At 52.7% G+C, this 60,948-nt stretch overlaps 2 long non-coding RNA genes across 2 annotated transcripts; one reads left to right on the top strand and one right to left on the bottom strand.

The window, feature by feature from the left end:
• The first annotated feature begins 5,285 nt into the window (after positions 1-5,285).
• Positions 5,286-33,082, top strand: LOC118725501. The gene is made up of 4 exons (XR_004990027.2): positions 5,286-5,296; positions 21,207-21,211; positions 23,807-23,815; positions 32,405-33,082. It is a non-coding gene; the product is annotated as an uncharacterized LOC118725501 (long non-coding RNA).
• Positions 33,083-39,799: 6,717 nt separating this feature from the next.
• LOC118725626 lies at positions 39,800-41,195 on the bottom strand. The gene is made up of 3 exons (XR_004990062.2): positions 40,989-41,195; positions 40,674-40,730; positions 39,800-40,128 (listed from the first exon to the last, which is right to left on the bottom strand). It is a non-coding gene; the product is annotated as an uncharacterized LOC118725626 (long non-coding RNA).
• Between the last annotated feature and the right edge of the window lie 19,753 nt (positions 41,196-60,948).

Here is a 60,948-nt window from a genome sequence, read left to right as displayed (position 1 = left end):
GGACGGGCTGGAGGTCTCCTGTTTGGTCCGATTGTCCATAAGGAGTATGGGCTTGGATGAGTTTCCTTATCAGAAAAACAGGTATAAATGTCCCGAAGGTTGCCAGGTTGTTTTGAGAATGTGAAGTAAAATAAGGCTCCTTGTATAGTGGCCAACAGAGTAGGCATGCCATACGTGACCCTTCTGATCATGCGTCGGCTTCGTTTAGACAATCTTCGTTCTTGGTCAATTGTAAATATTTCTCTCTCCCCCTTTTTTTTTAAATTTATCATTATTGTTGGAAAGTATGACAGATGTCTGCTTTGTGTGTTTTTTCTGTTGGTTCCCCTGCCCCCATGGACTCCCCTCCTCCCCACACTCGCCCTTCCCAAGCCTTTGTCACATGATTGTCTATGTCCATGGCCTATGCCTATATGCATAGGGTCCAGCGCTGACATCACTATGAAAGGAGAAGCATGGCCTTGAGTGTGTAACACTTACCCTTACTCACCCTGCTTCCCCTGGTCACCCCCCATAACCGGCTCCCACCCACAACGTCTTCTTTTGTTTTCAGCTGAAGGTGGTATTTCAGGGAGTGGCTTCCACCATTTTGGCCAGTTGCTCACTGTTCCTGGGCCTCGCCCACGTAGACGGAAGGTATATGTGGTATGGGACTTGAATTTGGTTTTCTCCTGCTAATCTGTCTCTTGTTAATTTGAGTAGTCGTCCAGCCAGAACCTCGAAGGGGAGCGGATAATGTTTTCCTCCCCAACAAGGCCCAAAGCACTTTCTCTGCTTGGACAGCAGTGCTCTGGGGCTGACATTAGCAGTCCCTCTTCCTGTCAGAATGGCCCCAGGCTGGGAGGGGAAAGGAGAAGACAGTGCAGGAGCCCATTCCCAGGCCCCCTCGTCCTCCTCCTCAGGCCCTCACCTGCATTCACCTCTTTCCCACTCCTCTATTGGTTTCATTTCAGATTTGCCCAAAGTTCAATATTGAGCCAATTATTGAATCTGGCTCCTCCTGGGACCTTGACAAGGGGCTTCCACCTTGACTAAAGCACTGTGCCTGGGCAGATTCTGTGCTTTGCATCCTTTACCAACGCCCATGGGCAGGGCCAAAATAAAGCAAACCAACACACAATGTCTAGATGTAACCTCAAGACAAGCTAGCGAGATGCTGAGAAGCAACAGACCAAAACTGTAAGTCATGCAGCTTCTCTCCCAGGCATCAGTGTCTTTCACGCCTGGTCACGGGGCATGTAATCTCGAGGGACCCTTCCAGACTGAGAAGGCTGACTTTATTGTCCTCTAACCCGAGAAACGTGTCAGGACCTCTCTGAGGTGTTCAAGCCATCTAGACAGAGCCACGTGGTCGGTCTGCAGCGGGAAGTCACCAGGAAGAAGGTCATTCTCTGGCTTCTCTTCCCAGCAACGTTAGCAGCGACAGTTTGGAGCTGTGGCCCCACGTTTTTTTCCTCCAGAGCCTGGTTCCACGCATTCTCCCATCCTCAGGTGGCCCCAGAGATGGCTCGGAGGTGCTGCACTCTCCACGCACCTGGGGAAAGGAGCCAAAGGCACAGAGCAGTGGAGTAGATCACCTTTCCTCTTCTTAACTCGTTCCCCTCTATTCCTCTTTCTGCCTTTAAACGCTGCAATGGCCAGCGTTCTCCACTTCAGTCAGCTTGCTGATGTTTAAGTATAATGAGTTTATTCAATGGCATTGATTAAGCACCTACAAGGTATTATCAAGCAAAGCGAAACATTTCTACGCTTCTAGGGGTATGCCTCCTGCTTCCCGAGAAAGGCCAGTCTATACCGTCCCACCATTCTGGTGAGTAGCCAAAGACCAGGCAGGTCAGCACAGGCTTATCCGGCTTTTTCTAGTTGCCTCTCCCTAGCGTGGCAGCTGTGGGAGAAGACAATAGCGTCTCTGCCCTTGAGACACGTAGTCTTTTTGATTAGTTAAAATACACACTATCTCGTACCTACTTAAGAGCCAGGCACAGAGTTGTAAGCACTTCCAATATGCCCTCATTTAACATTCCTGTGAAATGGGCATTATTCTTCCTACTTCACATGAGGAAACGGGGGGCCTTGAATTTGGGGACAAGGTGGCACAGCTCCAGAGCACAGAGCCGGTGAGCAGGTGAGCTTCAGAATCCGCAGGTAACCCCTGTGCTACGCAGCATTCCGGTGGGCCTCCACAGCCATGAGGAGGCCAGGCAAGGCAGTGTAGACGCAGAAGCTCCTCTTGTCCTGGTGTAGACTGCGGTTACGGACTTAAAGAACAAGGAAGAAACGCGTCTTGGAAAAAAGAGGCACAAAAAGAGCTGGTTGGACTGTGTGAAGGCCATGAGGTCACGGGGTCCACATGCAGAATGAGGGGTCACCTGGACATCCGGAAGAGAAGCGAAGAAATCGGGCGAGAACCTTGCCTGACTTAAGAGCAGGGAAAAGCCCTGGCTGGTTTTGGCTCCGTGGAGAGAGCATCAGCCTGTGTGCGGACTGAAGGGTCCCAGGTTCGATTCCCCTCAACGGGTTGTGCCTGGGTTGTGGGCTCAATCCCCAGTAGAGGGTGTGCAGGAGGCAGCTGATCAATGATTCTCTCTCATCATTGATGTTTCTCTCTCTCTCTCTCCCTTTCCCTTCCTCTCTGAAATCAAGAAAATATTTTAAAAAAGAAAAAGAGCAAGGAAAACAGTAAGGTCCTCTCTGCAAAAGGATGGTGCCGATGGGCGCTCCCTCCTGGCTTTGAGAGGGTTCCAGTGATGCCTTGCGCATCAAAACTCGGCGTAAGTGTTAGCCACCCTGTTGTTATTATTGTTCTTGGATGAACTTTTGCTGGGGGACTGGCTGGAGTGGGCAGACAGGGGCCTGACGTATGCTGGTGTCTTAGGCTAGCGGCTGCACACACTGCACACCTTTGTTCCCGGCGAGGCAGCACGATGCTCTCATTTCCAACCCACTTGTAAAGTCTGCGATGGAAAAAGCGGGCCGGCCCTTAGGGAACTCAGCGCCAGGCCCAGGACTCGGCTGCGCTCTCGCTCAATCTGCTGGCAGAGGAGCGGCAGGCCACCTGGTGGGGGGAGGCCCTGAGGCAGGTGACCTCATGGGGTCCCTTTTGACCAGGGCGAGGGCCTGAGTCTGTGATCCTGTAAACACCGCACCCCCTGGGCGTTTCTTGTGGCTTGTTCTTTGTTCCCGAAGAGCCTGGGCCATTGGGAGAAGCCTGCAGAATGTTAGAAAGCTGTCACCTCCAGAGTAAAGGGGTTCTGTTACCCAGCAGATCGGCAAGGCAGGGCGAGGCATGCGCCTGCGTGAGTCAGGGTTTATGTAACGTCCGCGGCCCTGGCAGGTTTCTGAGGGATGAAAATGTTTTCTGCAAACAGAGCCCCGTCCTGTCTCGCCCCACGCTCCTTCCCGGCCAGGCCTGGAGCGAGCGGTTGGCAGAGGCCGCTCGCAACGGGCCGGGCGGACGAGATACTATCTCCACCGTCCCTTGTAACACGAAACATTTATTTTGCAGCAAGTGGATCCCACGTGGAATGGGGTCCAAGATTTCGGAGAGCAAGAGGCTGGATCTGCCCCTTGCTGGACTGCCCGATTGGCTGACCTTCTGCCCCTCCTGGTCCCTCCAGCAGTGCCCGGGCTCCCCCTGCCAAGGGTGCCATTTGGAAGGCAGTTCTAGGGGCACCAAGCCACCCCTGCCTCAGGCCCAGAAGTTAGGGAAACAAGAAGATGAGCCAGCACTCAGCAATGAGACCGACTCTGAAGGGCAAAGCCAGATCTAGTAACTCTGTCCCCCTCCTGGCCTTCGCCCTCTAGGAATTCCCTGGGGGACCCAAAGCCCCCGAGTATGGGCTTAACCCACATAATGGCCTCTGTGGACATGTGGGACCCCACTCCCAAGCAGCAAGATGATGACGTTTCACGGCCTGTGACCACTGAGGAAGTCTCAGAGCAGACAGTTCCTGGCTGCCCTGGCCTCAGAGCCCGGTGAAATGCTGGCGCTTAGGAGAGACCTGCCCTGGGCAAGGTATTGAATCCCCGTAGCTGCAAAATGGGGATAATGATAGCACCTCCCCCTCAGCTTTTGTGAAAATTCGAACAGTAAGCTCAATGCGTGCCATTGCTACATGACGATTGTTGTGAAAGGCGAGTATACACTGAGTGGCCAGATTGTGATGATCTCTGAATGCATAATATTCTGGCCACTCGGTGTACATCCTATATAATAAAAGGCTAATCTGCAAATTATCCCCTTGACCAGGAGTTCCACCAGCAGGCAGGGCGGCCAACCACCCATGTCCCCTCCCCCTGGCCAGGCTGGTTGGACCCCACCCATGCACAAATTCATGTACCTCTAATATATTTATACTGAGTGGCCAGATTATTATGCATTCAGAGATCATAATAATCTGGCCACTCAGTGTAGTTCCCTCTTCACCACCCAGCAGTCATTGCCACCTGCTCCCAGCATCTCTCTGTGCCTAAGGCTGGGCCCAGGCTCTCTGTCCAGGAAGCTTCACCTTCCTCTCGCATCAGAGCTGGCGTGGGGCTGTCTCTAGAGCTCCTGGGACTTATAACCAATGTCTGTGCATGGGGCTCCCAGCACCAGCCCGGACCACTCAGCAGCCTCCGCAGTTATTTAAAACACAATTATTGTCCAAACTCTTCCTTTTGAGGAAAGAGACATACAGATAAAAAAAAGCCCTGATAACCACGGTCCGGAAATATTAAAGGGAAAACTGCAGAAATAAACACTTCCTATGTTTTCAGCTGCACAGTTTCTGAATATCGTGTGAGAATCTCTCACTGTCCTGCTCCATCCCCGCCCGGGAGTCACTTAGGGGCCATCTCGGTTGTCAGAGCAACTGTCACCGTGGTGTTGCGGTGCTTGCATTCAAGTCACCCTTACAGTCACCAAGCACTACATCATCCACCTCCCTTCATCTCATCTCCCAGGCATTGTGCCATCCCGCATCATCACAAGAAGGGTGGGTGCAATACAGTAAGGTATTCGGGGAGAGAGTCCATAGTCACATGACTTTTATGGTAGTGTGTTGTTATAAATGTTCTATTTTGTTACTCATTATTCTTCCTCTCTTAGTGTGCCTGATTTGTAAATTAAACTTCACCATAGGTTAAGGTGACCAGACGTCCCGCTTTTGGCGGGGCAGTCCCGATTTTTAACAATTTGTTTCACGTCCCATGGTGTTTAAAAAAAAGTCCCGATTTTTGGAAAGATTTTTTTAAATTTTTTGGACTTTTTTTTAAATGCCGCGGGATGCGGGACAAATTGTTAAAAATCAGAACTGTCCCGCCAAAAGCGGGACGTCTGATCACCTTACCATAGGTGTGTATGTATAGGAAAGAACATAGTGTGTATAGGGTTAGGTCCTATTCGTGGTTTCAGGCATCCACTGGGGTCTTAGACATAAGGTGGGGGAAGGAGACTACTGTACTTTCGGGAGCTGTAAATCCCAGAGATGATTTACAACCAGAAAATGTGCCAACTCCTCGTTTATTTCCCATGTACCTCTGGCTTATTGAATGCTGTTTACATCCGTTTCTCAATCTGAGCACAATCGATGGGTGGACCTTTGTTCTGGAGGCTGCCCTGTGTAGGGCAGCGCGTTCAGCAGCATCCCTGGCCTCCCCAGCTCTGCCTTCCCCCCTTCTTTCCCCCCACCTCCCACCAGAGGCCAGCAGCACGCACTCCTCCCGTTCTGACCATTTAAAATAGCTCTGGACCTTGCCCATGTCCCTATCAGATTTAGCAAATAAAATATGAAGATATATTTCATCTGGCAACCTTACTCTGGGTACATCAGGTCAAGAACCAGTGGCTACGGCCCTAGTTGGTTTGGCCTAATAGATAGAGCATCGGTATTTGGACTGAAGGGGCCTGGGTTCGATTCCAGTCAAGGGCATGTACGTAAATTCCACCTGCAGTCAGACATTCCTGAGCACTGGACCACCAATTAGCACCTGCCAAATACCCTAAGCCCCCATTCCTAAGTTCCTAGGTCCCTCATCAAGTGCCTTACATGAAACCACCAATCAGCGTGTGCTGAGTACCCTAAGCCCCATGCCCTCTCTTTCCTTAAAAGGTGCCTGCAGCCGAAACCGGTTTGGCTCAGTGGATGGAGCTTTGGCCTGCGGACTGAAAGGTTCCGGGTTCGATTCTGGTCAAGGGCATGTACCTTGGTTGTGGGCACATCCCCGGTAGGGGGTGTGCAAGAGGCAGCTGATGGATGATTCTCTCTCATCGATGTTTCTAACTCTCTATTCCTCTCTCTTCCTCTCTGTAAAAAATCAATAAAATGTATTTTTGAAAAAGAAGCTGCTCCGGTTGAGATGTGTGAGAGTGAAGAACCACAGGGTTTGGTGCCAGGCCCTGTGCCTGATGAGTTCAGGTCCATTCATTCACACGATGACTATGTGAGCCGTTCTTAGCAACCCAACCCCTTCCAAAGGCGAGGACACTGAGTCTCGGAGAGGGCCGCGGCTCCGGCATCCCCCACGTGGGTGACTGATCTCAGTGTTCTCTCCGTCAGTCGCAGCAGCTGCTGAATGGAGCTCAGCCTCCTGTAGGGGCTTCATGTTTAGGAACATTCGGAAGGCCCCATTCCCACCCTTTCCAACCCTTCTGTGCCGACCCTTTGATAATTGGGACGTGGATTGTTCCAAGGGCCAAACTAGACATTGTCCCACAAACTTGTCCACCCACACAGCTCTGAAAGCATCTCTTGGAGAGAAGGAATAGCCGGGGGAGGGGGGAGGGGAAGGAGGGGACAAGAGCAGCAGGGGTGCGAGGTCCCAGTCTCCCACAGCTCAGCAGCCAACGTCTGGACAGACAAAAGGCAGAGCTAGGGGGAATGGGGGTAGGGAGGGGTATTTCCTTGCTCTATCACCCAGCTCAATGGGGCATTCTGGATCCCTGCCCTCCAATGTTCAGGACCTTTTAAACAGACCTCAGCTGTGGCCCAAAGCCCTTACCTCACCCGAGAGGGCTCGATTTGCATGAGAATGACCTCTCTGGGTGAATTATTGCTTAATTAAAGAACAGCAATCACTTTAATTAGCATGTCTCCTTGCTCCCTGGTACTTCCATCGATTCAAATGAGCTCCTCATTAGGTCCTGGCACTTGGACAAATCTGGGGCCTCTGGCTGCAAAGGGAGGCGGCCCCAGCCAGGACCTCAGTGACAGGGAGGCCCAGCCCCGCCAAGAGCACAACCCGGGCTTTGTGAGGAGGGCGGCAGACAGGGCCTGGGCCAGCACCATTTCAGGGCCCGCAGCCCAGCTCCACGGGGAGGGCCAGGCCGGGGCGGTGGCATCTGCAGGTTTCCCTGGCCCCTCTCCCCGCTGTCCACTCGAGCTACACTTCTCTGTTCAGCTCATTTGACCTTAACATTAGCTGCCTTACACCACTATCCTGCTCTTCCCAGGAAGGTTTTGAGATTCTTCCTATCACCTTAATATTTCTTTCTCTCTCTCTCTCTCTCTCTCTCTCTCTCTCTCTCTCTCTCTCTCTCTCTCTCTCTCTCTCTCTCTCTCTCACACACACACACACACACACACACAAACACACCCCTGAATCTGTTATCATCTCAGTGCACCTTCGATTCTTCACTCGCAGTTCTAAAGTGCAATGTTCCCTTTTAACTGGCAGTGTAGCGGGGAGAGCGCATAAAACAAACACAGAGAAGGAAAACCACCTGCCCTAAAGCTTCTCTTCCCTGCGATCTAGGAAGCTATCCAGGGACCACTTATGCACACAGGTCCTCGAGAAGCATCTCCAGAAATCTGGGCCAATGGGGACTCTTCCGCCACAGCTCAATCTTCCTTCGTTATTCACAAAATACCCGTTATCCTCTAGGCCGCTGGACAACCACCGCCTGCAAAGTACATGTCAACCTAACTCTACTTTGGTACTTCTCTTGAACTTTTCCAGAAAAACTTTTCTAGAATAAGGGCAAGAGCCTCCCCTCCAGGGGGGAAAAAAAAAAATCTTTTTTTTGCCTGGATGTCAATGTACCTAAAATCAGTTGGCCTCCATCCTCCTTCCTACATCACATGCCTACACACACTCTCTTTTTTTTCTCTCTCTCTCCACCCCTAAGGCTTTTATATCAATGACTGGAGGCCCTGTGCACAAGTTTGTGCACAGGTTGGGTTCAGCCAGCCCACCCTGATCTGGGATGGGAAGAAGGGCTATGGGCAGTTGGCAGGCCAGCCCTGCCCCCCTGATCAGGGTTTGGGGAGCCTTCAGGGCAGGGCCAGCCGTGGGGAGGGGCTGCAGGCTATTGGCCGGCCCCACCTCATGGTTGAACTCCCTGTTGAACTCCTGGTCTAATTCCCAGTCGAGGGGACAATTTGCATATTAGCCTTTTATTATCTATGTTGATGATACTGTTGTAATTGCCAGTTATTGATAAGGAGAAAGGAGAAAAGGGAAAGCCAGGCATGATGGGCATCTCATTGGGGCAGCTTCACCAGGAAGCTGTAACTTTGCACTCAATTGGGGAACCACCAGCCCATTCCCTGCAAATCACTGAGAGGAAGGGGCCCAACAGAAAGGGGAGATGGACACCTGCACAGAGAAGCTGGGGTCATGTAGGGAACGTGCCTGTCAGTCAAACCTGGGAACAGAGATCATTGGCTAGAGGGGGTGGGGCTCACCCCAAGCCCAGGAGAATTTAGGGATACATAATCCCCAAGCAAAGGCATTTGTTCTCTTGGCTCTTGATGTTCTTGGCTCTGGACTCTGGTGGCTCTCTTGCATTTATTTGCCTGTGTTTCCTCCACAACCACGTGGCCCTGCGGACCCCACATGCCATGGACTGCTGAACTGCAGTGGCGAGCACAAACAAAGCCAGCCTGATGCTGGATGGAACTGGGATCCAAAATGGCATGGAAACTCTGGGCAATGGCTTTCACCCTGGCTCTGTCTGAAGCAAAATGGGACATCTTGGTTGGAGGGACAAAGAAAAATGGGACCTTGGAAACTCAGGGGTTGAATTCCAAGGAAATAAAGTCTCTGCAGTATTTCATCTTGCTCATGCGAGTCTCAGAACGTTCTTTTTCTCATGATATTGCCAGAAAACCACAAACCTGGCAACAGGTGTGGGTAAGAAATGTGGGGATGGCGACTGAGTGAGGCAAGAAGGGCATGTGTGGGCAGGGAGAGCTGGCCAAAGAGGAATAAATGCTGCTCTTGCATGATGGAGAGTGAATCAATGCCTAAATTTAAAAAATGTAAGAAATATCTAACATGGGAAAATTTAGAAGGAGTAATATCAACTTACTATTTAGTTAGGTAAAGAATCAGTAAAAATAATAGTTAAAAAATAGAGTTGAAGAAGTTACTCCTGAGATTCTTATCAAGCTTTACAGAACGCTAGGTATCTTTAAACTGTGGGCATGAAAAATTTGATTTGAAGGACACATGATCAGAAATGGAGGGAGGAGCAGGAGGGGGCGATATGAAGAGGAGGGAGAGGTCAGATGGAAAAATTGGACTCTGCTGTCGTAGGGCAAATGATTTTAATTATTTCATTTCTCGGACTTCCTCCTCCAAAAATTGGGATAATATAGTGCTCAGTTCACAGTGTTCTTTGTGTCTCTGATATATAATAACTATTATTATATTGACAGATTGGCCAAAGGATTAACCCTCGTTTTCTCTGCCTGGCAGTAGAGATAATCACTTACCTCATTACGTTGTTGAGAGATTAATTGAAGGAGCTACTGGTAAGCTAAAACCTCAAATTCATTTAAAACTAGGCAAAATATGACTTCAGGAACACCTCCCCCATAGTGCTCAGGGAGGACACGCATATGTAGAGTTTACTGTATGCCATCCCTGTGTGCTAAGTGCTTCACATGGGATCATCCCCCATTTACTGCCCCACCCCCCATCCTAACTGGAGAATGTTCTTAATTATCAGAACAGCTGCAAGTTCCTGGGTAAACAAACCAACAACAAGCATCGCAATGCCCGTGAGTCATCACATCTGGGCACTGTCAGAGACCCCAAGGACCGGAGGAGAGCACGCTCCCGGTGCTGGGCACAGCCTCTGAGTATGCCTCGCCCACTTCCGGGAAAGGTTAGTGATGCTGGAGCAAGAGGAACACAGGATTTACAGACAGTGTGCCTGGCTTCACATCTGGACTTCGCCACTGGTGAGTCAGTTCTTGGGATTCTGTTTCCTTGCTGGTAAATGGAACTAAGGATACTGACTTTATTGTATGGCTACCATGAAACTCAAATGAGATCACACATAGGTACCTGCATATGTGTATGCTCTTTATATGGCAAGTTACTATTTTTAAATAAAAAAACAAATTCAATCCTGGTCAGCTTTGCTCAGTGGGTAGAGTGTCAGCCCACGGACTGAAGGGGTCCAGGTTTTCGATTCCAGTCAAGGGCATGTAGCTCGGTTTCAGGCTTGATCCCTGGCCTTGGTCTGAGTGCGGGAGGCAAACAATAGATGTGTCTCTCTCACATCAATGTTTCTCTCTCACTCTGTCTCTCTCTCTACCTTCCACTCTCTCTAAAAATCAATAGAAAAATATTGGGTGAGGATAACAAAATAATAATAATTATTATTATTATAAATAAATAACAAATCCAGACTTCGTAAGGATAAACTTTTTAAAAAGGGTTGTTGAAGCAGATTGTCAAATTACAGCGGGGAGTGGAGGAGGATCTGGGGGAGATAATAGATCAACCGAAGGACTTGTATACATGCATATAAGTACAACCAATGGACATAAAACTATGGGGAGGGAGGGGATATGGGGGAGGGAGGGAGGGGGGCAAAAAAAAATCATTAAAATATGTAAAAAAAATTAATTAATTAATTAATTAAAAAAAATAAAAAAATAAAAAGGGTTGTTGAGCCCTAACTGGTTTGGCTCAGTAGATAAAGCGTAGGCCTGTGGACTCAAGGGTCCCAGGTTCAATTCTGGTCAAGGGCATGTACCTTGGTTGCGGGCACATACCCAGTAGGGAGTGTGCAGGAGGCAGCTGATCAATGTTTCTAACTCTCTAACCCTCTCCCTTCCTCTCTGTAAAAAATCAATTATATATATATATACATACACACACACACACACACACACACACATATATATATTTTATTATTATTATTATTATTATTATTATTATTATTTATTTATTTATTTTCCTTTCTTCAGGATTGTTGCAAAGTTGAGGGATGGGAAGGGAGGAGTGCAATAAAGGGAATACTGTTGCTCCAGAGATCTATAAGCATCTCAAATAGTTTGGCAAAAGGGGATTTTCTCTTCATAGAGAGAAGCAAACAAGGCTAGAGAGAACCAGGTACAGGGAAGCAGAAGATGGGTGAGCAGATCAGAGAATATTTTACCCTGCAGCCAGTCTGTTCTCTGGATGGTTATTGGCTGGCCCGAGGGTGGCCCAGAGTCCCGGGATCTGGAGGAAGGAGAGAAGCTTAACTCAAGTCCCATTAACAAGCACTTAGTTCCCCTGGATCAGTGGGGGCAAGCCATTCACATCCTATTTATGAGGCACAGGAAGGGGGTTTTGAGGGTCTGTGTCTGGTCTTGTCATAAACCAGTGGGACATCGAGGGGTCTTCTCTTCCCCAGACGGGGGCAGGTGGTACTTTAGAGTAAGCCGTTTTCTGGAACGAGAAAGGTGGGGGTTTCCTACCTGCCACTATTTCTAGGATCTCAGGGCTCAGGGAAATGTCGACATGGACACCATGCACATGGTGCACAGCAGTAATAATAATGGCAGTAGCGGAAGTCATAGCAACGGTCATAAATACATATAAAATAAGGCTTACAAGGGAAATAAAAACTCAAAACCACAGAGGGAGGGAGGGGAAAAGCTTTATATTGTACTTAGCTCAGGTCTAGGCTACTTGGCAACTAAACAAAAAAATGGAAATCCTGCGATAGCCTTTGACAAAAAGCAAACAACTATAGAAAACCTTTGGTGCTAAACTTAAAGCCATTTGTCCTAGCCAAGCACAGCATCACAAGGATATGGACAAGATGAGGAACGAGATCTTCAACGAAAGTCTTTCAAAAGAGGCAGATTTGTTATGATAACGCTGACAAACACTCATACCAAAACATGAACCCATTGTTCAATGAAAGCGTCTCTCTGGGAACTGAACTTGAGAAGTCTAGACATACAGGCTTGGGCAAACCTAGGTTTCCAGTCATTCGTGCAGAAGAAGACACACAGGTTATGATGACTACCGTAGCTCTCCTAACTCTGTGTGTCAAGTCCTCACAACTGTAGCCCTACGTTTGCCCGCCCCTTGTATGATCCTCTGGTGATGAAAACCACAGTTCCCTTTCCCAGGCTCTTATCAGAAAGGGGACCCGCTTCTAAAGGCAGTATCTCTAATCCCCATGACAGCCTGCAAGATAGGTGAGCTTATTCTTTTTTTAGGAATCGGAAAACAGAAAAGTGAAAGGATGTTGCCAAGCCAGAAGGCGGTGGAATCATCATAAAGCAAATTCCCTGCTCGTGACATCACATCTCCTTGAACTTGATACCTAGATCGGTTGTACAGTAGGAGCGAGTGACCCTTACGCCGTCTTCTCCAAGCGCTATTGGACTCAGACAGGCTTTGGAGCGGGGCTGGATGACAGGTCAAGGACCTAGGGCACTGTTTTACATGGGGAGCAATTGGGGCTCTCAAGCACAGCCATTCCAAATGGATCGTGAATTTCCTCTCCGGTTGTAAAGGAATCTGTCAAAGCCAATGCCAGATGGTTTGATGTTTTTACTGTCTTTCACTGGCCTTGACCCAGAGGACTGGAAATGGACCACATACGAACAAATACAACTCTAGTCTTTGATGTTCTTATAAAAGCTGCATTTTGGAGGGAAGGACAGCTCACCTGGCTTATGTACAATACTAGAGGCCCAGTGCACAAAATTCATGCACAAGTAGGGTCCCTAGGCCTGGCCGGCGATTCTCAACCTGTGGGTCGCTGTAGAGCCTAAGACCATCAGAAAACACAGATAGTTATATTACGATTCATTAACAGTAGCAACATTACAGTTATGAATTAGCAATGAAAATAATTTTATGGTTGGGGGTCACCACAACATGAGGAACTGTATTAAAGGGCCGTGGCATGAGAAAAGTTGAGAACCACTGTGCTAAGGTGATCCAGCTAAGGTTTCCTTCTTGGAGCAGGTTTTTCTAGCTGAAGCTCTTTAGGTAGGGAAGGGGGAGATTGTTGGGCTTCCGGTATTTTTGGTAGAAAATAGTCTGTGTGCCAGGCAGCACATTCCAAGTAGCCTTGCTTTGGACCCCTCCGGATAATTAAGTCATGTCTTTCATTGAATGAATTACATTGGGAGGCCAGCTGTGCAGATACTGTTATGAAAATAGAGATGCACCTCATAATCTCACTCATTTATGGATAATAACGAACAGCATAAACTGATGAGCAAAAAGATAGATACAGAGACAGTAAAGCATCAAACAGACTGTCAAATTACAGCGGGAAGGTTAGGGAGGTGTAGGGGAGATAAGAGATGAACCTGAGGACTTGCATGCATGTATATAAGCATAACCGATGGGCGCAAAACTCTGGGGGGTGAGGGCATGTATGGGAATGGGATGGGGGAGGGCCATGGTAAGATATGTACACATATAATATCTTAATTAAAAATAAAAAAAAGAAAGAAAATAGAGATGCATGGATCTCTCTTACAAAGCATCACTCCCAGGGAAGGACTTCTTCCACTCTCCAGGCTCTGCGATACTTTCTGCTACTGAAGTCCTACCTGGAAGATAGATCAAGAACCTAGAAAAAGAAGCTGCTCCGGTTGAGATGTGTGAGTGAGAGGATAGGGGACCCTCTTGCCCGCCCCCGCTCCCCCGCCCCCATCTGCCACTGGCCCCTGGACACCACTTCCTAAGCCTTCCTCTCTGCAGACTGCAGGCTGACAAGCAGCTTTAGGGAACCCCAGCAGGGTGTGAGCCTCAGACCCCAGAGCCCAGGCCAAGGCAGCTGCACACCCAGCCGGGGTACCCTCCCTCCCGCCTGTCTGCCCACAGGCTAGGGGCCACCCTCCCCAAGCTGATCTTATCCCAGGTGATGACCTACAGGTCAAGAGCTAGCCTCAGGGCAGGCCCTTCCCCCTTCTGCCTTTCTGGTTTCCCCTTCCAGCTATGGTAAAGTGTCAGGAGCAGGGATGGGTCGGAACGGAAGGGCCAGGGGCCCAGCAGCAGGGGCTGCTGGGTGCAGAGGGAGACCGGCCCTAGGCCCAGCCTCTTCGGAAATTTCCTGCTCCAAGCTTAGACTCCAGGCAGCGACCCCCTCCTCTCACTGTTTGTCTAATAAGGAAACCTTTTTGACCCCGCCAGCTAAAAGTCCTGGCCCTTCCCCTCATTACTGCCAGGCCCAGAACTAAAGAGGTAAAAGCTGGCAGCCTTGGGCTGCCTTCAACTTGGCAACTACTCCTTGGGGTCCGTGGCTCAAAGTCCCAGCCTCTCAATGGGGCTGTGTTTTCAATCCGCAGTTAAACAAAGCGCGCCGTCTCCCTCGGGGCCTGAGCTCTCCACTCGCCTCTTTCTCTGGGGGATTAAGAGCTGCTCTCTTGTTTGGGTGTCACTCTCCCTTTGAACCTCGGTGGCTTTATCTGGTTTCAGGCTCGGCTTCCTGCCTGGGAGTGGATTTACCTCTGATTTGTTGTTTTATTCTCCCCGCGGGATGAATCCAGGGGCGTGAATCCCTTTCCCCCCTTCTCCCTCTCCCTTCCACACACACACATCGTGCTTTCTCTCCTTCCTCCATCTTTCTCCAGCCTGGGCCCCCAAAATAGCTCCCAGCTACCTCCTCTTTCCCCTGCATTCTTCTGCCACACAGCCAAAGCTGGGGACTCCAAAGGGTCCCTTACCTGCTCCCTCTGGGAAAGGAGGAGTTGGGGGGGAGGGGGTGGGGGGGGGAGCATGAAGGCCAGTGACCTGGAGATTACCGAGAGATGGATGTGGGGGGCCAGGCTGAGGTGGGAAGAGAGTCCTGAGCTGATGGGAGGTGGAGCTGGGCATCTCTGGGGCTGTGGCCCTGGAGCCATTCTCACTTTTTTGGCGAGTTCCAGAAAATGGGTGAAAGTGATGTTTCTCCCCGGGATGCCAAACTCACACTGAAGCCAGATCTCGAGGGCAAATCCAGGGCTATTTCTACCTTACCACTCCTTCCAGGTGTACTTTTCCCTTTATTTGCCATAGACAGAATATTGCAGATGTTATTGGTGAGGAATATTTCTTATCCCCACCTGTTGCCAAGGGATGTGGGTTTCTCGCAATGTCATGAGAAAAAGAATGTTCTAAGACTAGCACGGGCAAGATGAAATACTGTAGAGACTTTATTTTCGTGAAATTCAACCCCTGAGTTTCCAAGGCCCCATTTCCCTTGGTCCCTCCAACCAAGACGTCCCATTTTGCTTCAGGCAGAGCCAGGGTGAAAGCCATTGCCCAGAGTTTCCGGCCCTTTTTGGATCCCAGTCCCATCCAGCATCAGGCTGGCTTTGTTTGTGCTCGCCACTGCAGTTCAGCAGTCCATGGCATGTGGGGTCCGCAGGGCCACGTGGCTGTGGGGGAAACACAGGCAAATAAATGCAAGAGAGCCACCAGAGTCCAGAGCCAAGAGCACCAAGAGACAAGATAGCAAACGCCTTTGCTTGGGGATTATGTATTCCTAAATTCTCCTGGGCTTAGGGTGAGCCCCACCCCCTCTAGCCAATGATCTCTGTTCCCAGGTTTGACTGACAGGCACGTTCCCTACATGACCCCAGCTTCTCTGTGCAGGTGTCCATCTCCCCTTTCTGTTGGGCCCCTTCCTCTCAGTGATTTGCAGGGAATGGGCTGGTGGTTCCCCAATGGAGTGCAAAGTTACAGCTTCCTGGTGAAGCTGCCCCAATGAGATGCCCATCATGCCTGGCTTTCCCTTTTCTCCTTTCCCATTATCAATAACTAGCTCGTGACCATGGTATCATCATCAGATCATGACTCTGGCTAGATCAACATTCAATATTGACCCTATCATGTACTGTTTGCGGCCAAGTCATGGTATAAAATGACTTCTCCTTTTACGCAAAATTTTCCTCGTGGAGTTAAACGTCGTTTTGATTTTGTTTATTTTTTTTCTTAGTTTTTCGCATATTTGTCATTGATTTAATCCCCAGCTCTCCCCAGTCACCTCTCCATATTTCAAATTCCTTAGGTATTTTATCCATCTCATTTTCTTGAAGTTTGTCTCTAACTGCTGAAAGTGTATGGTGATGCACCTGTCGGGGCGGGGGGGCGAGGGGGGAAAGAGGAGGAGGGGGCGTGCAGGGTGGGTGTGCCCTTCATTGGTTGTTCTGGGCACTCAGTGGGCTCTTTGGATCTGGAAACTCACATGAAGACTGGGGAAACTTTCTTGAATTCTGCTTTTGATTACTTTGAACCTCTGTTTTCTCTATTCTCTGTTTTTTAGAATTCCTATCATTTGGATGTTAGCCATCATGAATGTGCCTTCTGATTTCTTTTCTCCTAACTTTTTCCTCTACATTCTGAGGCCTCTTCAACTTGTTTAGCTATGATTACCTTTTACTTAAAAAAAAAAAAAAAAAAAAAAAAAAAAAGTACTCCTATCATAGTTAATTTTCAAGAGCTCTATTTTTGTCCCCTGAGAATGTTTGTCTTGTCACATCCCATCTTCATCTTTTAGAGGCAATATCACATTGTTCTAAGTAGATGAGTTTTCTTCTTCCTGAAGATTGTTTCCTCCAGCCCTGACTGGTTTGGCTCAGTGGATAGAGAGTCAACCTGCAGACTCAAGGGTCCCAGGTTCGATTCCAGTCAAGGACAAGTACCTTGGTTGCAGGCACATCCCCAATAGGAGGTGTGCAGGAGGCTGCTGATTGATGTTTCTCTCTCATCGATGTTCCTAACTCTCTATCCTTCTCCCTTTCTCTCTGTAAAAAAAAAAAAAAAAAAAAAAAAAAAAAAAAAAAAATCAATTAAAAAAATTGTTTTCTCCAAGATGGTTTGTCTTTCATTTTCATAGCAGAAGCTTTCTCCCACAGTCTGGCGCTCCTTGCCTGCTTATGGCAGGGAACTAAAAAGCTGTACAGAGGTGCTCACCAGCGCCTGGGCAGGGTTCCTCAGTTTTAAAAGTCACTGTAGGATGATCTAACTAAGCCATTCCCTTGAGAAACTCTTGTAGTCATTTCATAAAGTTTCCCAAAGAAACTATCTGGTCTGCTGCCTGGAAAACATAAGCCTGGCCTTCACCATCCAGGGATAGAAGGCTGGCGGTCTCAACACTCCATAGACATCAAAAGACAAACCTGCACTTAATTATCTAATTCTCATGTTTTCTTGTGCCTCTGCGCATCAGGTCCCCCCCGTCCAGAAACTACTCAATATCCTCTAGACTCTAGAGAAAGATCTCCACCCGAGAGAGGTTTAGTCTTTGCTGAGAATGGGAGGGCAGTGTAGGAGACATTTCCTTTGAGCAGATTTTCAACTGATCTTCTTGTTTTCAGTGCCTTCCCCTTCTGAAAGTATCTTACGTCACTAATTCCCGAGTCTTTGGGGGTGGGGGGCGCATCACAGGCATATGGACTTCTACCAGTGTAATTACTCAAGCACCTGATGTCTGTCAGGGCCCCAGATCTCAGCCCATCCCCAGGAAGCTGGAAGAAGGTAGCATGGGCAAAGCCTGGCTGCTCAGGGTTTGGGTCGGGGGAACGTGGGAGTAAGGAAGGACTGGCCGAGCTGCCCACGTTCCCCTTCTTGGGCCGCCCCTCCCCCCATCGCCAGCACACAGCTGTGGCCTCCATAAGGCAGAGCTCCAAAGGCTGAATTGTCCTCTTTTTCTCCCTCTGGGACTCCGGCACCAGGATGAGGGACAGAGGGCATTCGGTCAAGAACCTGGTTTGCATTTCGGATGGAGACTCTAATTGATTCCGACCTGAGCCTCCTCACTTCTCATTACCACCGGGAGCCACTGAGCTCCTTTCATGTTTCGGGAGACCCAGGGCTCTCCTTCTCCAGCCGGGACGCTGGCTTAACCCGTTCCTGGCCTTCAGTGTGTGTCGCCACGGTGGGACATGCTTACAGGGTCGGGGGTGCGTCCCTGGCACCAGCAAGACCCAGAAAGGATGGACACCCACGCCACCCCTCAGTTTTGCTCCTGCCTCGTGGACACCCCGGTTCCTCTTGTGTCCCCACCACCCTCCTGTCCCTGCAGCTTGACTGGACAGACACTTACAGAAAGTTCACCTCCTGGGCAGTTGAAGGCTAGGATTCTAAGAACCACTTATTTTCCAGCCTGTGATCTGGTGCATGTCATTGGCTGCTGTTTTTTGTTTGTTTATTTGTTTGTTTAATTTCACAGAGAGGAAGGGAGAGGGAGATAGAAATATCAATGATAAAAGAGAATAATCTATCGATGCCTTCTCTCCCCACCCCCCACACCTCCACCTTACTGGGGATAAAGCCCACAATCTGGGCATGTGCCTAATAGGGAATCGAACCATGACCTCCTGGTTCATGGGTTAACGCTCAGCCAGTGAGCCACACTGGCCGGGCTCATTGACTTGTCCTGTACTGTATATTCCTTTTCTACAGAATCAGAGTATTAGATTTTTTTCCTTTCCGTTTATCTTTGTTTTCCAATACAAGAGCAATATATGCCATTGGTTAAAAAACAAGACAAAAACAAAAAAAAACACATTTTGAAAATATGTCAGTATATAGAGGCCATGTTAACAGTTTAGTGTATAGCTTTCCAAACTTTTAAAGAGTGGATGTTAAATGCATACATATATAAATACACAGGGTTTTGTTTTGTTCTGTTTTGCAGAAGTGAGAAAATATTATGTAGACTGTTCTGAAACAGGCTTTCTGTATTGAATATATCATAGGCATTTTCCATATGCAGATTTATAGTTCTATGTCAATCGTTTTATCAGCTGCATAGGGTTCCATAAAGATCCCATAATTCATTCACCTGTCTTCCTATTAATAAAAAGAGAGGTTGTTTCTTTTTAACATTTTTTGATTGGTTGATTTGAGAGAGAGAGAGAAAGGAGAGAGAGAGAGAGAGAGAGAGAGAGAGAGAGAGAGAGAGAGAGAGAGAGAGAGAGAGAGAAATGTAGATATATTGTTATGTGCCCTGACCGGGAATCAAACCCACTGTCTTGGTGCATCCGGATGATGCTATAGCCAACTGAGCTACCCTGCCAGAGCCTAGGTTGCTTCTAAATGCTGTAATGAACTTGCTTTGGAGTGAGCACACGTGGGGGTGACTGCCTAGCTCATGCTGCACGTAGAAGCAGTGCCCGTGCTGTCCCTCTGTTCCAGGGTCCTGTTCCCTCCCCTGCATTCTCTAATCTGTTGTTCAAACCTCCACTTTGTTTCCGGGGCCACTGTGACCTGGCCTGGGGTAGCGAGCACCCCTCAAGCTGCTCCTGTGCAGAGTCCCTCCCAGGACCTTTCCCTCCGGATACAGGAGAGAGGGTTTTCTCTCCGGAATGACAGGAACCCAGGGCTGCCAGAGCCTGAAGGAACCACACCAGCACTTGGCGAAGCAGGGTTGCAACAAGCTTTTTCCTTCCACCAAAGGCCAGGATGCTTTCTCAGGACTCTCCGCTTCTCACACCGTGGCTCTGGGAGAGCGATTATGGAGGGGACGCCAGGGCTCCTCCCACACGTGCTTCCGACTCCATCAAAATCCCATCTGGTGAATCCCAGCTGGGAGCCGTGCTGCGCTCCGAAGGCCCGGAGTCTCTCTGGGAAAGCCCTCCCTCTGTCCGTCCACTCAGCTCTTCCCCCAGTAGAGATGCTTCAGGCTCTCTCACTGCCATGGCACGTGTAGCCTAAGAACTAACCTCTTTAAGAGGCACACGTGAGCCCTGGCCGGTTTGGATCAGTGGATAGAGCATCGACCTGAGGACCAAAGGATTCTGGGTTTGATTCCGGTCAAGGGCACCGACCTTGCTTACAGGCTCCTCCCAAGTCTGAGCTCTGGTCAGGCTTGTGCAGGAGGCAAACAATTGATGAGTCTCCCTCTCACATTGATGTTTTTTTCTGTCTTTCCCTCTCTCTTCTACTTTCCCTAAAAATCAATGGGAAAATATCATTGGGTTGAGGATTAACAACAACAACAACGACAAAATCTATAATAATAAAAGCATAATATGCTAATTAGACCAGACAGCCAAACATCCTTCTGAACAAAGCTGCGGCAGCGGGGGTCAAGGCAGAGGCGGTTAGGGGCGATCACACAGGCAGGTGAGCAGTTAGGGGCAATCAAGCAGGCAGGCAAGTGGTTAAGAGCCAGCAGTCTCAGATTGCAAGAGAGATGTCCAACTGCTGGTTTAGGGTGGGATCAAGTCTAAACTGGCAGTTGGACATCCCAGAAGGGGTCCCCCATTGCAAGAGAGTGCAGGCCGGGCTGAAGGACCATCCCCTCCCCATGCACAGATTTCGTGCACCGGGCCTCTAGTGTGTGTATATATATATATATATATATATATATATATATATATTATGGAGGCACACTTGGAGTCATTTAGATCTCAGTGGTAGCATTCAGGTCTTCCCAAGAGATTTAATCTGCACCTCCCATGAGTCCTTCCACGTTCCTGGTCCCCACATTCTGGACATCTTCAGCTCCTGGAGCCTTGACATCCTATCCATCCCCTCCCCTGTCATCATGTGACACAACTGTCCCATCCCTGGGCGTGCCACCCAATGGTCTTCAAGTTCTTGCCTCCCAAAGCCTCCTTTCTGCTTTATTTCCCCTTCCTGCACAAAGTAAGGAGAAGGGCATTTGCTTCATAGTTGTTGTTTTTTCTAAAGATCAATTGATCAGGGCACATACATGTGGTGTGTAACCCGTGAGGCACTGGCCGCGGTTAAACCCGGGGGGGAGAGGAAGTGCCGGGAGCATGCAGGAGGCGGGCGGGAGGGAGCAGTGGATAATTGAGAGGGCAGAGAAGGGCAGGCTCAGAGGACCCCACACTGCTCAAACTGGCCACTGGGAACAGACGCAGGCGCTGGGAGGGGAGGCCGGGAGCTTCGGAATGCAGGACGCATTCAGCTGTCTAACCCAGGAGTCAGACACACACACACACCCCCAACCCCAACATTATTCCTCTCCCCGGAGGGGGTGGCGGCCTCAAGAGGTCTCCATGACCTGCCAGCAGTGGCTGTCTGCGGCCTGGCAGCCTCTCCCGTGGGACATCTGTCTGTCTGTGCATTCCTCTCTCCCAGGCCTGAGGACAGGCAGGGGGCTAAGCTCCCTTCCCACCAGCCCCGGTCTAGTTCTCAGACTTCCCGGGATGGCGAGATGGACAAGAGGATGCTGGTACCTGGGAACATGGGAGGATTGGGAGGGAATACGGATGCGGACTCCCCACTCCCTCAAGGGCCACAGCAGGGCAGCCGGGGCCTGACAGCTCGGCTTGGGGGTACTCTGCTCCCCCAAGGCAGGGCTGGGATATCAAAGCGGGAAGCCCCGGGGGCATGTCAGCCCGGCTTTGTGAGCCCGGCCCCCATCAGTGCATGAAAGCCTCGCTGAGCATGCTGCATTCGCCTCGCTCCTGACCTGCATTCCCGATTGGTCACAGCCGGGCCTCAGCTGCATTCCTGGGCTGGAGGAGGCGCAGGGGCCTGAACTCTTTGTTCTCCCCAAATCAGGGCTCAGGACCATGACAGGCTGATCACATTATCCGGCTGAGGTCAGCCTGGCAGAAGCGACCCCTCCCGCTCCTCCCCCAGTCACCACGCACCGCACACCGCCTTGCTCCTCACCTGGGTCTTTTTTTTTTTTTTTTTTTTTTTTTTAATATATTTGTATTGATCTTTTTTATAGAGAGAAAGGGGGAGGGAGAGAGAGCTAGAAACTTCGATGAGAGAGAAACATCGATCAGCCGCCTCCTGCATACCCCTCTCTGGGGATGTGCTCATAACCAAGGCACATGCGCCAGACCGGAATCGAACCTGGGACCTTTCAGTCCACAGGCCGACGCTCTGTCCACTGAGCCAAACCGGTTTCGGCCTTACCTGGGTCTTTATAACAGGTTGCACACGGTCCCAGTGGAAGAAGAAGAAACATCTTCGAAAGCCCAGCTCTGCTGCCTCCCTCCAAGGTCAGATGCTGGGCTCGGTGCGCAGGCCCTGGGCCTGTCCACGTTCGGGCCATCTCCAAGGGCTCGCAGCCGCTCTGGGGTCGCCCGGAGGGCCTGTTTGCTTTTGGGCACCTCGGAACCCACTCGACATGCCCGTGGGTGGCATGAGCTCAGCATCAGAACTAGCCCAGCCTTCAGAGTTACCATAGAGACGACGCTGTTCTGCCTGAGCCCCATTGAAATTACTCTCTCTGTCTCCCGGGAGTGACGTGGTGAGCCACCCCTTTCTTTTTATTTTATTTTATTTTTTTAATATATTTTATTGATTTTTTTTACAGAGAGGAAAGGAGAGGGAGATGGATAGAGAGTTAGAAACATCGATCAGCTGCCTCCTGCACACCCCCGCCCCCCGGCCCCCAGGGATGTGCCCGCAACCAATGTACATGCCCTTGACCGGAATTGAACCTAAGACCCCTCAGTCCGCAGGCCGATGCTCTATCCACTGAGCCAAACGATTTTCGGCGCCAGCCCCTTTCTTTCCTATGTCTGATTGTAAGACCATAAGCCTTGACCTCTGACCCGCCTGGTCTGAAGCCTGGCTGGGCCACTTCCTTGCTGTGTGACGTTGGATGACTTGCTTCGCTTCTCTGGGCCTCCGTTTCCTCGTGTGTAAAGCGGGGAGAGCCGGGGAGATCCAGGAAGCGATGGCCTGATAGGTTTCTGGCAATGATGCAGACACGTGAAGGATGGTCTTTTTCCTGCTCTCTTCCTCCCCCCCCCCCCCTGGAAGGAGTGGCCTCCAGCGGCGTCTTCATGAGATAATGAATACCCCTTCCTCTTCCTCCGAATTCCTAAAACCCCCAGAGCGAGGGCCCAGCGATCTGGCGGCAGCTAGGCACAAATTAGCCTTTGTTGTCGTGAGCCGTTTTATATGTCAGCCTTGTCTCCCAGCAAGCTTGTTGGCATTCCAGGAGAGACCTCTTTCTTTGTTTTCTATTCAACAAGCCTGTATTGGAGAGACAGGGCACCGGCGCCTGGGGATTCGGCCGTGGAGGGAGCAGCCAGGTCCCTGCTCTCCCAAGGCTCCGAGGCCGCGGAGGAGTGGAGAGATGGGTCCCCATCCGTCACACAACGAGCTGCAATGAGTTCCCCCCCATCGCGATGACCGAGCTGATCAAAAAGCATAGACCACAAGTCCTTTGCTTGATCTCTTACCCACTCCCCCTCACCCCAACACTCCCCAGCCTTCCCGCTGTAATTTGGCAGTCTGTTTGATGCTTTGCTGCCTCTGTATCTATCTTTTTGTTCATCAGGCTATAATCTTCTTTATTTTCCATAAGTGAATACAGGTATGCCAGGCTGGTGTGACTCTGTGGAGCGTTGACCCATGAACCAGGTCACCGGTTCTAGTCCAGGTCAGGGTACATGTCCGTGTTGCAGGCTCGATCCCGTAGGGTGTGTGTGTAGAAGGCGGCTAATCGATGCTTTTCTCTCATTCATATTTCTAGCTCTCTATCCTTTTCCCTTCCTCTCTCTCCAAAAATCAATAAAAACATATTTTAAAAAAGGAATGCAGGTATTATTAATACCTGCGACTTTGTAATCACTTAGTTTTTGCCAACATCACAAAATATTGTTAGCATTCATCCCTATTTTGAAATTATGACAGTTATTAGACCTTGTTAGTTAATGAGCTATTAATAGTTAGGAAAGAAGCAGCGTATATCACTATGTCACATGTTCTTAATGTGTTGACGGCTACATTTCCACATCATTGATTTCCTTTGTAAATCTGATGTTATTTTTTTAAAAAACAAACAAACATTATTCCAAAAAGTGCCGTTAGGTTTTACCGGACTGTGTCCATGGCACACCAAGGTTTAGACCCTGGTAGATGCAATGTGTCATCATGAAAAAGACATCAGAAATACCAGCTGTGGAAATGGGGTCATTTTCTTAACCTTTCTGAGCCTCAGTTTCCTCTTCGGTGAGACAGAATTATTGTGAGAACTAAAGAAATACTATGCATGAACCACCTAGCGCAGGTGGGTTCTCAATAAATGAATGCTAGCTATTATTACTAACAACAATTATGACCATCAACTAGACTCACAGCTTCTCCAGCATTATCCTATTTAATAAAGAGAGAATATGCAAATGAACTCTCAAGCCCTCACAAGATGGCAGTGACCAAGCCACTAAAGAGGGAATATGCTAATTAACTGCCACACCCTCACAAGATGGCTGTGCCCACAATCACAAGCAGGCAGCCCTGCCTCATCCAGCCTCAGTCCCCCAGTCCCTTCAGCCCTGTCTCAACCGGCCGGAGTCCCCCAGTGCCTTCAGTCCCACAGGGGAAGGCAGTTGGGGACAATCAGGCCAGCAGGAGAGCAGTTAGGCATCAATCAGGCCTGCAGGGGAGAAGTTAGGGGGCTATCAGGGTTGCAGGCAGAGTGGTTAGGGGCAATCAGGCAGGCAGGCAGGCAAGTGGTTAGGAGCCAACAGTCCCAGATTGTGAGAGGGATGTTTGATTGTCGGTTTAGGCCTGATCCCTAAATTGGCAGTCGGAAATCTGCCCAGGGTCCCAGATTGAAGAGGGTGCAGGCTGGGCTAAGGGACATCCCGCTCCCTCCACCCCCGTGCACAATGTTGTGCATTGGGCCTCTAGTAATATACATATATTACGATAACTACAGTCGTGTGTCAGTCCCTCCTTTCCTTACTGTCTGCATCATTGCAAGCTGCCGTGGGCTTCAGCAGCGACAGTGGTTTCCTCTGGCCTCCAAACGGCTCTGCTCCCTGTGGCTGCAGCCCTCCCCCTGGGTCCCGCGGGCCCTGTCAACCTCACCACCATTACCCACTGTTCCAGCAAACGGACAGAAATGTGCATCCGCCCGGCTGACGTCCTGCCGCCTGCTAATGAGAAACAAGTGGCCTGCTTGTATTCAGGACGGAGGGAGGAGGGCTCGCCCCGTCACAGCCCAAACCCACATTCCTGGGGCAGCACAGGGTGACACGGCCCAGAGGTCCAGGACTCCTCCGCCCAGACGGCTCCTTGCACACCCAGACCCTGGGGGAGGGCATGCCCACAGCAGTCCCCGGCCCTGCACCCACCACAGCCCTTCCTGTTACTGGACCTGGCCTTGGACGTGGGCAGGAGGGCAGCCAGAGACTGAGTCACTGGGAGGTGACCGTTGGGCCTAGAATTGTGGTCTCTGTGGGGAGGACTGAGATGATGGGGAGGAGTCCACGGTCCCTTCCTTGGATTTGAATCCCTCACAGCACCCCTGTGGGGTGAACCAGAGCCCTGCACCGGCCTAGCACCTCACCACCCTTATTCCTCCAGATCCTAGGCTTTGTCTCGGGCCTATCCCCTTCTGCAGAAGTGCCCGCTCCTCCTTCACGGCGTCCTTAGTCCAATTGCAAAAGCAGAGGCCCACAGAGGGCCGCGGGCTCACTCCAGGCTACGGAGCGTACAGGACCAATATCACTGCCTTGGATGTTGAGTTGAGCTAGGGATGCTGCTGGACCCTGAGCCCTGGACAGAGGGCACGTCCCTGAGATGGGAATGGTCCAGCGTGCGTCTGTCCAGAATTGGGATGAGGCAGGAAAGACACGCCAGGGGCAAGTATGACATTTGGGAAGGAGGCCCGGAGAGGCCTCCCGGACAGGGCGTGGGTGCAGGAGACTCGGTACAGAGCAACTGTCTAGACCGGGCTTCCTGGGCTTGGAGGGGAGCACGACCTGGGGGTGAAGCGGGGCCAGGAGCTGCCCTCACCTCCCGGAGCGGCCTGTTTACATTTCGTCTGCTCACGCCACCTTTTCCAGACTGCTGGCCCAGCTCCTCACACGCTGCTGCTGTCAACACGCTCTCTGTGGCCCGGTGCCCCGTGGAGGGACCCGCGGTCCCAGTGGCTCTGCCTCAGCCCTGAGGGAGGACCGGGGACCGCCAGCGCCTGGGAGACAAGAGTGCTCTGGACCTCACTGGCCTTTGGCTGCCCGGCTCTTCCCCTCCTGGGGAGCTCCTGCCCTTTGCTCTGCCCTCTCTCTCCCTCCTCTGCTCGTCTGTACCTGCATCTCCTTCAAAGGTCTAGAGAGGAAAGGCTCCCAGGAGTCCGGCCGGCGTGGCTCAGCGGTTGAGCGTTGACCTATGAACTGGGAGGTCACTGTTCGATTCTATTCCCATTCAGGGCACCTGCCCAAGTTGTAGGATTGAGCCCCAGTGTGGGGTGTGCAGGAGGCAGCCGATCAATGATTCTCTCTCATCATTGATGTTTCTCTCTTTCTCTCTCCCTCTCCCCTCCTCTCTGAAATCAATAAGAAAAATTTTTTAAAGGCTTCGAGGTGTGGAGACGACACACCTACACACAGGGGAAGTGTCGCAGAAACCAAGCCCGTGTTTGCCAGAACCCAGGCCCGTCCTTCCCGTGGGGCCATCGGAAGGCAGGCAGCACGGGGCCATTCCAAACAAGAGGTCAGACCCTGGCCAAGCCCTTCTCCACCGCAGGCCGGCCTCCTGCGAGTCCGTACAATGAGGCTCTCCCGTCCATCCTGGGACCTCTGAGCCGAGGACTGTGAGGAGTGCAGAGCGGGGGTTTGGGGTGAGCAGAGCTGGGCACTGTCTCCATGTCCGTCTCCTAGGGACACAGCAGCGGCCATTTCCTGCCACAAGAAAACGGAGAGGCCCAGCGACAGAGACAAAGAGGCAGAGAGATGCAAGCTGGGGGAGACAGAAAAACACCGAGAGGCCCAAATTGACACCACATGGCCGCTGCGCCGGACCCCATGGCCCAGCAAACAAGGTTTCGTGCTGAGTCAGTTGCCATGGTGACAAACATGCAGCAAATATCCCAGATAACTGGAATAGTGGCAATAGCATGTGTTTTGGATAAAACCTCCCCCCCCCCCTGCCCCCGCAACTCCCACCACCACCCCCTCTAATGTATGTGTTGCATTACTTGGGATAAACTGGGCTTTTGCACAATCATCTTCCCCGAGAGGCCTGGGGTGGGGGTTCCAAGGTCACGGGGTGGGGGTGGGGAAGGTGGGGGTACCACAGCTGCCCTGGAAAACCTGCGGGGCCTGGTTGGATTCCTGGGCAGGAAAACACAGTCCGTTTTGTGCCTCTGCCCTCACTCCTGTCTTCCTGAGCCTGGACCTGGGCTCCCGTGTCCTGCTCTGCAAGGCAAGGCCCCGGAGCAGGGGTTGGGGGGTGGTGGTGCGGCACCGAGGGGAGGATCTGCATTCCTGTCCGAGGTCCCATAAAAAGTCTGAGGGCAGGGAGAGGTCCCAGAGAGTTCCGTCCAAAGCCAAAAAGTGTCCCCGCGGAGTTCAGGTTCCACAGCGAAACCAGAGCTCCAGTGAGGGCACATGAGGCGGCCTTAATAAGAGCCAAGTGCCCTGAGACGGCTGGCACCTTCCCAGGTGGCCCCGCCCTCCTCCCAGAGCAGGGCCGAGAACGTGGGGGTGGGGGTGGGGGTTAGAAGTACAGAAGCACAGGAGGAGCGGCGAGGGGGTGACACTGAGATAGAAGAAAGACAAGCTTTGGCCTGGCAGGCAGACAGGAAGGAGACCTGGGGGTGGAAGGAGGTTGGGGGGGAGGGAAGGGAATGGGGGAAGGCAGTGAGTCACAGAAGAGAGAAGGGCCTCTCAGAAAACCCCCTCAGCTCCTAGGGATTTGGAGGAGGGGAGCTAAGGCCCCCACAAAAGGCCCAGCTGGAAGCCAGTCAGGTCAACAATCCCTTCCCTGCACATCTCCCGGCACCTGGCAGAAGGGATTGCATGGAAAGAGCCCAAGATGGCAAGTCAGGTCCCCACCCTCGGCTTGCACAGGCGGGCGGCGGTAACAGGAACTTCTCCCCGTGAGGAGGAGTCAATGTCATGGGCGCGTGGGAGCACTTGGCTGGTCCCAGGGCTCAGAGTCCAAGTCGTTGATTGCTGCCGTGACTCAGGCGGAGGCGCGGAGGGGCCGGGCAGCAGGGAGAGGTTGCAGGCGAAGGTTCGTGCGAGGAGAGCGGGCTTCTCGAATGACATTATACCCAGATTTTCCCGATCCAAACAATCGACTCCGGTTGTGACTTCCCCGCCTCGGGAAGTTTCTGGGAAGGGATCTGTGATGGACGTGGGTTTGGGAACGGGCCACCTGGACACCCAGTGGCCTTGCCTGGCCAGGAGCCTTCCCTCTGGGCATGCCAGAACCGCGCTGTGGCCTGGAGGGGCCGAGCGGTCAGTTCCCCCCCGAGGACTGTCCCTCCTGGGGCTGTGGTGCCGGCCCCGCCTGGAGACAGCCCTTACGTGACCCTCTGGGCCCAGGGGAGGTGGGTGGTTCCGGCTCCCTCGGGAAAGCAGACATCTCTCCAATGGAGACCAGGCTTGCTTCCTCTCTGCTGTTAGAAAGAGTGAAATCCGCCGAAACCGGTTTGGCTCAGTGGGCAGAGCGTCGGCCTGCGGACTGAAAGGTCCCGGGTTCGATTCCGCTCAAGGGCATGTACCTTGGTTTCGGGCACATCCCCGGTAGGGGGTGTGCAAGAGGCAGCTAATCGGTGTTTCTCTCACATCGATGTTTCTAACTCTCTATCTCTCTTTCTTCCTCTCTGTAAAAAATCAATAAAACATATATATAAAAGAAAAAAAGAAAAAAAAAGAAAAAAGAAAGAGTGAAATCCATCACGCTCCCATGCCAAGTTCAAAGCCTGTAGGTACCATCCTGCGAGGGATGCGGATGGAGGCAAGGCAGAGGCAGATGGGAAATGACAGGTGGGCCCTCGGAGACAGGCTCACTGAGTTCCCAGCCATGCCTGAGGAGGGACTGGCTTAAGGGGGCAGGAATCGCCTTGGACAAGTCTGGGACTGGGCAGGACCGCTGGAGGATCGGGGGCCTGGCAGACCCTCAGGATGGCATGCCCGCTGGGTGAGCGCCTCCGCAGCCCCGGTTCCCCAGGAGGACAGAGGAGGTCTGCCAGTGCAGCCCCACCTCCCCAGAGGGCCCCCCTTTCTGTGGCTGGTTTCCCTCTCTCCCCTGCTTTTCCACACTGAGTCTCTCTGGGTGATTTTCCCAGCTCTTCTCCTGTTTCTATGTGGCATCGGCAGACAAGCAGCCTCGGGGGCAGCAGGCTGGCTCCAGGTGTGTGTGTGTGTGTGTGTGTGTGTGTGTGTGTGTGTGTGTGTTGGGGCAGAGGGGGGAAGGGGAGTTGGCATAAGGAGGAGGAGGAGGAGTCAGTAGCCCTGAGTCCTGGCAGCTTCTCCAAACCCTGTCCGGAATGTCCCAGGGCCAAGGGGAGCCAGGAAGGCGGCAGACCAGAGGGGACCAAGGGCTAATAACCCTATCTCTTCATAATGCATCCAGGTTTTTTAGAGGAGCAGGAAGAAGCTATAGATTCCCGTCCCGAAAGGCCCAGCTGGCAGCCCCACCCAAGCCCCCGGGGTGTGGGCAGACACTGGGGCACGGAGCCAGCCTGGCAGATTTGGGGTACTATGTTCTGTGGCCCCGAGGCAGGGCTGAGTCAGGCAGCCTCTCCTCTCTGCCTGCCAAGGAGCTCTCTCCCAGGGGATCAGCAGCCTTCCTGCCACCCCTTCTGGCTGCTGCCAGAGCCAGAACCCCGCCCTGGCTGCCAGCCAGCCTGTCAGGGAGCCAGTGCTCCCTGGGACCCGCAGACACACCACCGCGGCCTCTGGCGGGGGGGGGGGGAGCACGGAAGCAGAGGCTTCTGGGAGTGCCTGGGGCCACCAGCTGGGAAGTAGGGCCCCAAAGTCAGCCAGCTCCACTGCTGGGGAGATCCACTTCCGGCCTGAGGCTGGGACGGACAGGGCCAGGGTGGGGGGCGAGGGGGCAGGGGTCTCCTCTCTCTCCATCCTGAAGACAGGGGTGCATAATGCTACTTAACCTGGACGAACAGGATGGTCCTGGGTCCAGATGCCTGCTGGAAGGGCCAAGGCTAAGCTAAGGGCTGGGAATGCTGGGGCGGGGGGAAGGGAGGGTAAGGGGAGCAGGGGCCGGGAGTGCTGCTGAGCCTGGAGGTGCAGGCTCTGTGCTGACAGGTCCAGCGGGACGGGACGGGAAGGAGCTGGTGTGTGTCTCCCAGTCTTTTTTGTTTGTTTGTTTGTTTGTTTGTTTGTTTTGTTAATCCTCACCACGGGATATTTTTTCCCATTGATTATAGAGAGAGTGGAAGGGAGGGGGGAGAAGGGGAGAGAGAAACATCATTGTGAGAGAGCCACCTCAACTGGCTGCCTCCCACATGAGCCCTGACCAGGGTGAGGGTACCTGTAACCCTTGACTGCGAATTGAACCTGAGACCCTTAGGTGTGTGGGCTGAAACTCAAACCACTGAGCCACCCAGGCCAGGGCTCTCCAAGTCTTCTTGGAAGAAATGCCTGTACAGCTGCAGGGGACTCTTGGGTTCCCCTCATTCTAGAGACGCAGAACCAACTGAGGTCCAGGGAGGCTCAGTGACTTCCCAAAGGCCTTGCAATTACTGGTCAGTGGTCAGACACAGTCCATTGTTCTTTCATTTGACCACTGCCCCTTCTTTTTTTTCCTCTCCCTTCTCTCAAGGCCCTGCAGCCAGGAGATGCCCAGCACGAAGGGAAGAAGGCCAGCAGCCCCGGTTGGCGAACAGCAATCCTATCATGGCCGGCCTGCCGGGAGGAGGGGAGGCAGAAATAAGAGTCCTCGGTGAGGAACGCAAACAGCCTGCGTTCCCCGAGGGGGCTCCCTCGATCCAGCAGAACCCGTAGAATGGGGCCATTGAAAGGGGCCCCATGACTAAGCCGCGCTCTGCAGTCTGCACTTGTCTAGCCCTTGTCCCTCCCTGCACTCGGCTAAGTAAACAAACACGGCACTCAGGCAGCTTTCTGCTGGCAAACACCCCCGACTTAGCAACTGGCCCTAGGATAAATAAACACTCACACACTGCACGCTTACACACACTCACTCACACGGGCGCCCGGCGCTCCCTGACGTCCACGGAGCCCCCCCGCCGGGCCCCAGCTGCAAACATGCAGGCTACAGGGAACAGTCTGGGCTGGGGCTCAGACTGCCCCCTTCTGCTAGGGTGCAGGGCAATCTGGGACCTCCGATGCACATGGACCGGCCAGACCCTGGGCTCCGGGCTTGCTCCTGCAGGCCACATGCCTGTGCAGCTGGGAGGTCTCTTCTGAGAACCATGAGGTTGGCCCCGAGGCAGCGCGGGAACATTCAGGAAAGAAGGGGACCTTCAGGATGATCCAGCAACTAGTTCAGCAAACAGAAGCCCTGGCAGAGGAGGAGACTTGCTCGAGATGGCAAGAATGGGCCTCATAGAGGCAGCATCAGAACTCTTTGTATATAAAGATTTTATTGATTTCAGGGAGGAAGGGAGAGGGAGAGAGAAACATCCATGAGGAGAGAGAATCATTGATTGGCTGCCTCCTGCCCGCCCCACACTGGGGATCGAGCCTGGGCATGTGCCCTGACTGGGAATGGAACTGTGACCTCCTAGTTTATAGGTCGACGCTCAACCACTGAGCCACACCGGCCCGGCAGCATTAGGACTCTTGGCATGAACTCTCTCCACTTCCCCACCAAAGGCCTTCCCCTGCCAGTCTTTGGGTTATGTTCCCTAGTTGTGGCCCTTATGGTCAGGATAGTGTAAAGGGGACACCCGCCATCCAGATGGCAGAATCTCAAGAAAGGACAGTGACATAATCAAGTCTCCTGCTGAGTCCTGAATGCCATTCTGAACAAGGTCTATCGAAGTGACTGGGAGGAGACCTCTCACGTGGTGCCACGTGGCCTTGCCTTCTCCTTGGCGTTCCCCAGGAGTCACCTGACCTTCTCCTTGGAGAGGATGTCTCCTTGTGGCATCCATGAAGGAAGGAAGGAAGGAAGGAAGGAAGGAAGGAAGGAAGGAAGGAAGGAAGGACCCACTTCTTTTTAAAAAAAAATATATTTTATTGATTTTTTTCAGAAAAGAAGAGAGAGGGATAGAGAGTTAGAATCATTGACCAGCCACCTCCTGCACCCCCCCCACTGGGGATGTGCCCACAACCAAGGTACATGCCCTTGACCGGAATCGAACCCAGGACCTTCCAGTCCGCAGGCTGACTCTCTATCCATTGAGCCAAACCGGTTTTGGCATGACCCACTTCTTGACTCCACAGCAAGAACGGAGAGGGGATAGCGACAGGCAGAGGCGATGATGCTTTGTGTCAATGGCAGTAGCTGGCAGGCCTCCACTCCTGAACCTCCAAGGAATGATGGTGGGAAGGGAGCTAGCTAGCAAGAGAACCTTGAGTCCAATTACCTGCCACGCATCCAAAATGGAAACCATCCCCATTTCTTCCATATGTGCTGGAATATTTATGAATTTAAGTTACCGTTAATTTTCTTTACAAACCCAGAGATGTCACTAACAAGTCTGATTTTAATATTGGGCGAGCAGAATTGCTATTTGAGGTTTTCGGCTATAGACACGAGTGGCGTGTGGGCTGAGATGAAATGCTGGGGCTTTGGTGATGAATGAGCCCTCACAACAGCTGTCCTATCAATGAGGATGGAAAGAGCATCTGAACCTCGAGTTTATATTTCTAGAAAATTCTCTTGTCTTCCTCGTTCTCCCCTCCCCGTCCCCCCCTATTATTCCTTTGCTATTTTTGCGAGGTTTAGAACATCCAAATCTAATCATAACTGTCTAGATGTGCTAAATGACCAAGAAAGACTTGACAGCTTAACAGAGCAAATTGAGCCTGATGGGGAGATGGCCACCCTCCAGGATACATGAGAAAGAGAGGTTTCTAGTTTACTGACAGATGTGGGGTAGAACCTGGATTCAGATTAGAGTTCTATAGTTTACCGGCGGCAAGAAGGCCATACGCAGATGATCTAACCAGGGGTCCTCAAACTTTTTAAAGTGGGGGCCAGATCACGGTCCCTCAGAGAGCTGGAGGGCCGGACTATATGATCTACTAATTCCTACTGTAACACCTCGGCTGCGCTCACTGCACAAAAAACCTGGCTGGCCGGATCAGACTCCTCTGCGGGCCGCATGTGGCCCGCGGGCCATAGTTTGAAGACGCCTGACCGAGCTCAGCCTCCTCCGAACGAAAGATGGTGAAGATTTGTTTATGCAAATCAAATCAAATCAGTACATTTGCTAGCTGCATGCCTGGCACCCACAGAACCCCAGTTAATGCTAGTCGCCTCTCTTTCTCCTGAGCTCTGGTCTCGTGTGAGCATGAGTCAGCCACTGGACCGTTCCAATGCCTGGTTGTTGAGAAATGGTTTCACGGTTGATTCCCTTTGCACGAGAAGGGGGTTGACGCCCCACCTTCTCCCTTCTAGGTCTGACTTCCCACCTCCAGTCTCCCTAACTCAGCCTTGGCTCCCCACCCGCTCCTGCGGGCCACGCCCCTCCCTGGAGCTCTCCACTGCACAAGAATCCGGCCTGGTCTGAGCTGCAACTCTGTTTTGAAGAAGTAAAAAATGGAGGGATCGGGGAAGACCTGTATTTCCAAAAGACAAAACTCTCCTCCTTGATGCCACATGAAAAATAACAGGACTTGCCGAAACCGGTTTGGCTCAGTGGAGAGAGCGTCGGCCTGCGGACTGAAAGGTCCCAGGTTCGCTTCTGGTCAAGGGCATGTACCTTGGTTGCAGGCACATCCCCGGTAGGGGGTGTGCGGGAGGCAGCTGATCAATGTTTCTTTCTCATCGATGTTTCTGACTCTCTGTCCCTCTCTCTTCAAAAATCAATAAAATATATTTTAGAAAAAATAACAGAACTTGAGGTCAGAAGACACCAGGTGGACACCCAACTCTACACTGGTCTTTGTGACTCTCGCCCTGCTGAGCCTCAGTCTCCCCATCTGTAGAAAGGGAATACAAAAGCTGTTTTATTTAGCTGTTGTGGAGATGAAACCTGTACACACACACACACACACACACACACACACACACACAAATGTTCATAGCAAAGAGGACAGTACTACATGAATATTATTATTATTTTTCCTCCTCCTCCTCCCCCTACACATCTCAAGTAGGGCCAGACCCAGGGAAGGCAGTGTTCTCCCGGCTGGGCTGACGGGGGCCACCTCGCAAGCAGACAGCATGAGTCCTCCCTCCTCTCTGCACCTGAGCTGGGGGAGGCGGAGAGGTGAAGGGTGGATCCAGAGCTCGGAGCCCTGGGCTGTCTCCTTGCCGATCTGTCTTTCTGGGGGGGGGAGTGCTCTTGGCAGGGAACAACCACTCCAAATGCCGAAGGTGAAATCCATCACCAGGGCCTGGGCCGAGATAAGACAGAGGCACGTAAATCACAGCTCCCCGAGATAAAAAGGCAGCCTGGGGCCTCAAGAATGCGGTGCTCCTGCCAGCTGCCCACTCCTGCAAAGGAGAGGGCTGTGCTCCCTCGCCTGGGAAGGATCCCAGACCCCGGGGCGCTTCCTGGAAAAGGAGGAGGAACCTCAGCCTCCAGCTCCTCTCTCCGGCATTCCTATGAAGTCCCTCTGAACAACAAACTGTGATGTGATGCCATCCGCCGGCCGCAGAGGTCAAGGGCAAAGGTTTGGGGGGGTCGAGCAGCCTGGGCTCCCATCCTGGCCCTGGTACTTACTGTGTAATCTTAAACGACCTACCTAATCTTTGAGCCCCGGTTTCCAACTGGGAGAATCCTAATGCTTCTTCGCAGAACTGTCTTGCAGACTAACGATGATCCTTTTTGTAACGAGTCTGGCACTTAAAGGGGTTTCAATGAATAGCAGCTGTGGTTGTATCTAAGATCGGTAGAGAATGGAACGCCAACACCTCTCTAACTTCCTGTTTATCTCATTTGCATCGTCATCATTTTATAATTCTCTGAATGAGAATCCCCAAAAGCAAATCTCAAGTCATGCCGAAACCGGTTTGGCTCAGTGGATAGAGCATCGGCCTGGGGACTGAAGGGTCAATTCCGATCAAGGGCCTGTACCTTGGTTGCAGGCACATCCCCCGTAGGGGGTGTGCAGGAGGCATCTGGTCGATGCTTCTCTTTCATCGATGTTTCTGGCTCTCTATCCCTCTCCCTTCCTCTCTGTAAAAAATCAATAAAATAAAATAAAAATCTCTATGTGACCCCCAGCCCGGGGCGCGGGGGGGGGGGGGGGGAAGAGAGTCAGTCCCATTTTCAAGTGTGGATCGTTCAGTCAGAGCATTTTCAAGTGTGGATCGTTCAGTCAGAGCATTTTCAAGTGTGGATCTTCTCCCTGCCACGCATTCGTCATGAGCATGACCGTATATACAGAACTCCTGCCCCCCAGCTCCCTTCACGCCCAAATGTAAGGGGCCATTATATTAAGGGACCATTATGTTAAGCGCATGTCTGACTGGCGGAGCTTGCAACAATGACCAGGAGGAAATCTGACCATACTTAGGTCCCAAAGGAAAGAAAATCATGAACAGACATCTAGGGGCCTTAGGTAGGGTTCTGGGGAAGGAAGTGGCCGGGAAGGACGCAGGCAAGAGCCCCCCAGCCAGGTGGCTGGTTCTGCAGTTGAGAGAGGACCTTCCTGTCCTGAGACATCCTCCCAGCCTTATCTGTGTCGTTCCCGCGTTCACTCTCAATCAAGGCAGGCACATCTGCCTTTTACCTGGGTTAGGGGTCTGGCAGGGGTAGGGAGTTGATGTCTCGGTGCCTGACCTCAAGGTGCCTGCCGTCTGATTGGAGAGGAAACCAACAAACTTGGGGTGGGTGTTTCAGGGAGTCGGGGAACCTGGTGGCATCCCTGCCTGAGCCTCTACTGGAGTCACTAGGAAGATGGGTTTGTGGGGGCCACGCCAGAACTGGAGGGCCCTGAAGGGTGGACAGAAGCATGTGGATAGATGGACAGAGTCAGCAAAGGGGAGCCTTTCCGAGAATGTGCTGTGTGGGTGGGTCAGACTGACGGACAGTGCAAGACGGTGCTGGACCTATGAGGTGACCTGGGTAAGGCCACTTCCTGTAAATGCATGGGTCCCGATGACTGGGATGTGTGCGGAGGTAAGATGGGCACTTCCAGTGGAGCGTGGGTGAGGGACATGACGCCAAGGAAGATGGGAAGTGATGAGGGTGGGGATGGGGTGGACAGTGTTGGAATCATTTTCCTCCTGGTTACTATCCTCCAGCTGTCTCTTCCCTCCCCCCTCCCCCCGCGCCCCGGGCTGGGGGTCACATAGAAAGAGTCCCGTCCACTTAAACCCTGGGCCCGAAACCAACAGTACGAGGCGGACAGCTGAGAAGATCCGGGAATGACAGAACATGAGTGGATATACAAATAGACAAGATTAACTATTCCCCTTGTATACACAGAGGCTTTGCTAACACTCAGCCAATTAGAAAACTAATCTAAACAGCCACTGGCCTCCACGTCTCCTCGGAGCGCTTTCCAACAGCTGTTCCGTGTGCACTTGCTGCTGTGCGAGCAAGTGCCTGGAGCCTGCTCCAGGGCCCGGGGCCCGCTGGAGCCCCGAGGGCTCCTTAAAAGCAAAGGATCGTGCGTGCCTCTTCTGTTCTCCAGACTCCGCCGAGGGTCCTGCTGCTCTTCTGTGCCATGCTCCTTCTGGTCACCACCTCTGAGAAGCCCTCCCTGTGCCCTCAGAGGGACCAGCATGTTCTAGGATGTTCCCTGGTATATGGCCATTTATCTGGGAGGCACTTATAACGAAGGGAGTAAGAGCAAATTGGTTACTCAGGGCACTTGCCAGAGTTGCGGGCTCTATCCCCAGTGACGGGAGCAAAGAAGGCAGCAAATCAATGATTCTCTCTCATCATTGATGTTTCTCTCTCTCCCCCTCTCCCTTCCTCTCTGAAATCAATAAAAACATATTTTAAAAAAACATTCATCGATCACTCACTACTATATTTTCTCTCCTCACCTAAAAAAGAAGACAGTCATGGTACCCACTTAATAGAGAAAAAAAACCACAAAAGTGTGTATTAAACAACCCTAGCGCCATTCTTGCCAGCACTGTAAACATGCACTTTCGGTCATTGCCGTTCTTCTCTATCGTTGTTGACAATCTGACCCTGCCTCAGGCCAACCCTGAGAGGGTCCCTGACTGTCCCTGTGTCCTGCTATTCAAGTTCCGTGCAAACCCCTCCCCATGAGTGTGGGCGGGATCCATGCCTTGCTTGTACTCAACGGAACATGGCAAAGTGCTGAGATGTCGCCCCTCTCACTACATCACGTTGTGGTGACTTCCGACCTGCCAGCTGACCTCTCTGTGACCTCTCCGCTTGCACACATGGATGAGCAAGCTGCCACCGAGGAGAAGCCACGTGGCGAGGAGCTGAGGGCAGGTCCGGCTCCCAGCCAGCTGGGAAGGGAGGCCCTCTGTCCAGCAGCCCGTGAGGGCCTGAGTTCTGCTAAGTTACCATGTGAGCTTGGAAGGAGATTGTTCCCAATGGAGCTTTAGATAAGGCCCAGACTTGGTCAGACCCTGATTACCAGAGACCATGAGCAGGGGCCCTGGCCAAGCTGCACCCAGACTCCCGGCCCCCAGAAACCATGAGATCATCAGCATGTGTTGTTTTAAGCCACTAAGTCGTATGGTAATTTGTTACCCAGAAAGAGACGGCTAATACAACTGCTTTGTCTCCCCAGCACGGCGCTTGGCCCCAGAGCAGAGGTCTGGGGATGGATGGATGACAAGGTCTGAGAATGGCTGGGCTGGGCTGGAGCTGGAAGGAGGGCTGTTTCTCAGCTCAGCCCCCCTCTGCCTGTATCTTTTGTCCCTTTCTCTCCCTTGCTTGGAACCCCAAGCCTCTCCTCCCTTCTCCAGCCCTCAGGACCTTGCTTCTGGTTCCTGCCTTGAGTCATTCTCACTGAATTTTATTTTCTTCCTTGACACAAAGGAACCCAGCTCGCTCTCTCTCTCTCTCTCTCTCTCTCTCTCTCTCTCTCTCTCTCTCTCTCTCTCTCTCTCAGAGCTGACCCGGGTGCATTGGAATAAATTCTGATGGAAAGCAGTCTTGTCCAGAAAGTCTCGTCCCCACCCTGCTCAGGAATGTGGCTGCTGCAGATATTAAAACAGACCTGCCGGCGTCTGCAGCGAGTGGGAGCCTGTGCCAGCGATGACCTCAGCCTGCACAGCAGGGCTTTTACCTATGAGAAGCCCTAGCTCTGGGCTCCATCACAGCAGAGGCCTCCCTTTCCGTGTACCCCGGGCGGCTCCCCTAGTTGAATGCCTGGGCTGGAACGTCTCACCCAAGGCTGGGACCAAAAGTCAGGAGGGCAGTGCCGCTGAGCCCGCTAGAGAGAATGCTGTGGGTCCCTCTGTCCAAGTGGCCGTGGCCAAAGCCCACGGGCCTGGTAGCTGGTGGCCCCCTTTTTCTCGCCTCTTCTCCTGAGTCCACCCCTCCCCCCCAGACAGCCGAGAGGAATCCATTCAGATTGAGACTGTACCAGCCTTGGCTCCCTCTGTAGGGGGCACCCCCTCAGGGAAGGCCAGGACTCAGGGCACAGAAACTGAGGCTGGGCAGGCTCCTCACTGCCTGGCCCAACTTCCAGCCTTGACTTGGGTCTTGCCCCACGTAATTCGGCTCCTGTTGCTGAATCGGAACGTGTCTAAGATGGAGTTGAAACTCTTGCCAATTATGGATTTCCTTCCGAGACGTAGGAGAATCCGGGCCATCACCACTCCAGCCTCCACACTCAACCGCCCAGGCCTGGACAAACCCCAGAAACAGAGTCACACCTAGCAGGGGTGGGGCCCATTCCTGTGTGCAAAGGACTTCTCCGTGGGTGACTTCCCGCAGGAATCCTCCGGGACGTGTAGCCCCATCTAACAAGTCAATAGGTCATGGCTGAGAGAGCCTCGTGTTTTCCCAGTGGCTTGGTGAGCTACTGGTAGAATAGGAACCCAAAGCGAGGTCTCAGACTCTGCCCACCACTGCCCCCTCCCCCAAGACGGCAAAGCTCACGCGCCTCTAGCCTTGCACCTTGAGTGTATGGCGATCCCTTTGTGTGGGAATGTGCGCGCTATACTGTCCCATTGCTGCCCCTATCGCCTTGGTCTTCACCCAGACCAGCCTCCGAGAGCCAGATGGAGTGGCTTCACCAGAGAAGCCAAGGGCTGGCCACTGGCCCTCAGGAAGAGGTCCAGTCAAAACCGGTTTGGCTCAGTGGATAGAGCATCGGCCTGCAGACTGAAAGGACCCAGGTTTTATTCCACTCAAGGGCATGTATCTCGGTAGCAGGCACATCCCCAGTAGGAGGTGTGCAGGAGGCAGCTGATCGATGTTTCTAACTCTCTATCCCTCTCCCTTTCTCTCTGTAAAAAAAAATCAATTATATATACATATATATATATATATATATATATATATATATATATACACACACACACACACACACACACACACACACACACACAAGAGATCCAGGGTTTAGGTTCTGCCACCAATGAGTAGGTCACCTCACTTTCTAGGCATTATAATGTGAAGTAATACATTGGATGATATTTGAGGTCATGCCTGCCTCTAAAATGATGTGATTCTTTGATTCAGTTTCTATTGGGCTCCCTCTTGGTGAAGGGGGTGGGTGAGGGAGCAGTTTCCACAAGTATTAGGAAAATGACTTGGCCTGTTACACGTTAATGCCCTCAGGAGCGTGGGCTGGCTCCTCCCAAGACGAGAGCAGGACGCTGTACCCCAATTCCACCCCAGGGGTTCCCCCATTCCTGGCTCCTTCCACACCAGGTCCTTGTGATCTGTTTTAGGTAAGAATCTAAGCTGCTAAAGGCCTCTGTCCTTGATTCTCATTGTCCAGCGACGATTGCCCAACCCTGATACCACCCCAGACAGGCCGGCACTTCCCTGATCTCACCGGATGTCTGTGAGCCTGCGCTGGGGGGACCAGGGGCACTGCAGCTGCTCCCAGCTGTCCACGGAACAATGCCGGTCCTGTCAGGTTCTGGCTGGAGCCTGCTTTCAGAGGGTATTCGTGTTGCAGCATTAGCTGGAGGCATCTCAGCTGCTTCCTGCTCCTTGGGTATCAGCACAGATTCCTCAGCAAAGACCATCCGTCCGGTTCTGCATCTGATCACACACCCCAGATGCCAGGGGTGGGGTGTGAGCACATGTCACCACCGCCTCAGACTTCCCAGGCTGGAAGGGATCTTCGGATCGAGGGTGCCTGGGTCTCGAGGCAGGACAACAGCTCAGTCTCAGAAACCTTTGAGGCTAGAGAGAGTCACCTCTCTCAGTCCGTAGTGGCGCCAACAGGAGTCTCTCCTAACGGTCCTCCCCCAGCCAGGCCATTTGCACAGACAGCTTGTGCAACTCGCAGTGATCGGAGCCCTCCGCTTCCGCAAGACACGTCCGACTGCCTATGTCCTGAGCCCAGCTGTCCCCCAAGCTCAAATCTGCCCCCCTGCCCCCCGCCAGCTCCATTTCCACGGCAACCCTAGGCTTTCTCTCGGCGTCACTTCTCCCCAGAGCTGTTGGGAGTGAGGCCATGAGACTCTCCCCAGTCTACTCATTCCCGTGTGTCCTCCTCTCCAGCTTCCTGAACACGAAGGGCTCACTTGCTCGTTTTTGCCAATGCACTTACCTTTGCACATCGGTTCTGTCCAGTTGGTTCTCCTGCTCATGTCAATACCTCTCCCACCTACTCCTTTTTTAAATACATTTTTAAATATATCTTATTGATTTTTTTTTTTTTTTTTTTTTTTTTTTTTTTTACAGAGAGGAAGGGAGAGGGATAGAGAGCTATAAACATCGATGAGAGAGAATCATCGACCAGCTGCCTCTTGCACACCCCCTACTGCGGATGTGTCCGAAACTATTGTACATGCCCCTGACCGGAATCGAACCTGGGACCCTTCAGTCCGCAGACCGACATTCTATTCACTGAGCGGGCTCCCACCTACTCCTTAAACCCGAGCTCCTCCAGGGCACAGACCAGCTCTCCTTCCCTCTCCAGTGCTGTGGGCGCATGCTTTTCTGCTTATTGATTCTCAGGAAGTTCCACCTGAGAGCTAACCATTCAAGCCCATTTTCTGTTTGTTGGGAGCCTGGAAACACGATAAGGCGTTGGCCAACTGCCAGCAGACTGCTTGAGCCCCGAGGCCAATGTGGGGACCTGAAGGGGAAAATGACTTCTAGTGCATAGATATTGTTTTAGAATACACCACATGCAAACAGGGGTCCTTGCTGCACCGGATCCACTCGGACCCCTGCCCTTGCACCGAGCATCCTGGCCTGTCAAGATTGCAGTATTAGCCAGGCCGGCGTGGCTCAGTGGTTGAGCGTTGACCTACGAACCAGGAGGCCACGGTTCAATTCCCGTTCAGGGCACACGCCTAGGTTTGCAGCCTCGATCCCCTGTATAGGCGTGCAGGAGGCAGCTGATCGATGATTCTCTCTCATCATAGATGTTTCTCCCTTCCTCTCTGAAATCAGTAATATATATATATATATATATGTATATATATATATATATATGTATATGTATATATGTGTGTGTGTGTGTGTGTGTGGTTTTTTTGTTTTGTTTTGTTTTGTTTTTAAGACAGCCGAAACTGGTTTGGCTCATTGGATAGAGTGTTGGCAGCTGATTGATGATTCTCTCTCATCGATGTTTCTAATTCTCTATCCCTCTCTCTTCCTCTCTGTAAAAAAGTAAATAAATAAATCAATAAAATATATTAGAAAAAAAAAAAAAAAGACAGATAGAAGTACTTGTAATCCATTCCTGGTGGAACATCATTATTCAGGGGCAGTCGGGCCCAGAGGCTCACTGGGAGAGAAGTGGCTGGGCAGGCTCACCCAGAGCACCAGCAAAGGGGAGACCTGGGCCAGGTGTTCAGCTCCATCCTCTGCCGCCGCCACCAACAGCCCAGTGTCCCTAAGGCTCTTCCTGAGCTTAAGGAAGGACAAACTGGAGCCGTGACGGGGCGGCAGGGCAGCCTTCGCCGAGCTGAGTTTATGGGGCGCTTCCATGTTCGTAAAGGCTCCCTCTTCACACATTCCTCTGCGTTTCCCCGTTTTATTAACGTGGCATCTTTCCCAGGCCACTTTATGGAACCATGTGTGTTTCTACTTACGCCCTGCTTGGGTTTGATCCGGTCTCTCCCGACACAGAACCTTCCGATCTCTCCGTTCTGGCGGCTGTGGGGCTGGCTCATCTCTCAGCCGAACCCCAAGAGCGCCCCTCTGTTGTCCACAACACTTTTCTGCATGAGGGTCACACCTCGCCTGGATCCCCCAAAGAATACAACCTGGTTTGACTTCTCACCCAAGTCTGAGATGACTTCTGGCTCTCTGGACACCGCTCTTCCCCCCCCCCCCCCCCCCCCCCCCCCCCCGCAATGGAGATGCCCCAGGGGACGAAGAGGGAGGTTTGCCACCACTGAAGACTGTCAGAGGAATGTGCCACCGCCCCAAGGCCTGTGCCAGGGAGGCGTCAACGCATTGAGCAACACTGGCCCCGAAAGTGCGCGGCTCCCCGGGGCTGCGCTGGAGGCCCGGCGCGTGGTTTGGCCAGCCACTCCTTGGCGTGTTTATTAGGAGAGACACGTGTGTTACTCTCAGGAACTCTGCCTGTAGCCTTCGGCGCCGGTGCCAAGAGCCACGCCTGAGGTTTGGAGCTGACTTACTCTCTTTGAGCTCAGTTTTGTGTGTGTGTGTGTGTGTGTGTATGTGTGTGTTTCTTTTTTCTTTTTATTGATTTCAGAGAGGAAGGGAGAGGGAAGAGAGAGAGACAAACATCAGTGGTGAGAGAGAATCATGGATCGGCTGCCTCCTGCACGCTCCACCTTGGGGATCAAGCCTCTAACCTGGGCATGTGCCCTGACCAGGAATCCAACTGTGACCCCCCGGTTCATGGGTCTGTGCTCAACCACTGAGCCACACCGGCCGGGCTGAACTCACTTGTGACAGTGCTGCCCCGGAGTGGCCTCCCAGAATCTGGAAGGCCAGCTCCATTTCCCGGGGACACTAAGCAGGGTGGCGGGCCTATGATCGTTGAGAACCGCCTCACCCTCTCCTCTCCCCTAGAGCTGCGGGTCCTCCTCTGGGCACAGAGGGAAAGTACATTTTTTTAAAAAAATATATTTTATTGAATTTTCACAGAGAGGAAGGGAGAGGGCTAGAGAGTTAGAAACATCTACCAGCTGCCTCCTCCACACCACCTACTGGGGATGTGCCTGCAACCGAGGTACGTGCCCTCATGAGGAATCGAACCTGAGACCCTTCAGTCTGCAGGCTGACGCTCTATCCACTGAGCCACACCGGCCAGGGCGGAAAGTACATAGTCCACGGGGCTGTGAGATTAAGTGAAGTAATGTCTGGAAAGGGCCTGGAAAGCTGAAGGCACCCCACGAACGGGAGGGGTTTTTATTACAAGAGAGGGAGGGACCTCTTGTTGAGAATCTGCCTTTGTTCCCTCGCCCTTGTCCGCCCTGGCCATCTCGGCTGCAGCCAGCCCCTCCCGGGTTGCCTGCAGACGTCGGACTCCCGCCCTGTCCTCCGGGGCAAGCATCTCCGAGTCCTTAGGGGAGCAGAGTTCTGGGATCGTTTTTCCTGCTGTCAGCAGGCTCTGGAAGAGGCAGGAGCCCCCGTGAGGCTTGACGGGGGGCGTTTTACAGGTACCGCTCATCTGGCTGGCAGATGGAGCGCCGCTGTGAGACACGGCTCTGTCTTCCAGATGGGAGGTGCCGGGGCGTCCCGAGGGGGACGGGCCTCTCTCTGCCTGGAGCCGGCGTGGGGTGAGCTTTGGGGTCTGTCCCTCCTTCCAAAACCCCGGAGTCCTCGAGCCAAATCAGGCGGTGCCGACTGTGGTGTCCCCTCAAACCTACGTTCTGGCAATTGGCCCCCTCCAGGCTGGAAGCCTGAGGCAGGGCCGAATCCACAGGGAAGGGGGATTGTCCTGGGAGCGAGGTGGCTGGCAGAGACCCCACAAAAGTCATGGGCCCAAGAGCTGTGTTCTATGCCTTTCTGGGAAACGGCTCTGGGCAGGTGGGCAAGGAGATGAGCTTAAGGAATTCTTAGAGGTTGGAAAGGTCCTTGGAGATGACTTAATGCCATAGCTTATTGATTGAGATTACGCATTCATTTAAGTTGACCTTGGGAATGGCGCTGACCTTGAGCCAGGAGTTCTGTTTCTGGAGGGGGCCAAGAACCCCACTTCAGGCCGAAACTGGTTTGGCTCAGTGGATAGAGCTTCGACCTGCAGACTGAAAGATCCCAGGTTCGATTCTGGTCAGGGGCATGTACCTTGGTTGGGGGCACATCCCCAGTAGGGGGTGTGCAGGAGGCAGCTGATCAATGATTCTCTCTCATCGATGTTTCTGACTCTCTATCCTTCTCCCTTCCTCTCTGTAAAAAATCAATAAAAAATATATTTTTTTAAAAAAGGGGGGCGGGGAGAGAACCCCACTTCAAGGAGCACCTTTATTTCTGAGCTTCATGGAGGCCGAGGACAGGGCCGCCTGAGCAGGCAGCCGGAGCACCAGGGATTCGTCCAACGGTGGGGGGGATGGGGATGGGGGGAGGTTCCTGATGGGCCACCAGGGCCTGTGAGGACGGGCGGAGCTAAAGAGAGGGGTTGGCGAGAGCCTCGAGGCTCAAGGACAATATGCCGGATGGGGTTGGAGAGGGAGAGCAGAGGATGTGGGGGTCCTCCGGGGAAGATGGCGGGACCAGGGGACACGGCTCGTGTCTTTTGGCAGGAAGTGAATGACATATGAAGATTATGCAAAAAGGCCCCCGTAATCAGCACCTGTTTGCTTTGGAGCCAGTGGCCTGGGCCCACGGCATCTGAGGCTGAGCCTGGCTCTGGGGCTCCCCGGGGAAGGGAATCCAGGACATTGAAACCCCCTCGAATGTTGAAAGAAGCACTGGTCCTAAGTAGGGGGGCGGGGGGAGGAGAAGGAAGGTGCCCTCAGCTTCCTTTGCTCTTTCTCAGCCCCAAATGGTTTGTTACACCTCCTCCTCCCATCCCTCCTAACCCCTTCCCCCCACCCCCCCACTCCCACCCCTCATCCACTCAACCCCGGGCAGATGGCTGCAAATTCTGCAGGGGCCTCTGAGCATTCCCTTGGCGGAGAGCCACATTCCAGAGCAGCATATGTTTCATCTCAAGCCCACAAGGTTCGCCCTTCCAAGTGGAGCCAAAGAGAAAACCTTGGCTCGGGCTGCACATTTCTTAGGGGAGGTGGGGGCGGGGAGGGGCCGTGGGGGAGGTGGAAGCTGTTTGTGCTGAGGATCCTGGACGTGAAGGCAAAGCTGGGCCCGAGCCTGGGACACCTCCATGCCCGACTCAGAACTCCTCCCGGGAGGAGAGAGCCGCCGCCTGCCGCCCTCCTCCCACGGCCTCTCACGCCGCCCACCTGGTCCTCCAACCCCCTGGTCTCACGCAAACACCTTTGGCTGAACCCGCGCCCTCCTGAGCTGATGCTTCGCAGCCCACGGCGGCACAGAGTGGGAGGGAACCCAGATCAGGAGATTCCAGATCTCTGCCCCTTAACAAAAGCCTGGACCTCATCTCCCTTGCCTTGCGTCCATCTCTCCTCCTTCCAAGCCTGGGAGAGGGAAAGGGATGGGAGGAGGCCAGCAAGGAAGAACGAGGAGCAAGAGGTAAAGGTCAGGTGGGGCAGGAGCATAGAAAGGGGTTTCCTCCCAGCCGGTGTGGCTCAGTGGTTGAGCATTGACCTATGAACCAGGAGGTCCCGGTTCAATTCCCGGACAGGGCAAATGCCTCGGGCGGGCTCGATCCCCAGCGAGGGGTGTGCAGGAGGCAGCCGATCAGTGATTCTCTCTCATCATGGATATTTCTCTCTCTCCCTCTCTTTTCCTCTCTGAAATCAATAAAAAAAAATTTTTTTTAAGAAAAGGGGGCCCTCACCAGTTTGGCTCAGTGGATGGAGCTTCGGCCTGCGGACTCAAGGGTCCCAGGTTCGATTCCGGTCAAGGGCATGTACCTTGGTTACGGGTACATCCCCAGTGGGACATGTGCAGGAGGCAGCTGATCGATGTTTCTCTCTCATCGATATTTCAAACTCTCTATCCCTCTCCCTTCCTCTCTGTAAGAAAAATCAATAAAATATATATTTTTAAAAATAAATAAATAAAATAAAATTTTAAAAAAGGGGGGACTTCAGAAGGGTCTAGGGCTGGAGAGAGAGGGGCGGGTCTCCCCTCTGCTGGGCAGCGCTGGGAGGGGAGGAATGGGGGTACCTGATCCTCCGGGTTCTGCCCTGTTGTAAGCTGAGGGGTTTCTGACAGCAACGTAAACGGTGGGGAGCTGAGTTTACCCAGCTCTGGTACGCAGCGCCTGCAGTGTTTAATGTTTCCTTCCACCGAGTTCGCTGACAGGCCCTGGGCGCAGCCGGCCCCGGGCAGGCTGTCTTGTGAGGAGGCAGGGGGTGAGGAGGTATGAAGAGGGCCCTGGGCAGAGCTGGGTCTCTGATCCCAACCCAGAGGCTTGGATGAGAGCTTGGGGGTCCGGCTGATACAGGAGAAGGACCCTGAGCTACACTGTCACCCTCATCCCACCACCTCCACGTGGGGCCCTGCCTGCATGCAGCCCTCCACACAGCCCGTCCAGGTTTCCCGGGGGGCCCTCTTTATGAAACACCTACGGGGTGGGGGTGGGGAACCACAGTCTCACACAGCCGTGCTCGTGCGAGTAGATGCAGAAGACGCACAAACCACAAAATAAATCAAGAAGACACCCGAGCTCAGCACCCAAGAACAAAATAAACCGGCCTGGCCCGGCGCCCAGCACCACGTGCGGACGGGCGGGTTTTGTGCTAACTCGGGATGAATGGGTTGAAATATTGGGGGGAAATAGCTTTGTTCCCCTTTGGTCCAGGGAGGTTCCTGGGAAGAAATGGAATTCCGAAAGGCTGTTAAAATGCAACGGAGGAGGAACGTTCGGATGGAAGGAAAATTCAGGGAGAGGAAGGGACAGAAACACAGAATTGGGGGGGGGGGGGGGGGCCTGCATCCAGAAATGAGTACTACCCCGGGGATGGGTCGGGAGCCGGAGGAGGTGTGGAAGGACAGAGAGCCAGAAGAAGCTTATCCCAGAATGCAGCAGGGCCTGGCTGGTGTGGCTCAGTGGATTGGGCTGCATCCCATGAACCAAAGAGGTCCCAGGTTTGATTCCTGGTCAGGACACATGCCCAAGTTGCAGCTTAATTCCCAGTGTGGGGGTGTGCAGGAGGCAGCCGGTCAATGATTCTCTCTCATCACTGATGCTTCTCTTTCCCCCTTCCTCTCTATCTAAAAAACCAACAAAACCTATTTTTAAGAAAAGAATGCAGCTGGGTTAGGAGTCCTGGGCTGGCACTGCCCCTCCCTATCTCACATGCAGAGAATGTGAGGTCACCCTTTACCACTAGGGCAAGGGGAGGTGGACACAGGGTGGGGAGCAGACGGGGCCAACGACACCAAGAACCAGGAGCTCCGGCCAGGGAGAGGGAGGAGGGGTGCGGCCGTGTGGTAAGGATGCACATGGGAAGGATGCACTGGTTCTCTGTCCTTCCACACCCAAGCTGCAACTTGGGCATGGGGCCTGATCAGGAATCGAACCTGGGTCCATGGGATGGCACCCACTCCACTGAGCCACACCAGCCAGGCCCTGCTGCATTCTGGGATAAGCTTCTTCTGGCTCTCTGTCCTTCCACACCTCCTCTGGCTCCCAGCCCATTCCTGGGGTACTCATTTCTGGATGAGCCCCCGCCCCCCCCCGCCCCATTACCCCCTACTCTGTGTTTCTGTCCCTTCCGCTCCCTGAATTGGCCTTCCTTCTGAACATTCCTCCTCCGTTGCATTTTAACAGCCTTTCGGAATTCCATTTCTTCCCAGGAACCTCCCTGGATCAAAGGGAAGAAAGCAGGAGGCGTTCCCTGCTTGGGAGCAAGGGAGGGAACGGAGGCGTTTGCAGGTGCAGGTGAGGGCAATGGCGGTGGGTGTGAGGCGTGGCAACATGGCAACTGCCCAAGAGTCGTGCGATCGTCTCATTTGGCTCAGGCTCCTGGGTCTCGAGTCCTCCTAACAGCAAGGAGAAGCCCGGCCAGTGTGGCTCACTGGTTGAGCGTCTACCTATGAACCAGAAGGTCATGGTTCCATTCCAGGTCAGGGCATATGCCCGGGTTTTAGGCTCCATCCCCACTAGGGGGCGTGCGGGAGGCAGCCAATCAGTCATGGATATTCCTATCTCTCTCCCTCTCACTTCCGTTCTGAAATCAATAAAAATATATATATTTAAAAAATAAAATAGCCCTAGCCGATTTGGCTCAGTGGATAGAGCGTTGACCTGAGGACTGAAGGGTTCGATTCCGGCCAAGGGCACAAGCCGATCCCCGGAAGGGGATGTGCAAGAGGCAGCCGATCAATGATTCTCTCTCATCACAGACATTTCTCTCTCTCTCCTTCTCCTTTCCTCTCTAAAATCAACAAAAATTATTAAAAATAAATAAATAAAATAAAATAAAAGCAAGGAGGAGTATAGATGGCTTCAGATGGTCTTCAAGGAGCTCCTAGGAAGCCAGCCCTGGGCAGGGAGAGGAGGGGGCAGAGGGTAAGAGGAAGCTCGAAGCCAACCTGCGCACCTCAGCCTTATCTGCCGAATTTGTTTATGCTTTTGTGTTAAAGTTCCTTGAAAGAAAGTCTCACCACCGTAAGCCCATAAAACAAGGGTTTGAAAACCACGAAGGTATAATTTCTCTCGGCGGGAGTCCCCACCAGCGTTAAGGACTGTGATTCCGTGAAGGAAGCAGGCGATGAACACGTGGACCGACTCTCGGGCACCGTTCCCAAACTCCAACCTCCTAGCCTGCAGTCAGAGCATTTGTTCTCCTGTTGCTGTTGTTCTGTTCAGAAAAAGCATGACCAAGCGTGGGTATTTGCAACTCTCCCCTAGTCTCAGGAATGCGAGAAACAGCCCCGATTCCACTGTCTCTCCCCCCCCCCCCCCCACGCTCCACCCCCAGCCCATGCCATGGCAGGCGTCACAAGTCAATCACAGCACGCAGGAGAGCAATAATACCGTGTTTCCCCGAAAATAAAACATCCTCCGAAAATAAGACCTACTTACAGATTTCCTTCAGGGGGAAATATAAGGCATCCTCCCGAAAATAAGCCCCCCCCCCCCCCAAGCTAAACATGAGAGATTTGGTCCACTGATTCTGAAAGAAACGGAGTCACAAGAAATTCACCGGGAAATTCAGGAATCGGATTGTGATGATGATGTTCCAGAAGATGATGACATGACTGTCCCTGAATAAATGAGTAAATTCTTGATACTGCAGGATTCACAGGTTTGTCTGGTTTGTGTTGACAACTACCGTGCTACTGTACCGTAGACAGGTAATAAATTTCCTTTATTTTCATTTAACAATAAATGTGTATCGTATTCTTCTTCATGGAAAAAATAAGGCATCCCCTGAAAATAAGACCTAGCGCATCTTTGGGAGCAAAAATTAATATAAGACACTCTTATTTTGGGGGGAAACAGGGTAGCAATGGGAATACCAATGGCCCGCGAGCTGTCTGCACAGAGAGCGCCAGGCAGCCGGCACCTGAACAGCTGCACAGCTGGAACCTCCCCCGAGCCCAGATATGCAGGTTGTCCAACTCCAGGAGCTCGAGGCAAAAGGACCGAGGCCACCCCTGCCCATCCCCACGTCCTTCCTGGCTCCTGGCTCTATAGGACGAGGTGGGTAGCGCATAGCTCCAGCAAGAGCCCAGCGCCCGGCCTTCCCTGGGGAGTCTGAGTGCCTCAGACCCGCCTGCTAGCTGCCTGGGCCCCGGGGAGGGATGGCCATTTCTCACACCTGGCACTCCATGGTCAAGGTTCAGGGACAGTTACCATATATGACTTTGAACTCGAGCTTCGCATCTTCAGGCTACCCCCATCTGTTTATTCTCTGCGGATACGGAGAAGGAGACGTGGGGGGAAACGTGAAAAGGCTTTGAACTCGCTTAAAGGGGCAGCATACAAAGGGGCAGAGGCAGAACCAGATCCCAAATCCATAGCCGCTCACGGGGCAGACAGCTCTCCTGTGGGAGGCGTGGAGCGTGGGGTGCAGGGAGGCGGAGGTGGGGTGCAGGGAGGGAAGGCATCTTGGAGCGATGTGGGAAGGGGACACAGTAAATGCAACAAGACAAAAAGGATTTCAATGGGAAGGTAGGTTGATAGTTTCCAACTTTTTATTTTATTATATTTTAAAATATATTCTATTTATTTTTCTTACAGAAAGGAAGGGAGAAGGATAGAGAGCTAGAAACATCGATGAGAGAGAGAAACATTGAGAGAGAAACATCGCCCAGCTGCCTCCTGCACACCCCCCACTGAGGATGTGCCCGCAACCAAGGTACATGCCCTTGACCGGAATCGGACCTGGGACCTTTCAGTCCGCAGGCCAATGCTCTGTCCACTGAGCCAAACCGGTTTCGGCTGTTTCCAACTTTTTAAATAAGCAGAGCTGTCTTTTCAGAAGAAATCTGACTCCGGTGCCCAAGGAGTTAAACTGGTCGAAGGAAGCGGCTCTGGTTGGACGTGGAGAACAGGCCTCAATCCTGCCTGCTGCTCGCCTTCCTCCCCAGGCTCCAGCACAGTGACTGCTGGGACCCCGGGCTGGGGAGGGCGCAGCCAGGCGGAGCTGGCACAGGTGCGACCGGACCCGCTGCTCCCACCCCTCCCCCCTGCACGGACCATGCGCGTCCACTGTCGGGCTCACAGAGGCCCTGGGTCAGCGCCTGCAGCGTGAGCGAACCCCCATAACCATCCCGTGCATTGCCTCAGAGCATCGCGGTCTGCAAAGCGCTTTCGTGGGAGTTTTCTGTGTAAATTAAGGTGACCAGACGTCCCGCTTTTGCAATTTGTCCCTCGTCCCGCGGTGTTTTAAGAAAAGTCCCGATTTTTCTTTCAAAAAATCGGGGCTTTTTTTTTTTTTAAAAACGCCTCGGGACAAATTGTTAAAAATCGGGACTGTCCCGCCCAAAGCGGGATGTTTGGTCATCTTACTGTAAATGCACTTGGGGGGCCGCCTTTGTGCCTCGTCTCACCCACCTGTCCCTCTGTGTGTGAGTGGGGCGGGGGGGGGCGGGGGCTGGGAAGGAATGACCAGCTGAGCATGGGCAGGTGTGGTCTCTCCTCTCTCTTGTCTCTGGGGGGCTCCAGGTTCCAGAACCCAAGCTTCCTCTCGGAAGCCTCACCCCTGCCCTACCTTGGGCTCTGGGTACCATCCAGCCTAGAGACTCTCCCTCCAGCCTTCCCCCCCTCCTGGCCGCCCCCCCCACGAGCATTCTGGAGAGGTCCAGAGTAGAGGCGTTGCAGCCGGAAGTGGAGGATCCTGCAGGGCCCAGGGGTTGGGGGGAGGCCTGTGTCATTTGTGAGGGTGAAGGGGGCTCTACCTGGCCCAGGCCCCACCCTCACAGGCTCCCCATTCTCCGGAAAAAAAGATGGGTGCATCCGCTGCTGCTCCTCCAGGACCTGCTTCCTGCACCCACCTCCTGCTCCCTGCCTCAGTTCTCCCACCCCTCACCCCCACCCCCCACCTCCCTGCACAGGCCCGCGAAGTCTGGGACCTGAGACCAGGCCAGGTTCCCCATGGGGAGCCCAGGAAGGCGGGGCCAGGCCTGGCTGGGCCTCCAGGTTGGCCTGCCCTGGCCCCGGGTTTAATAAACTCCAGAGAGAGGTTTTCAAAGGCCACTTGATCTTCCCCATCAGGCAGCCCCTGTCTCCCTTTCAGAGCCGCGGGACTGGAAAAAAAAAAAAAAAAAAAAAAAAAAAAAAAAAAACCGCTCCGGGAACAAGGCGGCCAGAGAAAGCTGAGCTGCGGGGCACCTTCTATGAATTTCTGATGAGCACACGGCCCTGCCGCCTGGGTCCCAGCCCGGGGCAGCCGGCGATGTTAGTTTAAGTCATTTCGCACGGTTCACTGGCTCTCTGAGAGCGTCTTGTCTCCAGCCTGGCCCTCTCTAACAAGCTCTTTTTACTCGGCTCCTCGGAACAGGGACCTCAGACAATAGCAGCTTTCAAGGGCTTGGCCTCTTCTGCCAGCTTCCCTCTCCCGCCCCCAGCCCAGCTCCAGCCTTCCCCTGCCCCTCTCCGGATTGGAGCATGTCCCTGCCTGGGGCCTGACTGGCAGTGGGCCTGCAGGGAGACTTCATTTCCTCCTCCCCTCCCTCCTCTTTTCCCTTCTTCCCTCCCTCCCTCCCTCCCTCCCTCCCTCCCTCCCTCCCTCCCTCCCTTCCTTCCTTCCTCCTTCCTCCCCCCTCCCTCCCTCCCTTCCTTCCTTCCTCCTTCCTCCCCCCTTCCTCCCTTCCTTCCTTCCTTCCTCCCTCCCTCCCTCCCTCCCTTCTTTCCTTCCATTCATCCTCCCTCCCTCACTACCTTCCTTCCTCCCTCCCTCCCTTCTTTCCTTCCATTCATCCTCCCATCTTCCCACCCTTCTTTCCTTCCTCCCTCCTTCGTCCTTCCTTCCTCCCTCCCTCCCTTCCATCTTCTCTCCCTCCTTTTCTTCCTTCCTTCCTTCCTGTCCACTGTCCTTGTCGTTTTCCAGTGAGCAGGCAGAGTGAGTAAGCAGGCTCTCAAGGGCATGCCCCCCTGTGGGCTCCTGAACACCGCCCGCCCGCTGGCGCCCCCCCGGGGCTGTGCAGGGAAGAGGTCCCGGGGCGAGAGCAGCTGGTGTTGGCACTCTGGGCCCGTGAGGCTCCTCAGGCCTCCTTAACCCTGGAGCGTCCCTCCTCCCTCCAACCTGAGGAAGGGCCTGGCTTCCTCCACACGGGGCGGGGCGGGAGGGGAGGTGGGGATTGGAGTTGGGGGGGGGGTGCCTGTGGGCTGCCCCAGGGGCCCAGGCCTGGCAGGGTTGATGGTGGGGCCTCAGGAGAGGGGAGTGCTCCAGGGCATAGATTGAAAGGGGGCAGATGAGGAGCAGGAACCCCCTGAGGGCAGCTCTGCCCTCACACAGGAGGGGACCCTGCTTCCCACCAGTGGAAGGCGCTCTCTGTCCTCCATGCCCCACTTCTCTCCCCCTCCTCCCCGCCCATCGTCCCATCACTTGTGGTGCCAGCAGGTGCCCAAGGGCATCGGGCCCAGGCCGTGGTATTTTGTGGAAGAGCCACACTCAAGGGGCCAAAGAGCTGCATGTGGCTCGCGAGCCGCAGTCTGCCGACCAGTAACCCAGAGGAAAGAGTATTACGCTGAGCAAAATAAGCCGGTCATGGAAAGACAAGTATCACGTGATGTCACCCACATGTGGAATCGAATGAACAAAATAAACTAATGAACGAAATAGATCCAGAGACATAGACGCATGGACCAGACTGTGGAATCTCAGAAAGAAGGTGGGGGAGGGTGGGCGGATGGGAAAAGACCAGCCGAACTCGAATGCACAGATGCATAACCCATGACACAGACAATAGGGAGATGAAGGCCTGGGGTGGGGGATAGGGGCAGGCTAGAAGGGGTCAATGGGTGAAAAAAAAGGGGGACATATGCTGAAACCGGTTTGGCTCAGTGGATAGAGCGTTAACCTGTGGACTGAAAGGTCTCGGGTTCGATTCCGGTCAAAGGCATGTACCTTGGTTGCAGGCACATCCCCAGTGTGGGGATGTGCAGGAGGCGGCTAATCGATGTTTCTCTCTATCCCTCTCCTTTTGTCTCTGTAAAAAAAAAAATCAATAAAATATATTTAAAAAATAAATAAATAAGGGGGACATATGTCATACTTTGAACAATAAAGATGTAATTTTAGAACAAAAGAGTTTGGGAACATTTAATGCCACTGATTGGACCCAAACCTTGCCAGTGCAGCTCTGTGGCAGAGGGGACTGAGGTCTACTGGAGAGGCTCCCGGGCTTCTGCCCAGCTTCACCCACCACCCTCAGGGCTGGCACTACGCAGCGTGCTGAGGTGCACTGCTCTCCTGCCCTTCTTTGGCAGGGGCCGCAGAGCTGCACAGGGAAGCAGAGTGGGGAGAGCAGGATTGGGTCTGCAGAGCCTCTCCTCCCAGCCTAATCCTGCAGCCCTTGGCCAATCAGGGGGGGAAGAGGAGGAAGAGGAGGAGGAAGCAGCACGAGCTGGCATAAGGGAAGAAAGGGAACGGGGGCTGGGGCCAGAGGGAAAGCAAATAAACAGAGCAGTCGAGACAATAGCCCTAAAGAGGAAACCCATTAAAATGAAGCATGAAGATTGTGTAGCGCCCAAGACAAACAGAAAACAAGCGTCCAGTAGATCGGCTCTACAGATGCTTGGCAGCGGGGGACGACAGACTAAAGATGCTGGGAGATGCGGCAGAGGCCAGGCAGCAGCTGGAGAGCAGGTGGACAGGAACCGAGCCAGAGAGGCCTTTGTGACCGAGGGGAGCCAAGCCCGGCCACCGTCACCCGCCTCCAGCCTCAGGCGAGCCTGCCCGTGTCCTGATCCCCGCTCAGCGCCCACGTGCAAAGGGGAGAAGCCGTGGAGGAAGGCCAGGCTGGGTCCCTCCTGCAGGCGGTCTCCTTCCCAGCCAGTCTCCTCCCTGCAAGAGGGACCCGTCAGGGCCCCCGTGTTCACGTGGGGTGAGTCCAAGGGACATCAAGGAAATTCTGTTTTCAGCTGAAACCGGTGTAGTTCAATGGATAGAGCGTCGGCCTACGGACTCAAGGGTCTCAGGTTCAATTCCGGTCAAGGGCATGTACCTTGGTTGCGGGCACATCCCCAGTAGGGGGCGTGCAGGAGGCAGCTGGTCGATGTTTCTCTCTCATTGATGTTTCTATCCTTCTCCCTTCCTCTCTGTAAAAAAAAAATCAATAAAAAAATAAAAAAGAAATTCTGTTTTCACTGGCTGGTCAACATTTCACCACCACACTCATTTTGGTGGTTTTTTGTTGACTCTGTCTTCCCTTCCTGGCACCTTGGGCTTCTGAACTGACCTTTGACCCATGCTAGGATGAGGGTATGGGAGCTCCATGGGTAGGATATTCATGCCTCGTTGACTCAACAGTCCACTTGGGTACCTGGCACTGCATTGGGCACCTCAGGGGTTACAAAGATGAATACGACACCATAGCTACTCCAGAGATGAAGAAAATCGGTATATTTTGGTTGTTGTTAATCCTCACTCAAGGATATTTTTCCCGTTGATTTTTAGAGAGCGAGGAAAGGAGAATTAGAGCCAGAGAGAAACATCGATGTGAGAGAGACACATGTGCCCGGACCATGGCCAGGGATCAAGCCTGCCACCGAGTTATGTGCCCTTGATTAGAATCGAACCCATGACCCTCTAGTCAGTAGGCTGACTCTCTAACCACTGAGCGAACTGGCCAGGGTGCCTCCATTCTGAGACAAGCACTGTGTTAGGCACTTGCAAGTGGTCTGCCTTATGTATTCTTTTTTTTTTTTTTATATATTGATTTTCCACAGAGAGGAAAGGAGAGAGATAGAGAGCTATAAACGTCAATGAGAGAGAAACATTGACCAGCTGCCTCTTGCACACCCCCCACTAAGGGTGTGCCCGCAACCAATGTACATGCCCTTGACCGGAATCGAACCTGGGACCCTTCAGTCCGCAGACCGATGCTCTATCCACTGAGCCAAACCGTTTCGGCCTTATGTATTTTTTTTTAAAATATATTTTTATTGATTTCAGAAAGAAAGGGAGTGGGAGAGAGAGAGAGAGAAACATCAATATTGAGAGAGAACCACCGATCAGCTGCCTCCTGGAGGCCCCCTCCTGGGGATCGAACGTACAACCAGGGCACGTGCCCTTGACCAGAATCAAACCTGGGACCCTTTCGTCCACAGGCAGACGCTCCATCCACTGAGCCAAACAGGCTAGGGCTGCCTTGTGTTTTCTTTACAGTGACTCTGTGGGAGTGGGTATTATTCCTGCATTATTCTTCCAGACCCCGGAGAGTCCGTGCTTTCTCTGTGGCTGCAGAGCCGGGAGAGCGATCATCTGGTCTTCAGGCCCAGGTTCACCCTGCCCCACGTCCCATGCTCTTTCCCCGACGCCATAAATAGCCATCAGGGGATGCCAAATTTGACAACTGCGCAATAAAATGCATGCTCTCAAAAGACACAAGAAAGGGGGCTCCCGCTCCACACCCACCCCTGCTCCCCACCCCCTTAATTGGAACCAAACTTCACCTTCACTTGGTTCCTGGACCAGCAGGGAGGAGTCGGCACATATCCCATCGGGGCCGGGGCCCAGCGCCTGCAGGTGTCTGAGGAATGCTAATGGCCACGGGCTGGGGGAGGGGCCGCTCAGGCTCCTCTGTGGCATTTGCTTCCCATTAGGCCCCCTTCCCATCCCCGCCAGACCCTTTCCTCCTTCCGCCTTCAGCAGCGTGCAGCTTTCATGAGCCAATTACCACGGCCAGGTCACTGGGTTTCTCTGAAGCCACCGGCACGGCTAACAAGATGCAGATGAGCTGGGCAGCCCCGGCCGTCCACTGTTTCTTTGCCCGAAGGACCCCGAGTAGATAGAAGGCCGTTGGATGGCCCCGTTTCCACATGCCCCCAGGAGGGGGGGCCTCGGAGGGCGGGCAATGGCTTTCTGAGTGCCCTTAGAAAGGCGGCGGGCGGCCTACTCCTTCTCGTGGCTGTGGAATCAGTGGGTCTCAGAGATGAGGTGGGGGACCAAAACGGAAGAACAAAGACTGGGTTTGAGGGAAGGCACCAAGCAGAGAGGGTCCCCCAACACCGTTAGTGAACAGGCAGGTATCCAGAGCCCAGGCAGCTTAATTCAAAACAAACCGGGTTGCTGAAATGGGCTCAGTGGATAGAGCGTCGGCCTGCGGACTGAGGATCCCAGGTTCAATTCTGGTCAAGGGCATGTACATTGGTTGCGGCCACATCCCCAGTGGGGGTGTGCAGGAGGCAGCTGACCGATGATTCTCTCATTGATGTTTCCAGCTCTCTATCCCTCTTCTTCCTCTCTGTAAAAAATCAATAAAAATTAAAATTAAAAAACAGGTTAAAACCTGCTTGCAAAGGCAGGCTCGAATATCATTTTTTTTTTCTATTTCTTAGATCTCCCCATCAGCCTCACCATTGTCTTTGCCTCTTCAAATTCTACTCAGCCTGCAAGTCTCCAAGAATCCTAAATTTTCCTGGATATTCCTGGGCAAAAGTCACCTCTCTTTTCTTGTCAGTCCCGTGGTCGGCAAACTGCGGCTCGAGAGCCACATTCGACTCTTTGGCCCCTTGAGTGTGGCTCCTCCACAAAATACCACGGCCTGGGCAAGTCTATTTTGAAGAAGTTTAAAAAATGTGGCTCTCCAAAGACATTTCAATCGTCGTACTGTTGATATTTGGCTCTGTTGACCAATGAGTTTGCCTACCTTGTGTTTCTTGGAACTCAGTTTCGCCAACACAGCTGAGCGTGGGTTTGTTTTTGTGTGTCCTCCAACTCCCGCTATTTCATATTCAATCTGAGGATGAATGTCTCCTGTCAGTTCTAGGAGAGGGAACATTGCTGTCCTCCCATTCTCTCTATCCTTCTCCGGCCACATCTCGTAGGGGTAGTTTGGACCCTCTCGTTCTACCTTCTATGCCTCTTTCGTATTTTCTCTCTCATTATGTTTCTGTGCTGCGTTCGGGGTAATTTCCTCTGATCCGTGTTTCAGTTCACTAATTCTCTGTTCAGCTTTGTCTAATCCACTGCTTGGCACATCCATGGGAGCTTTCATTTCAATAGCAATCTTTTTGAATGTCTAGAAAGCTCTATTTTGGTTCTTTTCCTAAATCTGCCTGCTCCCTTTCTAAACATCCTAATCTTTATGGTTTTTCTTTTTCCCATTTTTAGCACAGCTGTTTTGAAGTCTCTTTCAACTGGTTGGTTATTTTACGTTACTAGGATGCTAAACTAGGTTGATGTGTTTGCTGACTTCCCCCAATGGCATATCATCCCCTCATATGGTTTGTAATTTTTTATTTTTTTATTGTTGGTACCACTTCAAAGAGGATTGCATTGCGGCTGTGAGAAACTGTTGCTCTGGGGCACATTCCTCCAGAAGAGCCTTGTACTTCCTTCTCTTGATACCCCAGGAGCTTAACTGGTCTGGGGTCTGGTTTTACATTCATTTCTCAGCTCGGGGAATTCCAAACAGCGGGAATCCAGACACTGTAGTCCCATGTGACTTAGACCTGGAGCTTCTCCTGGTATTTCTCACGGGAGACCTTTTTCTAGGCCAGCGGTTCTCAACCTTCCTCATGCCGAGACCCTTTTATACAGTTCCTCGTGTTGTGGTAACCCCTGACCATGACTTCATCACTGTAATGTGGCTACTGTTAATGAATCGTAATGTTATGTAAATATGTGTGTTTTCCGAAGGTCTTAGGCTCCACGGCAGCGCTTCTCAACCTGTGGGTTGCGTAGAATCTAGGCAGAGCCACGGTAAGGACAAGCTTTCTTGTCACGACCCGAAGGCTGAGGGTGATATTTTTTTCAGTCCTGGTTTCTCTGAGGATGCATTCCCTACAGAGTCCCAGATGTTGCAGAGGTCGCAGTGTCAGCTGTCTGTCTCTTACAAGATAGAGCTCGTGTCCCCTGTCCCCATGGCAGCGGCAAGACCATCATCCCCGGCACCAATCTGACAACCTGTGGGGCCATCGCCATGGCTTCAGCTTGTGGGATTTACCATTGAGACTTTATGAGCTAGTTGAGCCCTAACTGGTTTGGCTCAGTGGATAGAGCGTCGACCTGTGGACTGAAAGGTCCCAGGTTCGATTCTGGTCAAGGGTATCATATACCTTGGTTGCGGGCACATCCTCAGTAAGGGGTGTGCAGGAGGCAGCTGATTGATGCTTCTCTCTCATTGATGTTTCTAACTCTCTATCCCTCTCTCTTCCTCTCTGTAAAAAATCAATAAAATATATATATTTTTTAAAAAGAGCTAGTTGACCTGCTGGTAACCTTTCACAGGGCTTTGCAGTCTAGTTCATGAGTTTTTGCAAACAGACCAAGTACTTCCTGAAAAGCAGGTCTGATCATCTTTGTTTCTCCTGATGTGCCTAGCACAGTGCTCAGTCCCAAAGCCCCTCCTATGTACCCACTCAAACCTACGAAAACCTTCGACACCCACACGTCACCTTTTCAACTGGGCAGAATCCCACCAACCGGGGGACAGGCAGGGCCACCCAAGGCAGAGGGTGTCAGAAGGAAGCCATGGCTCTGGAGTCCTCCTCGGACACTTCCTGCTTCTCCCAAGTGGCTGCTTCTTTCTCAGGATGCAGGGAAGGTCACACGTAAGTAGACGTTTGGACCAGAGTTAGGCCTGGCTGTCACCTGATCTCAGACCCTTAGGAGCTGGGGGAACTTATAAAAGTCACTTCATCTATCTGAGCTGTCAAATTTTGCACACGTAATGTGGTGGCAGGGTGGGGGTGGGGGGTGGGAGGCCGTGGTAGCCTAGGTGAGCTCCAAGATTTTTTTCCAAGCCCAGCAGCCTTGAACCTGCTCTCAGGTAAAACATCCAGGTTCTCATGCCCTAGCTGGTTTGGCTTAATGGATAGAGCGTCAGCCTGTGGACTGAGGGGTCCCAGGTTTGATTCTGGCCAAGGGCACATGCTTGGGTTGAGGGCTCCATCCCCAGTAGGGGGCACGCAGGAGGCAGGCAATCGATGATTCTCTCTCTTTGTTGATGTTTTTCTCTCTCTCTCTCTCTCTCCCTCTTCCTTCCTCTCTAAAATCAATAAAATATTAAAAACAAACAAACAAAAAACAACAACAACAACACACACACATCCAGGCTCTCACTCAGGCGTCCGCAGGTTTTCCCCACCCCAAATCACCCGTGGAGTTCCTCTTTCCTCCACCCGCCTCTCCTTTCTTCAGCACCGAAGCCTCGTCTTTCCACTCACCCCCCTTTCACCCTAATCTGCTGCTCCTCCAGGTCCCCGCCCGCTAAGGACTGCATCCTATGCCTGTGTCACAGGCTGTGGTGCAGAGAGTGTCCCCTCCAGTTTTAGGGTGACGAGCCTGCAGGGGATCAGAGGGGAAAGCAGATGCCAGTGACCCGGTGCCCCGTCTGCCCCCGGCTTGCGGGGTTTCCTGAGCCTCAGAGGGGGGACCCTGCAGCTTCACGAGCCTCTTGAGCTGGTTCAGAAACAATGAATCAAAACCAGCTGGAAGCTGCCCTCCGACCCAGCTAATGACTTGTTTATTGTCAGAGCAGCAGTGCGTCATATAAGGGAATTTCAAAGTGTCACTAATTGGCAGAGGGCCAGTAAATAGCACCATATAAATCTGGAGGCTCTTCCACCCGGGCTGAAGGCTGCGGACCAGACACAGCAGAGGGGAAGGGGGGAGGTACCACCAGCAAGTACAGGGCAGGGGTGCAGCTGAGCACCTACCGTCTCCTTCAGCAGAGGTAGAGGGAGCAGGGCGGCTAGCAGCATCTCCTCAGCTGTTGCTGTGGAGAGTGAAGCGTTTGTTCTGTGATTGCGGGAAGGAAGGAAGGAAGGAAGGAAGGAAGGAAGGAAGGAAGGAAGGAAGGAAGGAAGGAAGGAAGGAAGGAAGGAAGGAAGGTGCCCTATGATGTCCTAGTCCCACTCTTGGTGGCATTGCACTGCATGTCCCAAACCCCAAGATGCCCGACTACTGACTGTGCTATGGTAAGGTGACCAGACATCCCGCTTCTGGTGGGACAGTCCCGAATTTTAACAATTTGTCCCGCGTCCCTCGGCGTTTTAAAACAGTCCTGATTTTTGGAAAGCGGGACGTCTGGTCACCTTATGCTATGGGAGAAAGTGCCCTCTTTCTGAGGAAAAAGGGAGGATCTCGTGTGAGATAGGATCCATGGGTTCTGCAGACAGAACAGAAAGCCTCGTTCTCTGTTACACAGACACGTTCTGCTTTCAGAAGGACCTTGGCGAGACCCCAGCT

Source organism: Pipistrellus kuhlii, unplaced genomic scaffold (genome assembly GCF_014108245.1).
Source record: "Pipistrellus kuhlii isolate mPipKuh1 unplaced genomic scaffold, mPipKuh1.p scaffold_m20_p_20, whole genome shotgun sequence".
In the NCBI taxonomy this organism is placed as follows: domain Eukaryota; kingdom Metazoa; phylum Chordata; class Mammalia; order Chiroptera; family Vespertilionidae; genus Pipistrellus; species Pipistrellus kuhlii.
The sequence above is the reverse complement of the archived record's forward strand: the minus strand, read 5'-3'. Positions and strand labels throughout refer to the sequence as shown.